General features: G+C 40.8%; 1 protein-coding gene across 3 annotated transcripts; it reads right to left on the reverse strand.

Annotated features, from left to right (window-relative positions):
- Positions 1 to 2,832: 2,832 nt before the first annotated feature.
- Positions 2,833 to 43,803, reverse strand: bcorl1.L (BCL6 corepressor like 1 L homeolog). Of its 3 annotated transcripts, none has more exons than XM_018229887.2 (14): positions 43,782 to 43,803; positions 29,105 to 29,272; positions 28,815 to 28,905; positions 24,739 to 27,384; positions 21,614 to 21,764; positions 16,081 to 16,161; positions 15,436 to 15,828; positions 13,302 to 13,522; positions 9,969 to 10,196; positions 8,802 to 8,968; positions 8,066 to 8,211; positions 5,953 to 6,030; positions 5,620 to 5,785; positions 2,833 to 4,456 (listed from the first exon to the last, which is right to left on the reverse strand). In XM_018229887.2, the coding sequence occupies exons 2-14, from the start codon at positions 29,188 to 29,190 to the stop codon at positions 4,186 to 4,188; spliced, it is 4,725 nt and encodes a 1,574-aa protein (XP_018085376.1). In that variant the 5' UTR covers positions 29,191 to 29,272; positions 43,782 to 43,803; the 3' UTR covers positions 2,833 to 4,185. The 3 variants fall into 3 exon arrangements, with proteins under 3 accessions (XP_018085376.1, XP_018085375.1, XP_018085379.1); XM_018229886.2 differs by lacking the exon at positions 43,782 to 43,803 and adding an exon at positions 36,635 to 37,323; XM_018229890.2 differs by lacking the exon at positions 43,782 to 43,803 and having other exon boundaries at positions 28,815 to 29,001; positions 29,105 to 29,246.
- Positions 43,804 to 72,089: the final 28,286 nt, after the last annotated feature.

The following is a 72,089-nucleotide window of genomic DNA, read 5'->3' on the forward strand; positions in this document are numbered from 1 at the left end:
ACAGCTCCAGCCTCAAGGACTCACCCTTTCCTCATCAACCTCTACAGCACCCCCTACCTAACCCTTGACACGCAGCTTGTTGTACAAGATGGATAACCAATACCCATGCATTCTTACATTCTGCATCAGAGTGAGCAATCTACCATGGTGTGTTTCCTCAAAATACACCTGGATAAAAGGAAGTGAGTGCTGGGTATTAATATTTCCCAAATCACCCCCAAGAGCATGTCACAAATTCAATTGCTCTAGCCCCATAGTAGTTGATGTAAGTGACACTTTTTGGATTCCAACCAGTGCCCTTCAGTAAAATTAATCCAGAAAATTAATCACAGCAGATCTTTTTTTCTTTTTGGTCTGACCATAATCAGCACAGGGAACAATGAACAAATATACCAAAGTTGGAGAAGAAGGGGTGGAGAAATGAGAACAACTAAAGAAAGAATGGGGACACAAAGGTTCGGACATAGCACGAGACAGGAAGGGGAAAGGGGGTTTAGAAGGGGAAAGGGGGTTGATAGGACAGAGGATGAAGTATCAGGGAATAGAGAAATACTCTTGAAGCGATCAGGACTCTGTGATATTATAGAGGAAACCAACACAATTTTAAACTTACCATGTGTACCGGAATATTATACATGAAACTGGTACTGCAAGTATGCTGTCATGTGTTCCAGAGGCATTATACATTAAATTGGCACTGTATTTATCGTGCCTTGTGTTGAGGATGAATAATGCATGAATTTGGCACATTGCATTCATTTAGGACATAATTTTTCCTACCAAATGTTGTGAGTAATCTAAATTAAACTTTAAATACTATATCTGTTATGTCAGTACCCATTGCCTCTCATTTCATATAACATACATTACATCCCATGTCTTTTACTGTTTACTCTTCTAAAGATCCCATTTCTAATTACTCATTTTTTTTTAAATGCTATTTCATTACAATATGCAATTGGGTTGCTATTGTCTATAGTTCTCAGTACATCATGTTATAGGGATGCCACTTGTCTTTCCTATCATTTCAGTTGGCACATAACACTACTAGAAGTAATAACAGTTGACCAGGGCAGCTCTAGGCAGGGCATATATTTGACTTGTTGGAAAGGTGACATCTGGTGATGGAGCCATGCTGACTGACACTGAGCCTTTCCATTCTACTGCCGTTTATTGCTGGAGCTTTTATGGCTTTGTAATTAATTATACATCAGCTATTTCTTTTCCCTGAATCATATCTTTTAGCTCAAGAATTGTGGATTATACTAATTACTTTAAACTACGAAAAATGCATAACCTATTATGCATTAAAACAAAGAAAACAGTTTGTCATCTAAAAGCTGCCAGGATCATATAAAAGTCCAGTTGTACTGTTTTCTTTAAAGGAGAACTATTGCAAAAAAAAGGAAAATTTAATATAAGCTTTATCACACTAAAATAAGAGGTTTATTCAAATTTCTGATTTTAAATTAAGTTAATAAATGATTTTTTTTTGTTAAAGTGTGTGTGACCTATAAAATGGGCATGGTCCCTTTGGTCATATAAGCCAAATTGACCCTGAGATGATCCAGTGAGATGGAATTTGGCACAGGGGAGGGGGAGGAGCATTCTTCTGGGAACAGCCAGGAAATTCTCTGCATTCTGCAGTGTTTAATTGGAAATCCCTGTTGAGTTATAGGGCTGATAGTCAAATAAAAGTTTAGACTCTTAGCAATGCAGTGTCTAAAAAAGCAAGGATTTAAAATAACTAATATTTCTTCTCTTGTGAGTTTTTGTGGGATTATTCTTTAATAAATACAGATTATTTGATAACATTCTTGAGTATATTTGCAGGCTTTTTTCTCAAATTGTGAAAAAACACAAACTTGATTTTTGATAAATGAGCCCCATGATGTACGGAAAAATATTTACAGTTTTTCTTAACCGTGAAGCTGTAATCATGATTTTTGGAGTTCGAATTTGGTTGGGCCAGGCACCTGGATTCGAAAGAATCAAAATCTTACTGAAAAGGCTTGGATTCAGCAGAATCCCAAACCAAATTGAGGATTCGGTGCATCCCTGATTACTGGACACCATGTATGCACAAGTAAATATTTCCTTGCTGCTTAATGAGATCATTAGTTAACAATGGTACTTAGTGTTGTGTCACATGACTCACTGAAGAATAGTGTATCCACAACTATGTTGTGCTTTAGGCATTTCCTCGATTTTCAGTACTATTTCCAGTATTATTCAGCTATCAGATTTAATTTAAACATATCTATAGGGGTTTTACGATGATATCCTTCCTCAATTCCTCCAACCTCCATAAAAACTATATGCCTTCATTTGGTGGATTTCCTTTGTTCAGAACTAGCAAGCTAAACCTCAAACAATGAAAGGATGCAAGCCATGAGAGCTTTTACACAGGTCTTGAGCCAGCTTCCTCCTATTTTCCAACAGGGTTTACATTATCCCTTATAATACAGACATTTCAATAAGCCATGTGATTCAAAGTGACATCACTAATCGACAAATTTAACTGGAGAATATGATAACAAAATATATTCTACATTTTGCTTATTGTGTGTTATAAAAGATATTAAAAGTCACAGAACTCATTTGTGTCCTCGAATATCTTTGTCATTTACTGAGGGCTATCCAACTGGAGACCAGCGAGCTGGATATGGCTCCCTAAAATACCAGTATGGTCCCCTGAATGCTCAAGATCTCAAGGGAGATCTCTAGAGACCAAGCCCCCCCCCCCCAAACATGCTACATAGTATAGATTCCGGGTTTCTACAAAAATTCCAACCCACCACCAATACGTTAAATAACTGGATTGTCTAGACCTTGAAATTAATATTTTTTGTATTTTTTTAGCACCCGTACAATAAAACTGTACCATTTACAATAAAAAGAAAAAGAAAACTCTCAGTTCAAAAGAAGTTAAAGTGCCGCGTATATAACGTGGAACAACACACGGCCAGCCCTGTGAAAAGGGCACTGTCATTTCCTTTCCTTGGTGGAAGCGGACAGTCGCGCAAGTTCCTTTCACTCCAAACTGCTTTAAAATTAGCATTTACTATAAAAAGTAAGAAGCATTGGATTAGGTGGGAAGAAGAGCCCTGAGCACATTCACACACTTTCCTTCTCCCCAGTCTCTAGCCATGCTGCTTATGGATTTGCCGTGTCCACTGAAGAAAGCAGGGCAGAAGCATAATCGAGTGGTGTAGGCAAGGCCTGACCATATTATATCTGCATCATCGATGCACATATTCAAGATTCTGCAGTTACGTTGCTGGCTCAGGCTGTCCTTGGAAACCCAAGCAAACAGCCAAATCATTAATTGATTTGAATGTTATCAGTAGGAGGGCACACAAAAACTTGGGTTTATATCTGCAGAGTGGAGTCTTCTAGGCCACAAACCACGTTTCTAGAAGTTCTGTTGCTTTGGCCTGGCTTCAGTGACAGCAAACGTCACTCATTTCATTTCTTGAAAGAGCTTCTCATTAGGAGATAAAGAGTGAGCTAAGGAGACCTTATGAAGTTCAGTTCAGTGGCCTTCTGGTTCTCATTTATCTGAAGGTTCTTCAAAGAACCATGATTGTCTTCCTGTTCCAAATTCTTAATGGATTGACGAATCAACCCATGTTGTTTCAAATATGAACTGGTGCTTCATGTACTTTTTATTTTTTCCCCGTAAAACCTTATAACAACAAAAACGGCCACAAATGAAGACTGAGTGAAACCAGTCACAAAAAGGACAGAAATGGATCACAAAGACAGGAAAGAGATCACAAAGACTTTCACTCGACATTCTTAACAGGATCATTAAGGAGGACAAAGAAATGTGATGGGGGGGGGGGGAAGAGGGTAAATCGCGATTTCCTTCAAATATTCAGTTTACCACAATTCATTAGAATATCTTCACCTCAGCAACTAGTGAGAATGACAAGTGGTCACCAGCAGCAAAATAATAACTCATCTCTATTACATGTAGGGAGAACTAATTGTGGTTTTCCGTGACCAGATACTTCCAGACATCTTCCAAAGATAGAAAAGATCCACATTAAAAAAACCAGAATGGAAAGAAATGATAAAACCATGAAATCCATTCAGCAGTGCTGGCATTGCTAAGGCCGCCTTTTCTTGGTCAGTTTATTGCCTCTGTTGCAGGTCCTACACACAAGTGCCGTTTACTTGTCAGCTGCTAACACCCTGGAATTCTACAGCTGAGCCCAAAAGTCGAAGCAGCTCTGGCTCATATTTCACCAGCTCTACAATGTCCCCCATGTCCTGTGGCCACAAGTCTAAACCTTCTGTAGGTGTCAAAAGCTGGCTTGTGAGCACCTGCTTGGTGAATTCTTTCTTTTGCATGCTGGCAACTTCAAAGTGCGGGTGCCTTGCTTGGAATATCCGAGAGGAAAGTTTTAGATGCTTCAGCACATCAGAAAAGAGGAACCAGTTACTCGGCCTGTAGGGAAGAAAATAGGTTTATTGAATTATTACAAATTGTGCTGGCATGTTAATACAAATAAGGACATTTAGAGAAAGATATACTTCATGTATTAATATTTGATATTGTACTTAAGTGATATATTTTGTATGTATATAAAAGGCAAGGAACAGGTAAGCCACTTTTATGGGAAAATAGTAGGAAAGTTGCTAATTGTTCCAGCAGGGGGCACTCAGGAATTAATACTAAACACACGATGGCTAGCGGGGTGAACAGTGCCGGGCCAGGTCTGTCAGTTGCCCCAGGCAACCCAGCTGGCCATTGGCAACTTCGGTCCCCGCCGCAGCTGTGCGCAACGACGCTCAACCTAGGACGCGCCTGCGTAACAGAGGATGCACATGCGTAATCATGCATAACCAAGGACGCACGCGCGTAATTGTAAGTAACCGTGCGCAACCGAGGAAAAGCACTTCGACTTCACAGAGCACACCCACTTTTTAATGTGGTAACACTTGCCAGACTAGGGGTAGGCTGCATATAAGGTAAGTGCCTGGCACCCCCAAGCTTTGCACCCTAGGCACGTGCCTCTTGTGCCTACCCCTAGTTCCGGCCCTGGGGGTGAGCCCCTGCACGTTTATTTGCGTCAGTGATGTAACGCTTCAGGGGCGTACCCCTTGCCAGAAGAAGCCTAGAGGTCCTCCCAGTGCACTGCATCTATAGACACAGCACACTTGCATTTAAAGAATCAGCCGCACACTTCACACTTGCATCAAACACTTTCAGCACAATTTTGTCCAATTTACAGCAAAGTGCAGGCTCCAGTGTGTTAATTGTGACACAACGCCCATAATGGCATCATGCAAAAAAATTTCCTGACCGCAACAATGCTAAAATTCGGTGAAAAAACACTGCATTATTGGAAAAAACCAATTGCGCTTCAGCTTGATATCGAACACTGCACTTGCAGATTTAAATAAACCCTATGGTCCTTATAACAAAGAAATATCACAAATACAGAGAGAGAAAATTTAAGAAAAATCAATACCTATATTTTAAGTATAGTGCGCACACACACACGTATATGGTGATACGTGATGAAATGTAATTCCAATATTGCACACAAGAGGGCATCTATATTCAGGTTTATTTCTGAAGGAAACCCTGCCTTTCAGTTTACTTACCCACTAGTGAGAGACACATGAAGATTGTAGCAGTAGAGCAGTGGTTTATCGGAAAACTCAAACAAGAAGTTGTCCTCTAGATCTTTGTCTTCCTCCTGCTCCTCATCCTCCTCGGAGATATAAGAAGTATCGAGAACAATGTCATGGCCAACTTCATCCTTCCCACCTGACAAAAAAATAGTTTAAAATGTAAATAATTAGCAAAACTTAAAAATGTGCCAACACTTGCTACTATGTGCCAACAGAACAGCCTTTGCTTTCCCACCTTCCTGCATTTGCATTGTACTCTTAACAAAATTATAGACAGATAAAATGCTCTTAGTTAATGCTTACCCAAAATAGAGCTGCTGTAGAAGTCCCATGATGCATTGGGGTCTCCATCAGAATGTCCTCGGAGATCACCAAGATAATCTAGAAATAAAAAGTCACAAGATGAGTGTCAGTTTATTACTAGTGATAATGCTCTCCAGGACAGGTCACTGCATTTACAGATATGGGATCCGTTATCCGGAAACCGATTATCTAGAATGCTCCGAGTTATGGAAAGGCTATCTACAAGAGACTTTTTTTTAAAATATTTTCCCTTTTCTTTGCTGTAATAAAACAGTACCTTGTACTTGTTTCCAGCTAAGATATTATGAATCCTTATTGAAGGCAAAAGATTCCTACTGGGTTTATTTAATGTTTAAATTAATTAATCCTTCTGCCTGGCCGAACCGAATACGAACCCTAATTTGCATATGCAAATTAGTGGCAAAGAGGGAAATCTCATGACTTTTTGTCACAAAACAAGGAAGTAAAAATGTTTTCCCCTTCCCACCCTTAATTTGCATATGCAAATTAGGATTTGTATTCGGTTTGGTATTCGGCTGAATCCTTCGCGAAGGATTCGGGGGTTCGGCCGAATCCAAAATATTGGATTCGGTGCATCCCTAATTAGAACAGAAGTAGCTCATATATTTATATATATTAAAGGTACAGCCAATGTTTAAAAACCATGCATGCGTTTGGCCATTTTCTGTATGCATTAAAGGAACAGTAACACCAAAAATTAAATTGTCTTAAAGGAATGACAATACTGTTGCCTTGCACTGGGATCACTGGTGTGTTTGCTTCAAAAACACTACTATAGTTTATATAAACAAGCTGCTGCGTAGCCATGGGGCAGTCATTCAAAACTGAAAAAAAGAGAAAAGGCACAGGATATTCAGCAGATAACAGATAAGCCGTGTAGTATACAATATGATTCTTCAGAAGTTATCTGTTATCTACTTTATAGCCTGTGCTTGAATGGCTGCCCCTACATCTATACAGTAGTTTGTTTATATATAACAATAGTAGTCTTTCTGAAGCAAACACACCAGTTTTACCAGAGCAGGGCAACAGTACATTATATTGTCATTCCTTTAAGACACTTGCGTTTTTTGGTGTTACTGTTCCTTTAAAGTAAACCCCCTTATTAAAAAAAACCCTACCCTACCCCCACCCTCCTCCTCCCTAGCCTAGCTGCTACCCCGGGGTAAATGCCCCTAACTTTTTACTTACCCCTTGGTGCAGATTCAGGCATCAGAGTTCACGGCAGCCATCTTATTTTCTTCGCTCTTCTTCGGGTAGTAAGTGCCGTATCGGCGCATGCGCAGTTGAAGCAGTCTTTCGGTTTCTGACAACTGTGCATGCACTGAAAGCCACGGAAATTGCCGAATCACCACAAGAAGACCCGAGAGATTACCAAAGAAGAAGATGGCTGCTGTGAACTCTGATGCCTGAATCTGCACCGAGGGGTAAGTAAAGAGTTAGGGGCATTTGCCTGGGGTAGCCGTGAGGCAAGGGGGGAGAAGGGAGGGGGTCTATGTAGGGTTGGGGTTTTTTAATAAGGGGTTTACTTCTCCTTTAAGAGGGGAGCCAGGCTGTTTGCAGCATAGGGCTTTTCATAAAGCCAATACTAGAACTAAGGGAAGGCAGCTCGCTAAATAAGCAGCTACCAAGAGTGCCTGTCCCAGGGATGGAAAAACCATAGTAGAAGCACAGTGGATGTCCAAAAGCAATGAATAACTAAGAGACCTATGGAGATGGAGTGGAAAAGAGATGCAGGACTGGAGAGTGCAGTGACTAATCTATATAAATTCAGTTGTGAAAGACAGACTTTGAACTGGGACAGATAAGCATACTGTAATTTTAAACATTACCATTGGTGTGACTGCAATATAATAGGGGGGAACTTATGGTAAATACAATTACTACCTTACTACTGCCCCCTAGATGCACATATTACATAGCTAAGCAACATGTTGCTGAGGAATATGTCATGGAGCGTGCTTTAAAAAAAACACACAAAGAATGGTCTGTTCTTTGAATGATCTTATTTTAGGGAGGTAGAAATGTGGATAAAATGGGAAAAGAGACATGGGCAGACAGCACCCAACAAAAATAATGAATCAGAACTTACTGCTTAGAAATTTCCTCATGATTTTACTACTGGCAAGCTTCATAGGCGTTTGTCCAGAGTATGTGGCCAGTGTGGGATCAGCGCCGTATGACAACAGAAGCCACACAGTTTCCAAGTTATCATTTACAACTGCATCATGAATAGGTCTGTTGGTGGAAAAGAAACTGTTAGAAAGCAAATTAGTGCAGCAGGAAACCATAATTATATACAGGTATAGAATCTGTTATTCGGAATGCTCAGGACCTGGGATTTTCCGGATAATGGATGTTTCCGTAATTTGGATCTTCATACTTTAAATCTACTAGAAAATTATGTAAAAATTAAATAAACCCAATAGGCTGGTTTTGCTTCCAATAAGGATTAATTATATCTTAGTTGGGATCAAGTACAAGGAACTGTTTTATTATTACAGCGAAAAAGGAAATCATTCTTTAATTAGGCAAAAAGAGATTTTTGGTTTATAACCCCTTTTAAGTTATGTGACTTTAAAGCAAAGGACAGCTGATGGCAGCAATTTTATTTTCAGATGATACAATTTTGGGAGAATATTGCTCACATTTGGAAATTTGCCCTGATTTGAGTCAGTATTTAACTAAATCATTTGTGGAGGAACTGATATTCAGCTAAACCCAAAAATTAAAAACTTTTTGCATCCCGTGTTTTTTTCCAAATAGTTTCAACTGTAGTTGGGAAATTCAATAACGCAGCAAAAATGCATGGAAAGGTCCTGAATTACCTGGTGCCATCCTGTGCACTACAATTGACATTGGCTCCATTATCTAGAAGGAGTTGTAAAATATCGGTCCACCCTCGAGCGCAAGCTTCATGCAATGCTGTATAACCAGCATTATCCCGATGGTTTATGTCTCCCAGATCTCGCTGCAAGCAGTATAACACAACATCCTAAAAAAAAGAAGGAACAGCCTTGTAATCAGCAATATTCTAAGAGTTTCTCAACAAGGGGTAGCTCAATAAATTACTGAAATCGTTCACCACCTTAAACAAAAAGCAGATATTTTGTTTTTAAAAAAATGCAAAGGGAATTCGAGGGCTCATCGGTAGTGATCAGCAACATTTTTCGTTGAGTTTCGCAGTGAAAATGACGCCCATGACTCTAATGGGCCAAAAAATTTGTAGCGTGTCAAAAATTTGTCTTGCAATTTGTCTGACATCAAAAAAAAATGTTGTTGGTCATAGAATTCAATGCATTTCGGCAAATTTTCTCAGTTTCGCCAAAAACGGGTCAGATTCGCCCATCACTACTCACAGGTCCGATATTTTAAAACAGCATAGCCAAATAGTCTAGGTCTGTTCCTTTAGACTGGAAAACACCCCAGCCGTGCACTAAGAATGAACATTAGAAAATGTTCAGTCTAGACATACAGAATAGCATGTCTGTCAGTCCAAACTCCCTCCCAAGGTATCCAGATTTCATTCAGATGTATTGAACTGGAACAGTGGCCACCAACCAGTGGCTCATTAGCAACATGTTGCTCACCAACCCCTTGGATGTTGCTCCTAATGGCCTCAAAGCAGGTGCTTATTTTTCAATTCCTGGCTTGGAGGCAAGTTTTGGCTGCATAAAAAACAGGTGTACAACCAGCACCTCCTGAAGGCTACCAGTCCACATAGGGGCTACCAAATAGACAATCATAGCCCTTATTTGGCAACCTCAGGGACATTTTTAATGCTTGTATTGCTCCTCATCTCTTTTTACATTTGAATTTTGCTCATGGGTGAAAAGGTTAGGGAATCCTGAACTGGAAGGTTTCTGCATCTCAATAACAGGTATTTACCAAGATTAAAATAGAAAACAGCAGCAAGAACACTTTATTATTTCACCTATAGGAGTGAAATAATACAGAGATGTCAAAAAGCTATCGCTGGAACAAAATGTTCTTACTTTGTAGCCAAGACGGGCTGCCCTCTGTAGTAGGGTTTCCCCAGCATTTTTGTTAACAATCAGTCTTCGAGCCTCAGGAGGGATGTGCTGGGCACTAGGTGTGTCTGAGGAGCCAAGTGTGCTGGTGCGACGAGATCGGCAAGGTGTATCTGGATCTCTGCTCTTCCTGGAAGATGGGGATTTCAATGGAGAGCTCTTGGGGGACTGGCTATTCCGCCTGGTCTTTCCCTGAGAGGATGAAAAGTAACAGTAAGGAGGATGGGAACTATAATATCTATTAATATAAGCAGTTTAAAGTTGGCCTGTCATCCAGACACAAAAATCTGTATAATAAAAGTCCTTTTCAAATTAAACATGAAATCCAATTTCTATTTTAAAACCTCAGCTGTCAATCCAGGGGGCAGACAATTACTTTCACTTTCGATTCAGCACTTCCTAGATGTCACTGCTCTCTACACATTCCCCCTGTTCTCTTTACCATTTAATTGTGTAGCCAGGGCATGGGGATAGACTTCAGGTCCCCCATTCTGGTGCAGTAACAAGATTCTGAGATGATCCCCCTTAGGATACAAGTAACCCTGTTCCTGGGGAACCCCTAGTTGCAAGCCTGTGCTGGTCTGTCATCTTCTGTTAAGGATAGAATGTCCGACCTCCTAGCAGGACACTTGAAAACTGGATAGGTTGGTGTAGGACCGGGTTAAGCCAGACCTTGGGCCACGCCCCTTTAATCAATTATTCAAGTGTCATGCACCTGGAGGGTGGAGCTTAACCCCCAGCTGTTCGCTGTGTCCCCCTGAGACGACAGATAAAATGATGAATTCCCAGACTGATGGAAACAAGATTCAAATAATTGTATATAGTGTAATTAAAGTTCATTTTGACTAATATGATAAAATAGGATTTTGAATATTTATTTTGGGTGATGGTCCCCTTTAAAAGACATGTAAACCCTACATTCTCCTACCATGTATAAGTTGGACACATCTCCCCCACCAGAACCACATCATTTGTATTGCATGTATTCCCTCTGTTTGACAGAAATGACATTTACCTAAAACAAATAGCAGCTTTAACCTGGTGGCCAGTGTCATCTCTGAATCAGGTTGTAGTTTTAGCTCAGTCTAGGCAGCTTTTGTCATCTAGGCTCCACTCTTTTTTTCTATTTTCTATCCACCCCTCAACTTTTCTATTATCTTATATATCTCATAAAGAAGCCAGAAAGCAGTAACGATGTTACTGAGGTGTAATCAGCCAAATAGGACAGTAATGGACCTCTTCATAGCTAGAAAAACTCATTTGGCTTTCCCAAAGTCTATGCAGAGGGATAACATAAAATCATGCCAGCATAGATATTTCTTTTTATGAAGCTAAGCTCTGGAGGAAAATTCAATTAGTCCAATGGCCATTTAAGTGATGATAAACAACAAAAGTAATATTATAGATCCTTCTTTTTATTGAGTTATCAGTGATGGGAAAGATGCTTATAAAGCTTATGTGGGATTATTCACACGAACCATGCAGTTGATGCAGGTAATGTTCTGTAAAGGTCCCGTCTCTGATCTCTGCCTATGCAGTTGCAGGAAGCCTAAGCCTCATTACTCTATTAGGTTTTTGCTAGTAGGGTGTCAATTACAAATTTTAGCAAAGTGTACTAGCAGAGAAGCTGACAGACAGCCCATCAGGATGCTGCAGTCATTAAAGTGGAGGCTTGAGTTCTCAACCTTTAGGAAATGTAGTGACTCTTGAGCAAGCTTGACACTTCCTGCTGTAAATTTCATCTTATTATTGGCCTCAGACCTGAATGTACCTTTGGATACTTGATAAAGACACTCAAGGGGCAGTGGCTGCTTCAGATGTGGCTTACCAGTGTACAGTGATTATTAGGAGACAAATGATTTTTGCAGAAAGACAAGAACTGTTGTATAATATCTGTGCGACTTGAATCTATTTATTAGACTCACAGGATGCATTTTCATACCTTGTGAAAGACTGTGCAGTAATTACAGGACTTTGTCTAGATTTGAATGGCATATTTCTGGGGACTGCAGCTTTAGACATTTTGATACACTTGATTTCCTTTGAGATATTTCTATATGGTACTTAGTACTGCACAGGTCAGTTTGAGTTTAGCATATTCTCTATCTATGTATATTCAGCTACGAGCACTGAGTTGTGTGAGTTTTTATGATTCACTTTGCGGGTGAGCAATAAAATAGGCAACAGAGAAATACTTGGGAGGATTTTTTTCCCTCCATACTGCAACGTGTAAATCAGCCCCTAGAAGTTGCCCTCAGCCAATGAAAAACGTTTTAAAAAGGCCAAGAATGACAGGACGTCCAGTACTAGAATGGACTAGTAGCCCTTTCTTTAAGGTGGAACATATTTATCACTTTAGCACAATATTACTAAATAATCCTTGAGAATTTAGTGTAGCAAAGGGGAATACTAATAGTCTTCCTATTGTAGCTATGACTGACTAATTCTGCACTATTCCCTATGGCAGCTGATTTTGGTATAAGCATTTGTGTTCAACGGGCAAAACAAAGTCTATGGGGTATATTTATGAAAGAGTGAAGTTAGAGATTGCTAGAGTAAAATTCCACCACTCTCCATTAATTTCTTTGGGATTTTGAAAGACGTATTTATCAAATGAACTTTCACTTTCACCCTTTGATAAATACGCCTTTAAAAATCTCATAGAAATGAATGGAGAGAGGCGGTATTTCACTCTAGCAGCTTGTGGCAATCTCTAACTTCACTCTTTGATAAATGTACCCCTATGACTTTACCTATAGGTTGTGTTCTAGCAGAGAATTTCTGAGTGCTGTTTTGTCAGTGCCTTCCACGGGAATCGCTTTTACTTTCATATATTATGGTATATATTTTCCTTTCATATATTATGATATATATTTTACTTTCATACCTGTATATTATGGTATATATTTTACTTTCAAATATTATTGTATATATTTTCCTTTCATATATTATGGTATATATTTTCCTTTCATATATTATGATATATATTTTACTTTCATATATTATGGTATATATTTTACTTTCATATATTATGGTAAACGATGACTGGTGATATTGGCTGTTTGAACCCTGTTGGTTCTATACAAAAACTGGAAGTCAAATCGCTCCAAATGCCATAGGCACTTATGAAAATATGCACACTATCTGAAAACAACATTTGCTGTATTCATTTGAAAATATTTGTAGTCTGTGCCCCGTATGGCTTGCATCATATTATAATGCAGTGATATGGTACCAGAAATTACTAATATTACAAGATACCATACCCTAACATGCAGCTAATGATAAAAGATGTACCTTCACTTCCGCATCTAAACTGCCCCCAATATGCTTGGTTTTGCATTTGCGTTTTCCAGATGGTTTCTCTTTTTGTGGAGTTGGAGATTCTTCAGGGTTTCCGTTGTGAGAACAATTTCTTGCATTACTTTGTTTCGGGGATTCTCGAGAAGACGAAACCAGCTTGTTTCTAAATGTTTTGATTGGTTTGTCAGACGGCGAGTGCTTCCTTTTATGTAAATCTGAAATTAAAATGTTGTTTAGAATATATAAGTGTACAAATGTTAGGATGGCACACCAACAGATCTATTATAATCTAAAAGCATCAAGTGCTCACTGTAGGGGGCCACCTGGAAGCCTCTATAGTAACTATGCACAGATACATGTAACAGGGCACTCCTTGAAAAGCATATCAAAAAACAATGCCTTCGTCAGGGGTCTGTACTTTTGCATGTGCTCCTGACAAAGGCCCCACTTTGAGGGCTGAAACGCATTGGTTTTTTATGTGTGCTACTAATAAATTTTGATGAAATTATCAGGTGCAATTTGTCAGTTTTAATTTATTAGGGCTAAACTGGGTGGGTCAGATTATTATCATGCAACAACACAAGATTTGTAGGATTCATCAGGTCCGATCCCCATACCTGTAATTGTAAAGTCATTTAAAGTCCAATGGTGTGTTTCCAACATTCAATGAGAAGAAAAAGTCTGTCAGACACCATCCGATTTTATAATCACTGGATGAAGATGCAGCACGCAGAGGTCACATCCGACAGACCGTGTCAGATGGCAAATCTTCCATGTAGTTTACACGTCAGATTTTTTTTTATCAGTCCCATTATAATTTGACGCATGTTACTACATCCAACTTGTAGGATGTGATCTATTGATCCGACATGCCTACACCCTTAAAAAAATCTAAAGATAGGACAGTTTGCGCTCCACTGTACAAAGAGTAAGCTATGTTGGCACCAGTTAGGTATTCTTCCAGTTATGGCCACATAATACTGATCAGTCTAGTGAATCTCTTATGCCTGAAGTCCAGTTTAAAGTATCCTCAGACCCTCATGTAGAAAAAATTAAAAAGGCATAGGTCAGGGGCCAGTAGCTCCCCATATTCTTTTCTACTGTCAGTTACTGAGCTTAGGCACACACTCAAAATATATAGTACACATAGAATAGAAATTTCACAATATAAGGCTGATTAGTAATTAATACATATAATTACTATATGACAGCACAGAAACAGTGCAATTAGCATCAGAATTTAATAATCAGCCTTGTAGCATCAGCTTATATTACATGTTAACCTAATTTTCTGCTAGATAATTTGTGACGACCCCTAAGCTTAGCTTCTCAACAGCTGCTCGGAGCCCACTGAGCATGTGAGTGTCGCAGACACTTTCCAAGATGGTGACCCTTGTGACAGGTTTAAAGTCCTGGATCATTGATGCTATTGAGAAGCTGAAACATTACACTGGTGCAATAAGCTCAGTATATAAAAAGTGGCATTTTTAGCCATATTACTTTTTAGGGTTTAGTTTTCCTTTAACAAATGTTTGAGTCTGATTTAATGGTGGAATGTTTGTATAACTAAGTGTAGCAAAGGATCACAACTTGCACATAAAGCAGTGCTTTGCTTCTCTCACTCAGGTGGAGAAAAGCAATAGCACTTGTAAAAGCTTCTAAAATAATTTTAAGAAATGATTAATTTCACCTAATAAACCTAATCCTTATAACCTAATTGGGTGATAGTCCCCTTTCATTTATAACTGTATCCTAACTTATTATATGCATGGCACATCCACTGCACTGCAGACAGTAGCTTCTGCAATAACTGAAGTAAAATTTACCCCCATGGTTGCCTGTTACTGCAACAGAAGTGGGAGAAAAAAATGCACAAGGTTGCAAAACAAACGTGAAAAAAATGCACACCACTGGCTACTTCTGCAATGTTACTGCCTAAAAAAGATTTGCCAACTTTGCATTTCAACATACAGTCTATAACTTCAGTTCTAGGAATTTAAAGCAAAAAAAGAACCGTTGCAAGATAAAAGAATGCATTAAAACCAAAGGCATCCACTTTGTCATCAGCTCGGAAACCATGAGCTAATTGTATGCATCAAAACTGACAAAAGAACAGAACAAAACACACCTGTTCTGACTTTCCGCCTTCTGTAGCAGTGAGACACTTCTTCTTCCTGCTTCTCTGTGAGGTACTCCCCATTCTGATATTTCCGATTTTTCTGACGCCTTCTCTTTCTCCTCCGAAATGGACCGTCTTCATCAGCCTCTTCATCCTTATCTAATAATGGCCATGCTTTTCCTGCATCTGACACTCTGTTGGTCACATCCCAGGAGCCCCGTAAAACAGGAGTGATGGGTTCCAACTGAGGTTCTTCTTTGACAGCCGTAAATCTGCTGTGTCGGCATGTTTTCTGAATCTTTCTCAGCTTTCGTCTCTTGCAAGGCACATCATGCTCCTCTTCCTGCACTACTGCATAGGAGTCTGCAAAGGAGCTGGCAACATCTGACGAACCACTGTACCCTGAGATAAGAATACAAAAATGACACCTTAGTTCATCATACATTAATAAAGCCACATGAATAGAACACTTTTCTTAGCCCTGTTCTAGCTAGGTCATAAACACAGATTACATGCATCCCCTACCATTGAACAAACAGCAGAATAAATAAACATAGACGGTAATGAAGCAGCTTTATATATGTTAGAAAAAAAATCCAGTACCAGTGCTCTGCATAGATAATCACTAGTACTCATTAGACTGTTGTGTTTTACCTGTCTGGCTGCGGGTTCTGCTTTTTAAGACCACGGGAATAAAGTCTCTGAAACTGTTCTTGGACTTCTTCTCATTTATTGCTGGTAAGAAAGAAAAAACAAAAATACCAAATAACACACAGTTGTTATTTATATGTTTGTGTAGATTTAAATCCAGTCTGCACCCAGAAGGCTCTTTGGCTGCAGTTCTTCAGCTTATGTGAAGTGCAACTGCCAGAAACAGGTTGGAGACACTTTCTTTAACCTACACCACATCTATCAAACTTTTCATGAGCAGGAGATTTTAAAGTGATACTGACACTAAAAGTTTTCTTTTCAAAATATTATTCTGCATTAAAAGTTGTCTATGGGTCATGTTAATCATTTTTCGCTGATAGTTTCGATTTTGTAAGTAATTGCTACTTGAAGTTCCTAAACCTAACTGTTTTGCCAACCTGACGGTCTCTGCTCAGTCTGTCAGAGTTTCTAATGCTAACGGACTCCTGCACAAATATGGCAGCTCCCTCATAGACTATAACAGTGTGATAGAACAATGTAACAGTGTGATAGAAAAATGTATCAGTGCACCTGCAGGTTAAATATCTATAAATGTATCAAACACACTTGACAATTAAGGAGTTACAAGGTAGGATACATTGTAGCTGTTGTATCCACCCTGCTGTCCTCCAGTCACCTGAACTGGAGGACAGCAGGGTGGATACAACAGCTACAATGTATCCAACCTTGTAACTCCTCAATTGTCAAGCGTGTTTGAGTCCCCGGATAGAGCAACACAGGGGTAAGAAAGGTAATGTAAAGGCATCACACAAATACTTTTATGGCAAAATTATAAATTGTTATTTTCTGGTGTCAGTATCTCTTTAAAACAAGCAAGTGTATGCTCAGTAAATGGATGAATAAAATGGAAGCAGACTTAAAATATTTTGACACACACGCCCACACCATTTTCCAGTGAAATAAATAGCAGGCACTTTGTGTCAGATGCTGAATAAAATCTGCTGTACTAGTACAATGTTTAGATGTTATGCCTGAAAAGCTAGCCCCACATATCTATGCATTGCCCCCACATGTAATAAAAAACCACAGTAGCTATATCCGTGTTCAGTAAGCAAATATATATATATATATATATATATATATATATATATATATATATATATATATATACAAAGCAGTTTTTTCCTGTATGTTCCCTATCTGCAAACAATAAGGTATATACTCATAGTGGTCTTCACTGGCAATAACACAGAAATGCCAAGGAATATGAGCTGGATACAAAGCGCCAGCTCAGGTCTACTTTGTGTTCAGAGGAGCAGGGCAGACATATGCTTACAGAACAACATCCTGTCAGATACCTAGTCCTTAAAAAAACAGCTATACAAATGATTATGTGTAGGTCCCGTACGTTTTCTCCGTATGTTAATGAAATAATCAGGCATTACTTTCATTATAACTTATGCAAAGTCAGCTTTTGCAGTGCATTTGCTGTTGCTCTCATCCAAACAGATTAGGTTGTAAACAGGTTTTGCAAGTTTCTAAATTGTCCCTATTTGAAAAGATCTAATACAGCAATCCGCAGAGAATTAAAATAATACTCTGAAACATGTGCGGCTTCTTCTAGAAAGGGAAGCACAATCACGCTGCACTCTTCAGTTCCTGTTCTGAAAGTGAACTTCCTGTTTGTAAACTCCAGCAGTAAAAGTGCAGGAAGCGGATCTGTGGGGCTGTACGAAGAAATGCGAAATTAAAAAGAAAAAAAAGCAGTGCAGAGAAATGACCCTCACTCTTTAACTGCATGTCTGTATTAGAAAAAAACATACATTCTATCAACGTCAGGAAACTGGAATTCAGATATAACAAAACCCAACGGACACATAGAATAATGCCTAGTCTGCACTTTATACTGTAAAATAATGCCTAGTCTGCACTTTATACTGTAAAACTAAAAAGCAGGAGATAATCTTGCAAGAAATGGGAAATAACTCGCTCTTGTTGCACAGACATTCTATAGTGGATTAAAGAGAATATGTTCTACAGCAGGATGCCTGAATGTGGACACAGGAAGCTCTGTTAACTGCAGGCCACTGACTTCAGTTTGTTATGTAATATCCTGCTGTCTGAGAATAGTGCCGTCACACAGAATTCCTTTCTAATGAGGCTGGAATTAGTGGCTTTACTAAAGGGGAGTCATATTTGCTTGCAGCACGTCAGAGAAGGGGAGGTTATAGAGAGATCACTCACTTAATTACAACTGCAGTAACAGCCTGCTTGTCTGTAACTTGGCAAAGCTCTCTCTCTCTCTCTTATTTGCAGCCTGTGCATTTCTTTTTCATCCATATTTTGGTATCAGTTTTCTTGGGAGAGTGTCACTAGGGAAACACACTCATTATAGGCCAAACAATAGTTTAGCTACCTTCTTTTAGGGCCTACTCCTCATCAACTTTCAGTAACCACTGGCTAGTTGCTAGGGGGAGTGACCCTAGCAACCAAACAGCACATGTAAAATGACAAACTGGGAAACTACAAACAAAAGAGGCTGTCTTGAAAGCCAGACAATATATAAAATAAGATACTGTCATTTTGTTGTTGTAATTTGGCCACCAGGTGGCATGTTTTTTGTGGAGGGCACCTATCACACTATAATATAACAACAGTTTGTTTGTTTTTTTTAAATTGTTCCCTCCCCTGCCAGCAGTAGGCCACCCCCACTGGCAAAAGTACATTGCCACTATACCATTCACAATTAACTTTTAAGGCACAATAGTCATACTGTTCACTCTATGTCTGAGGCCAAACAGCATGGTTTATAATGTAGCAAAGCTATACTGACTGTGTTCCAGAAGCTGTTAGCATGAGAGGGTTAAAGCTGACCCACATACTTAGAAATCCCTATTCTGGAGTTTGGGGAAGAACATCATTCTAACAATCGCTTTTCTATTGTAATGAGTAACCAGGTCAAGAAATAAGCACTCAGGCTGGCTTCACACTACTTTTCGTGCCATTATTTCTTGTGGTGGTATGTGCTGCTACCAGCCGCAGATAAATACGAAATGCTACAGGTCTTCCTGCATGGGGAACATCATCTGAAAAAAGCAGAGGTCTTCTACAGCTATGCAGCAATAAGCATTATGATACGCCATTGTTGTCTCCCAAGAACATCTAGAATCAGTGACTGTCATGCATATCTGTGATATGCAATTTTCATGGATGTAGCAGACAAGACTATATATAAGAAGGGGGACAGATTTGGAGCAGTAAATGCACCCTTAAAGGAGAAGGAAAGGCTTCGGACACTTGGGGGTTGCAAATGTTAGTCACCCCCAAGTGATTGTATTGACGTATCTGAAACCCTGAGCTGGTGCTCCTATCAGCAGAAAACTGCATCAGCCCGAGTTATACCAGTGAGCACCACGGAGTGATCCACTTCTGTCTTCCTCCGTGCAGCTGTGCATGCGTAGTAGAACGAAAAGCCGAACTTTGACTAAAAAGTCAGCTATTTCGTTCAACTGTTTATGTGTTTGCCCCGGGAAATTTGAATAAAGAAGTTGCCGGAAGATGATCGATCCGTGGTGCTCACTGGTATAACCCCCGGGCCGGTACAGTTTTCTACTGATAGGAGCACCGGTCCGGTGGTGGATTTCATCCTAGTGCATGCAGACACACATGTGGCTGTAAGGGGCAGAATCTGGGTTTTTTTTTTTACACTGTGTCTAACGCTAGCCTTACAGGTATGTCCCACATCTCCTTTTTTTAAACAAAAAACTATTCAGCCCTATATAGAATGTCACTAATGTCTGATTATTAAGAATAGTTTGCAACAATGCATCCTCTTTCAGAGCATCTGTTATTGTCTAAGGGATTGATCATGAAAATAACTGCTCTCTCCCAAAAGAAGTCTGTTGAGAAAGTGTGCCAAGCTTTTGCCAGAGTTTGCTTCACTAGTGCTTTGCAATAAGCTGAAAAATATACTTCATAGTTAGGCCACATCTTCACTGTTTATTATTTCCCCAAACGATCTTACAAAAGATAGCCAGCCTCTTCAACAGTTTAGTAGCCATCTCCACAGCAGTATCATATATAATGAAAAGGACTGGAGAGCCTTCCAGTATGAATAATGCAGTTTTTATTGAAGCACTACATTTTTTTCGGATCACACGGGTCCTTCCTTGAACTTGCACCAGAGGAAGGACCCATGTGGTCTGAAACATATAGTGCTTCAATAAAAGCCAATGTTAAAGATGGCTACGTAAAATGGAAACTCTGCGGGACTGGGCGCTTCCTCTTTCTTAACACATGGCTAAGAAATTGATTACAGCAGAACCCCCATTTTACGTTTTTCAGGGGACCAGAAGAAAATGGTGTAAAATCCAGGAAAATGTAAAATCAGGGAAATGTATTATGCAAAATATAAATATAATATATATAATAAAGTGGGACCACAAAACAACAAGTAAAATGAGGGAAACTTAAAATCAGGGCATGTAAAATTGAGATTTCACTGTATTATAATTAGATATTTGTTGGTTATTTTTATTCTGATGATTATTTCAATGATGAAATATTGTGCTAGTAAGTCAGAATTCAATCACAAAGGGTATAAAACAACCCCAAAAAAATGAGAAGTGCAAAGGTGATTATAACGGTATGATACTGCAACCCAACCAAAAAGCACAATTTTTAACTATAAAGTATTGTTGGGTATTAGTTACATTCTAAAATAAATCCAATACAACAGGGTAAATTTACAAATGCAAAGAAATGTGAGAATTTTGGACTCAAATCAAATTGTTTTTCTAACCACTGCGCAATGCTTCCACATCTGATACAATTTGCTCTTGATGCACCAGAATGGGCACAACTTATTACCTGCCATTAGTGAAGCGGCACAAATTGCAGACATAAAATGTGAAAAGGCATGGCATCACTAAAGAAGTACCAATGTGTGAGATGTCAACAGCAACATTGGCAGCCACATGTCAGATGCATTCATGGTTGAAACCTTCTAGAGCAGTGATCCCCAACCAGTAGCTCTTGAGCAACATGTTGCTCTCTGGGTCCACAAAGCAGGTGCTTATTTTTGAATTCCAAGCTTGAAAGCAATGTTTAATTGCATAAAAACTAAGTGTACTGTCAAGTAGAACCTATTGTAGGCTGCCAGTCCACATAGGTGCTACCAAATAGCCAATCACAACCATTATTTGGCACCCAAGGGACTTTTTTCATGCTTGTATTGCTCCCCAACTCTTTTTACATTTGAATATGGTTCAAGGGTAAAAAAAGGTTGGGGACCCCTGTTCTAGAGGAACCCTGTAATTAACTCCAGGTACAGGCTGGAGGTAGACTGTGGTTTCCCAGCATACATGCACACAGTTGTGAAAAATTCAGATATGGCTGAAGGGGTGCATTGCTGAAGGTATAGCACCCATGCACATCTTTATAGAATATTAATGTATGCTCAGTTTTGCACTTCATAAATAGAATTAACATGAAATATTTCCAGTGTATTCAGTGCGACACAGAGACTGCTCATTACCTCCATCAAGCTCTGGATCCAAGGGCTCACTCTTTATGTGCTTCCTTCTGCGTCTCTTTGGCCGGATACCCGTCTTCTCTTTCTCAGAACCTGGTTTCTTGATATCTTTTTTCTCAGCTGCTGCCTGTGTTGTTGGAGATTTCCTTTTCCACTGCAAAAAAATACAAGGAGATCATTTGGGCACATCATAGCTACTTAAAGGAAAACTATACCTCCCAAACAATGTAGGTCTCTATAAAAATATAATACATAAAACAGCTCATATGCAAAACCCTGCTTCATGTAAATAAACCATTTTCATAATAATATATTTGTTTAGTAGTATGTGCCATTTGATGATCATAAATAGAAAAAAAGCCATTTTAAAAAATAAGGGCCGTCCCCTGGGATCATAGGATTCACATTGCACACAAACATACCAAACAAATCATACATGTTAGGTTACATGGGCCAATTAACAGACAGAGTTCTGTCTTTTGCTTCCCACACTTCTTCCTGTTACAGTTAGAGCTGCAGTATTTCTGGTCAGGTGATCTCTGAGGCAGCACACAGCTCATCACAAAATGGTGGTTCAAGGCAAGAGATGTAAAAGGGCAAAATGTACTTAAATATATATTCCAGTTTGGTAAGATTCTTTAATATGCCACTTAATTTGATATAAACTGTGCTGCTTAAGTATTCATTTTAGGGGTATAGTTTTCCTTTAAAGGCATCATGAAAAAATCAGTCTTCTGAAGAAAGACCTGGACACAATTGTGCTGTCTTTGTATTTACATTCTGAAAGAGACACCTATAAGCCCATCAGCAAAATTCTATATAACTTCCATTTGTTATTTATCTGTATGCTGCAACTATACTTCAACAATGCAAGTATCATAGAACATTATAACGTGTCATTCTAATCAGACTTTGTCAGATTGGAGTTTAATCTGATTGACCTGAAATAACAGTTGCTGCAGATGTGGAAAATTCTGTACTTGTAGGAATTTAGTGCAGACATCCCAACCAGCATCACAGTAAATAGCAGCTACACTGTAAACTGAAGTAAGTCAATCAATTGTGTGACATTTCCACCTTTTGGGTTCCTAGCTCGATAGTAAAGCAGAGGAGTCTAATAAAAAGAGAATAAGCGACACAGTGATTATGAATTATTTGGTGCGTGATTACAGACCAATTATCATCTGAAAAAAAATTCCAAAAATACCTTACTAACAAAAATGTGGGCTACTCCCATGGTTATAATTAGCAAATTAATCACAGCAGCGAATCATATGTCATGTGTTTCATTTAGGGCTAGGAGATATATATATATATATATATATATATATCTTATAACACAAGTGAAACTGCTGCAATTGATTTTCAGATACAGGTATAAGAATTTTGCAATAAAAGGACATCACTTAATAGCATTTGGCCATCTTGGTTGTGTGCTTGAGTCTGCTTGAGTCTTTTACAAAGGGAATCCTGGACACAGGCTGTAGGTGCTAGACTCAGTTGTTCACATCTCTTACCCATCATTTTAAGATTTTAAATTTGTCTAATTTTTCCAGCTATGAAATGGGAGCAGTGAAAGCCAACAACATTAACCTATCAACTAAACAACTTCTATTCTACAAACACAGCCCAGAAAACCACTGCCGTTATCTGTTCCTTGAAAACCATCAAGACAGAAACAACTGAACAAAGTTTGGCAACCATTTACATTTACAGTCTTACCTTATATCTCTCAGTAGTTGAAAATGGGGCTTGATTGTAGGCCTATAACCATTAGGAAAGGTAAAGGCCACAGAAAAATGTGTCCACTTTAATCCTCCCCTAAAGTGATCCTAACTTTAGGGGGAGGGGGAAACTACTATGCAGAAATAATTAAAACTACAATAAGTCTTCCCCCTTTAAAACAAGACGAAGATAGAAAGAAAAGTAATGGGGCTGCAAAGATGGGTGCTCTAAAATATACCATATTCTAAGAAATCTTCTGATTAACAGTCGGTTTTAAAGGTGTGGAAAAGTTTTCAAGGGATAAAGATACCCACAACAAGGTTCTAACACTAAATACCATCCGCTAAGGGTATTGTTGAAGCTGTGACAGCACTGTTCTGGGGACAGGGATAAGGTTCTGTTTCTACAAAGCCCAGCAAAGTGACATAATAACACTGGGATGGAGGGAATCCAGTGCAGAAAAGGCTCCTAAATGAAAAATCCCTTGCTATTTGAAAACATAATCATTACAGTAACCCTCAGTTTTTAGCATATCAAATACATAAAATAAGTATTCACCCTCACCTAAACTGACCCTCTCCTAACACATGTTGAGCCAGCCCCACAGTTTGGGAAACATTTTCTATTAGCATCCCACAGAACCAGTGTCTTGTTTGGATGTCAAGCTCTGGAACTCTTAGCATACAGCTGCTGGAGTTGGAAATCACACTGAGCTAGGGCTGCAACCTTTGCTGGAAAATAATACTGTCCTTCCTAATAATGTGCAAATGTAGTGGTTTATATATTTACCAACAAAAGATTATAAGAATATTGAAATTACCTATTATTTGGCCTGGAAACATAAAAATGTATGTTTGTATTTTGTTGTTGAGCAAAACAATGGTATTTTCATGTTTGAGAAATACTTGAAAGTTATTGTTTCCATTATTCATAATTACCTTGAAAACTGGGGACTTGACTTCAACTGGTGTGATGTGTCACACTACAGCTGACCAATCAGAGGTAAGCGGTTTGATTGCTATAGGTGAAAACTCCAGAGTCAAACTACTACACTGTTGTCACCAACATTTCATTAAAAAAAATCTTGTTTGGCCCACAAGTATTCTCACTTACAGTGGAAAACACAGAGTAAACGAAAAGTAAAGTTTTCTCAATTTACCCACCAAAACGGTCTTTTCCCAACTGTTTTGGGAGTAAATTGGTAGACAATTTGCAATCACTATGCAGAAGTTGCTTCATTTCTTGACCATTATCCTTTACTTTTGTACTATTTTTTATTTTTTTGCATAAAAAAATAATCCAAATTCATCCACTTTAAACTGTATTGATATATCACATTAAAAGCACAGATTTTAATATTTTAGCTCATAATTAAAATACTGTAATGATCCTCTCACACTCACCTTCCTTTTGGGAGTATCTTGTCCAGTCTTGTTAATCTCTTCTTCCTTTTGTTTTACTTTGTGTTTGGACTTCTGTTGGTTTGGCTTGGATGGTGTCAACTCTTCCAAGCGCTTGGAATGGCACCGTAAACCAGGCTCTTTCTTAATTCGTGTTTTGACTTTGGTTATGGCTGGTATGTCCACAGGTGACCAGGAAAGGTTATTACAAGTAGAAATATGACCAAAGTTCTCGTCATCATCCACTCTTTCAATTTTAACTTTACTCAAGTCTACTTCCTGGACAGACTGAAGAGTTTCTACTTTATGTCCTCTCTTGCGGCTCTGCTTAGCAGGTGACTGTTGATAATGTGAAACGTCTGCCCCTGAAGTACCCTTACTACAGCCTTGATCAATTAATGAAAGAGAGTCTTTTTGCTGAGTAACTGGTTTGTCATGAGTCATATAAGTAGCCAACACTTTATTTTTCGGCTTAGTTTCTCCGAAAGGTTTTCTATTATGGTTCAGCTTAGGGTGTATCTTTTCATCCTTGCAGTTCTGTTTGTCAGAAACCTTTTTTAAAGTAATGCTGCTATTTGCTCCTTGTAAATTATCAGTGGTATCAGTTCTCTTAGTTGCAGTTGGCTGAAGAAGTAGAACAGAGTTCCCTGCTGCTGGTTTTGGTGCAAGTGTTTTCTTGGCATTCGATGTACGAGGCTTGGAGAAAGCTTCACATGCTATCCGCCTTGCAAATTTCTCATGTTCTGGGGCAGTGGCTCCAGTATTTATCTGCTTTGTATCAGAATGGTTTTCATTGCTAGTTGTTTGAAGAGTTACATTGGTGTCAGCTGGAAGAATGCTAGGGAATAAAGTGTACTCTGAAATGGGAAGTCTGTGAGTAGCACCTTGATTTGCATTAATTGTTCCTGTGGTTGATACACCAATTGAAAGTAATGAAGTTTGATGGTATGGAGACCAACTGACTGGCATAACCTGAGCATTGGTGGGCTTCCCATTTAAGGGAAACTTTGGGTGAATACCCCCATGTCCCAAGGTCCAGTCCTTGGAAGGACATAAGGAGGTCACAGATGTAACATGTCCATGAGGGTATCTCTTTGTTGTGGACTGCTGTCCATCAACACTGTTCTGGTTAGCTTTCATGCCACATGGCCCTGAGTTCTTTGGCTCTCCCTGGTCAATGATTGAGATTGGCTCCTGTTTGGCCATATGTCGGGAGTCTGTGCTAAGGCTCATGTTAGAGTCTTTGTTCAGCAACACAGAGGCAGGCACTGGGTTGGCCACCCCTACGTATGTACCAGGTATAGTGCTTATAAGAGCAGCTGAGTTTTTGATCCAAGCCCCTGTAGCTCCCAATAATTGTGAGGATCCAGGGTCCCCATTTCTCAAGAAATCTGGAAACATGACTAAAGGGGGAGCTGCACGGAGACTCTGGTTAACACTGCTGCTGGTAAAGCTGTTTGGAGTGGGACGCTGAGTGTTACAGTCTGACCTGGACAAAACAGTGGTTAATGATGCTTTACCACTGGTGTGTACTGGAGTTAACACTGGCATAGGTGGAGTTTTTCGTTGGTTTGTAGGGGTATGTTTATGACGGTGTGATTTAGATGACAAATCTAAAGGCATTTCACAAGTGTCCTGTGGGGAAATGATCTCCCTCTCAAGCTGTGGGGGGGATTTCAAGGGGGAAATGGATGAAGACACACTATCATTTTGCTGTTCAAGTGTAGTTGATGTTCTGTTGTAAGGGGCAAGGGTAACAGGGCTTACACTTACCAGTGGGTGGGGGGAATGGGAAGATAACGTTTGTAGAGTTGATATTGATGTAGATGTAGGATCAGTGCAGATGGGTGAACCGTCCACAGCTGTTGTAACGCTATGGCGGTCAGTGGCAGAAATGGAAGCTGTTGTGCTGGCTGACTTATTTAACTTTGTTGAAGTTACTTTTGGATCAGTGGTTAATGGCCTCCCCAAAGGAGACGTAAAAGCATGTGCATGCAGTTCTGTGGGTGCTATAATGCTAGGTAGGCATCTTTCCTGCAGGCAGGGTGGCAGCAAGGGAAGAGTCAATGTTGGTGTTACTCCAAATGTAGTTGGTAAAGTAGCTACACCAAGAGGTTGCCCACAGTTTGGAGGGGGGATGTAAACCAAGGGTTGGCTTGGGGATAGGACTGCTCCTGGTGGAAAGGATAGTGGAAGTTTCTGCACATTAGGGACCTGAGTGGTAGAGAAACATATTCTACTCATAGCAAAAGGAGTCAGAGTGCCAAAACTTGAAGAGACAACAGTGTGTGAAGCCTCCATTTGCTGACCTACTGATTGTAAGCCAGCAGCCAGAACATTTTTTTGCATCCCAGAATGATCTGCATCAGCAGGCAAAAAAGGTTTCTCTGGAACAGGAGCCCTGGCAGACTCTGTTCTTTTACTGTCTGGAGTTGATGTTGCTTGGATTGAGATATCCAACATGTTGGTAACTTGCTTGCTGTCTGATGACAAAGTATTATCATGGACCTTGGGTACCACTGTGTCTTCTGATGTTAATATGGGATCTGGGGGCTTCTCCTCTAGTCTCTGCCCAGTTTCCACCACCGCACCCCCATCTTCCTGAAGCATCAGAGCATCACTTTGTTTGGCTCCTGACGTGAACTCCACCTTAAAGAAAGAAAAAACTCTGTCAGCATTTATACTTAAAAAATATCAGACAGTGCCCATCCAGTAGTTAATGTAAGTAGAGAAGATACCGGTTTCTGACAGAAACATACAGCATCATTTTCTGTTGTTGTGGCATTAAAATATCATTATGCCATCCACATTAACAACTGCAGTTCTTACAATGTGAAAGTTGTAATTCTGGAGTTGAAAATATGCTACAAAAAATAAAGTAAATAGCTGAAATTAAAGTCAGAGGGCGAAACAGTCCCATCACAACAGTGGTAAATAGATATTGATTGGGCAGATTTAGAAATCCATTCGAGTTGAAATGCTTCTGCTGCCTTCCGCCCTGTCTTTACAACTGCACTGACAAAGCATCTATCGTGTTAGTCCACACTAGATGGATTTCAGTGCAAAAATATTGAACTTTGACATTGTAAATTGTGACACAGGGCTAAATCTTTCCATACACTTAAAGATCTGCTCGTTTGGTGAATTTACCAAATGAGTGGATCTTTCCCCAATATGTCCACCTTGAGCTGGGCGATATCAGACTGACCAACAATGGTAAATGCAGGTTGTCAAGATGAGGACTGCATCAACAAGCCAGCAAGATTTTTAAATCTGCCCAATCAATATCTGGCTGATTTTCATCCATATATAGGTCAGGCATTTCTGTTGCAGGGCCTCATATATACGCCAAAAAAACAAGTTTTATAGGACCCAGTATGACCACCTTAAGGCTTAAGAAATGTCTATGTGATTACTCATGTCTTATTCTGTCATACTTCTCTTTAGGGCTGAATCTAGTTCATGAAATGTTGAGCATTTTATCTAAAAGTACACATAGGAGCATTAAACTGCACAGTTCCTCCACTGACATAATAGGCAGGCTGTATTTAATGGAATTGTTCGTTGTAAATGTAAAAACTGGGTAAATAGGCTGTGTAAAATAAAAAATGTTTTCAATATAATTAGTTAGCCAAAAATTTAATCTATAAAGGCTGGAGTGATCGGATGTCATAATAGCCAGGACCCAATTTCCTTTGTGGATGTCTGATTGATTACCAGCCAGTAAACAAACAATCATTGAGGAGGGGCATATAAGTCATAACCGTTTGCTTTTGAATCTGACCTGTATGCTGAGGATCAAAAGCAAACTAAGTTAACAGTGAAGTCCCATGTGCCCCCCCCCCTTCTTCAAGCTGCTGTCTAACTAAGAGTTAGAGAGATGTAAAGTTGTGTTCAGGCTATTATGTTACATATCCATTCCTCCAGTATTTATAATTACATTTTTGGCGAATTAACTATGTTAGAAACATTTTTATACTATACAGCCTATTTTCCCAGTTTTTATTTTTACACTGAACTGTTACTTTAACCCCACAAATTGCTTAGATCTGATATCAGTTGACTAGGTTTCTGCTCACCTTGGATAAGAAGCTGTTTACACAAAGATCTTCAGACCCCCGGTGCTGGGAACTGCTGGTTTTAGACTTCTCATCAGATAGTGATGTTCTCCTGTCCAAATGCAAGGTAAGGAATTATAGTCTGGGTGTTGGCTGAGTAACTGGACTTCATCCAGTACAGAAGTGCTCAGCTGATGGCATTGCAAACCTAGAATTAATGAAAGATGTGGTACCACCCCTATTATATGTATTTAACTACACATACCTTACTTATGTACTACTGTATTTTTATATTTAATAAGGAATGTTACCTGTCCTCGTTAATTCCGCACATGCGCACACGGTCCACACTGGTCCAGTTGTGCACACCGCTGTAAAGCGGGGCGGCCGATAGCATGGCAGGCGCTCACGCCCTAGGAGCTATGGAAGGTGACCACAGATCTTCTGGCTGTGTCTTCTCAGTCCTATAGGAGATTTACCTGGGGGCAGATAGAATACATGGCAATCACTCAAAGCTAAGTATTTATACAAATATATCTCTTAAGAGTAAACATGATGGCTACAGCCAATATGATGCCCTTAAACTCTGTTACCAATTGGATATTTTGGCACCAGAAAATAGACTGGCATTCTGTAAAATAATGGTAACTGGTCAAAGCAAGGATTCATTATGGGAGAATATATATGATAGAGGGTCAAGAAGGTTTCAGACAGGCCATTATGATACAACTTTGTAGAATATGTAGGATCATGTTAACAGGCTGTGGTGTCTGTCCTTCAGAGTTGCTATTTTAAACTAGGCCTTAACATTCTGCTTACAATTCAGCAACAGACTAGAGTTCCGGGTAGTGAAATGCAAACTGGGCACTGCTGTGCATTACAGCATGCCTCACCTGTCCTCCACCACCAAATTTAGGGATAATCGTTAATATTTAATAAATTATATTTCACAAACGAATAAGCAGTTCCATTTCCCAAAGAAATTGTTTTTGTTAAAAAGGACAACTTAAAATGCTGCAATAATAACATCACTGTTTTCTAGTTCTGTTTTACATACATTTTAGGGATTTAGAGGGTGGAAACATGGTAAACCCATAATCTTCCGATTTATAGTTTAAAAGGAAAGGGTTTGAAGGGATTATTAATAATAGAGACCACATCATTTACAGATCTTGTAGATCCTTCCCTGACCCATTGGCCAAAAAAGGACAGAGAGTTAGATACCACTCATCCAAAACCCAAGTCAACCCTTTTATTGTAAAATATGGCAATGTGATGCAGCCCACACGGTGTGGTATGAGATCTGTTATCTGGAAACCCGTTATCCAAAAAGCTCCGAATTACAGAAAGGTAATCTCCCATAGACCTTATGTTATCCAAATAATCCAAATTTTTAGAAAATTCTTTGTAATAATAAAACAGTACCTTGTACTTGATCCAAACTAAAATATAATTAATCATTATTGGAGGCAAAGCCAGCCTATTGGTTTTATTTAATGTTTACATGGTTTTCTAGTAGATTTAAGGTATAAAGATCATGGAAAGATCCATTATCTAGAAACCCCCAGGTCCCGAGCATTTGGAATAACAGGTCCCATACCTGTACTGCACTATGCTCCTATTGATTATAAACAGGAGGTATTTAATTTAACTTAAAAAGAAAGTGGCCTGTTACACCTTAACAAACATTCCTGTGTTCTACCTGTAAAGAGAACATGCACTGTGCATTTTAAGTAGTAAAAACTAAAAGTGATTGATCCTGTTAGGTTACAGTTATAGAACATGGGGATCCATGTGCTGCTTAAAATGTAGTACCATACCATGTTTGTTTTCCTCTGACAAGCCATGCAGGAAAGGAATGACCCTGCTCTTCTAACAGCAGAACCTACGACCTCAACATTTTTTACCTACAGTTATTTTCTTAATATAGCATGGTTAAAATGTTTTTTTTTTGCACACAGCCTTTTAAAAATGACTTCTGGGAAAGGTTGTAAACAAACTTTGTCAGCTTGCAGACTTTGCACAATGGTAAGGTAAGCCTGGAGCAGAAGAACGCACTGTCAGTGTGTCCAGCTATCTTCTCTCTTGTGTGATCGTACTCGTTCCTGAGCTAGAGATACGCCTGCTCTCCTCCCTCCTTATCTTACACAACACTGCTTCGGCACCACCTACTGCTCATAAACTGAAAGCAGATTTTGCTATTTTCACACAAATCATTGTAGCACGTGGTATCCCTTAAATTACACCCAGAATTCTCTTCATGTACACATTGATGCCTAAATGGGCTTAATGTAATGCTTTGAACCCCAACACTTAGAGTAACTGTAAAACTTTAACAGTTACCACATTATTTACCAGTCATCCCCGTAACCCAAAAGATGGATTGTTTGAAAAAATCTAAGGTTTGAACCCCAACTAACAATAACATAATGACACACAACCAACTGTGCAATATCTTACCTATTTTCCACCTTTAAGAAATACCCTCCAAGATAGTCTAACATAACTGAACAAACTTTGGGATATATTTATCTATGGGATTTTTAAAAGAGTATTTATCAATGGGTGAAAGTAAAAGTTCATCCTTTGATAAATACACCTTTCAAAATCCCATAGAAATAAATGGAGAGTAGCAGAATTTCTCTCTAGAGGACTGCGGCGATCTCTAACTTCACTCTTTGATAAATATACCCCATTGATGGGTGTATTTTACAAGCTTTCACGTGAAAGATGCTCTCAAAAAAGGACCAGCCTCAGTATATCAGATATGTTGAATAGAGATGTCCAATCTTTGGCTTTCAATATGTTCTACAAAGGCAACTTCCAACAACTCCGCTAAAAGGTCTGCTTTTGTAAGTTATTGTAACTTGAAGTTCCAAAACTTGACTATCCCTTCCAGGTCCGGAACTAGGGGTAGGCAGAAGAGGCACCTGCCTAGGGCGCAACGAAAGGGGGGCGCTGGGCAGGTACCTGACTTTTGCCTACCCCTAGTCCATGTTCGCTGCTCCTCCCCGCCTCCCTTCCCTCAAGCGCTTTACCCCATCTCCCCAGTCACTTTCCCCGCCTCTCACGGCGCTTTGCTCTGCCTCCCTGCCTCCAGCGCTGTGACACTCTCCCCTCCGGCGTTGTGTGCATGTGTGCGCACAATGGTTTCAGGAGCGCACACGTCCGCGTGAGCTCCGAGGGGAGCACGGAGGAGATCGTGGAGGGGAGCATGTTGGGGAGCGCGGTGGCCACCTGGGTCGCCTAGGGCGCCCGGTTGGCTTGGCCCGCCACTGATCCCTTCTCAACCTATCAGGTATAGCTTCTAATGCTAACGGACTACTGTTGCACAAAGATGGCAGCCCCCTCATAGAGGAACATGGGGGATCAAATGGATAATGTAAAACCATCCGGCAGACACTCTATGGCAAAATTATAAATAGAATGCATAGACAATTTTATGAAAGGTGTAAAAAAAAAAAAAAAGTTTTAATTTCTGATGTCAGTATGTTTGGCCAGCCCATAGGGTCAATCCAGTTGTATATATATTATGCTCGCGAGACATACCAGACAGATCAAAATGCTTAATCGCAACACAGTGACACTTAAACATGTGACAACCACAGCTTTTTTTTTGCTATATATATAAAAAGAAGATAAACAATACAGGCAAATTAGCTGTTGACAAATATGAGGTTTCTATACAGAAGGAATGTGCAGAAAGCATACAATGTTTGGGTAATAGCTAAAAGGTAATCATGTTTCAACTGTGTAAGAACGTATCTATAAAAAATAAACGTATGGCAGCAGTAATAGTTATGCCTGCCCAGTGACGTCCTTGCCAAACGTGCAGTCAGGCATCAGAAAACAACTTCAAGACACCCTCCCGACACCCTCCCAGCTGCTTCCAGTTCTAAACAAGCGTGTGACACTTTGAAAAGTCACTAGTTTCATCTGTTTGCTTCATCTCTCTGTACAATGTGTGGCCAGGTAAAACAGTACGGCCTTACAGCTGCCCTTAAACTGAAAAAGCTGGCCTGACAAGGGTTGCTGGGAGGATGCAGCTTGGACTACGATTATGTAAAAGCACACAATTATTACACTCCTCTCTAGTTCTACATTTAACTATTTCTCTTTTAAAAGCCAAAAACCTTGCACTCACTGAAGCAAGACATCCAACAGTCTACTAAGGGCTGAAACCCTTCGGGAACAGGCAACTTGTCGCTCCTTGTGTGACAGAGCAACGTCAGAGCCAACTACCAGAGAAGCTGCTTACTTAAGGTGGCCATAGACGCAACGATAATATTGTATGAAACAAATCTTCGTACGATATTCAGTGCGTGTATGATGGGAGACGACCGACCGATACCGGCAGAAGATATGGATATCGGTCGACTCGTTGATCGGGCTGACCTGAAAATTTTCATTGGGTCTTCGGCCATTGTTAGTGCTGAATCGTTAGATACAGGTAGAATTCTATTTTTTCTACCTGTAGAACTGACAATTCAGCTCTACGCATGTTTATTGAAATGAACAATCTTTCCTGGAAAGATCTTTCCCAGGAAAAATCGTAATTGTAACATCTCTAGCCACCTTAACATCTACAGCTAAATGAAAATGGAAAAGCAGAAACATTAGGTCCTATGCTGAATTCACCCATTTCAGGTGGCTATATCACACAACACAAGCCCCCTAGAAACAATGTATTGTGGGTGCCACAGGATCAGGCTCCTAGTTGGTCCGGTAAATAAAGATACAAATAATTTCTCATTTGCTAATATATTAACCTTTAACACAGGGCCCTCACTGAACTCAATCCAAGATAGGAATCTGAGGACAGCAGATGGCAGAAGGTAGGAGTTCATTTAAAATTCAATGGACATTTCCTTTTTAAAGAGAAATAACGGTTAGAAATTTTAGAGCATTCTCCACAGTGCATGGCACTGACAGAAACGGCAACTAAACCAGACGTAGCACATCCACTGTCCACACAAGCATTATGAACACTTATATTCTGATGAGGTTTCACTGGACTTCAGCTAAAACAGAGTAAATCGTGTTAACCAGGGACCCCTATCAGCACACGTATAGTGTTTTTAGCTAACCTAAATTATGATGAGGCCACACCTCCACAGTAATGTATTTAATGCACTATTGGTAGGCAATTAGTTTAGTATTAAAGCTGTTTACAGTCCATTCCTATTGTGCTAGTTCAATGTTCTTCACGCTATATCATGGTCATTGTACAGCATGTCGTCACTGAAGAGTTCCAAAATTAGAATTTCAGGTATCCTCAGTACGGCGTATAACAGCTCGGCTATCCCGAATGCACCTACTGTATCACAGCTGATCTTGCCACCAAAACGGTGTTCCAGGTTTAAATCTTAGCTCACTGTCATATGATTAGGTCTGCAGCATACGTCCCCTGATACATATATGTGCTAACAGTTCTGGTTTATCCACATAGACAAACCATTTGCCCTTGACGTGGGTCAGAGTAAAACTTCCACTCATAGAATCTAACAGTGAGCTTTTCTTATCCCTGCAGAATCAGTGTCTTTACGGAGAAGAAAGTCTTTTTTACTTGGGGGTGATAAAAAGTTAGGCACCCCCAAGTGATTGTATTTGCTTACCTGATACTCTGGCCGATGCTTCTATCAGCAGAAAACTGTACCGACCCTGGTTCTTCCAGTGAGCACCACAAAGCTATTCTCTTCCTGCTTCTTCTTTCTTCGTATGGTTGCACATGCGCAGTAGAGTGAAAAAACGGAACTTTAACAAATAAGCCGACTATTCCACTCTACTGCGCATGCGTCTGCCCCAAGAAATTTGAAAAAAGAAGCTGAAGAAGAAGATCGCTCCATGGTGCTTGCTGGCAGAACCCCAGGCAGGTGCAGTTTTCTGCTGATAGGAGCATCAGCCCAGGGTATTAGATAAGTAAACAGAATTGCTTTGGAGTGCCTAACTTTCTGAACCCCCAAGTTAAAAACACTTTCTTTCTCATTTAAAGACAATAAATTCAGACAAAAATATGAACATGTGAAAAAGATGGGATTTTTACAGCAGTTATAAATGAGTTGATCCAGTCTCTTAACAAGAGATGTCTAACATTTTCCCCATAGTAGACATCTCTGACCATCTGGGCCAATTGGTTGACACGTAGCTTTTCAGGACCAACAGAATGGCCTCCATGGCCTCTCCAAAACATTTTCAACTTGGTGCGAAGTATAAAAAGGTGTCACCACACGCACAACAAGGTGCAAGGGGGGATAAAACCTCTGTCAGTATATTGGGTTAGGTATAAGCATGTTCCTGAAAAGTTGCATCTGATGCAATTACCTCACAGCGGTTTTACCCCGCTTCCACCTGCTCTGTTGTGCATTAGAACCATTCATTGACATACCATGTTTGTGGGCTGATTTTTATCAAAAGGATGAGCCCAAGTCAGGCAGTGGGGCTGCAAAAACACGTTGTGGGTCATATCTGGCCCACAGGTTTCTAGTTAGTCAGTCCTGCTCTAAACAAATACGTTAAGCTAACATATAAGGTTATTTACAAGAGTAGCTCCCTATAACTACCACTAAGAAACTATTCAACCCTTTCTACTTTAGCAGCCCTGGTATCTACCTCCCTTCCATCTACCTCCCTTCCTCAGGGTAAATGAACACGATGCATTTTGGGACACTTTGAATGTTACACATTTGAAACAGCCCAAATGGCAGCAAGAAAGGGCCTGCAATCACTTTTTCTTGTACAGTATGCACACCTGAATTCGGAATTTAATTAAGTCCAGATAGATGCAACCCGTGGTCTTCCAGCTGCCGTTGGAAGATTAGCTACTAGAAGAGCAGGTAAGCTGTAGTTCAGCATCAGCTGGAGGGCCTCAAGTTTTAATCACTGCTCCTTACAAACATTTCTCCCACTTATCATCCCTTGAAAAGTATCATAAATGTTTCTTACCCACCTGCACAGTCCATGACAATCCTTTATATAAAATCTTCTGCCCCTGAATAGGTATCTATGCCATCCACTTACATGGACATAAATTAAAGAATGAGTCTATAGACATAAAGTACAGACTTAGTAGGTGTAAAAGCCTAGGAGGTATGGAGCAAAATCCACATCTGAAATTCCATTTCAGCTATAGAAGTACTTACATTAACCCAAACATAAACATCTACTTTATATTCCTGTAGGCACTTGTTTCAGCTTCTTGCACTATTTCTATCAGCACATATATGTCATGTGTCCCGTGCGCTGATCGCTACCTGCTTCTAGACAGGCTGTGGTGCTGAATGGATTCGCCACTATCGCGACAGCCGCACGGGAGGTCGCGTCCCACCCACAGCAGTTCGGGGAGAGGTGCAACTCGGGATCACCCCCCGGGATCACCCCCCCCCCCCTCTCAGCGCAGCGCACAAGTTGAGCGATCTCCAGTCGTAGCTCGTGAGGGTCGCTGAACTCGTGCGGAACGTCGCACCCCAGCGGAACAGGCGCACGGAAGAGAAGGGGGTTCAATACCTGGTGGGACAGCCCCGGCTACTGATGTGCGCACCGCACCCCGATCCGCACAGGTAAATAGGCACTAACACCCCCGCCTGTTACTAGGGCAACCCACGCCCGGTGAGGTTACACCCCAAATGTTTTGCCCAACAGGGCTTACGAGACGTAGTGGTAAGAGATGGCTTTGATCAGCTGGGTTCCCTTCCCCGACCCCATACATGGGCTTAGGCGCCCTGCCCCGCATGGAGTGGGAGGCCGTTTGATGGGCAGCCCGGTGGGGGGGTTTAAATGTCCGGAGCGTCGGGGACACCCGGGGCAGAGGAAGAGGAGGGGAGAGCTTAGGAAAACAGACGCACCTGTTTCGGGATCCAACTCCAGACGCAAAGGGCTGGGGCCACCGTCAGCTGCGTCAGAGAAAGCTCGGTGCCCGCTCCTATCCGTGCGCCCGGACGAGAAGAAGGTTCGGCGGAGACACTGGCAGCCAGCGAGCGAGAGCAGCGAGCCAGGCCGCGCGGGGCGTGACGGGAAGTGTAGTCCGGGCACCGCGCCGCCCACCACTGTCGCCAATGGGGGCGAGTCCAAAGGGGAACTACAACTCCCGACGTGCCAGGCCGGGGGGGGGGAAGAGAAGCGCACACACACACATACATATCCATCCCAGGGAGACACAGGGAGGGAGGAGGAGGCGAAGGACAGGGCATCTCTGTGTGACACACTATATACATACAGCGCAACTGCACATCCCGACAACGAAACTACTCCGCCTGCCCGCGAAACTAATGCTGCCGCTTATAAAGCCTGAAAGCTCTGCTCTGAAGAGCCAATAACTGCACTGATGTTACACGAGCCGCACACACATTGGGGTACACTATCGCAAACTGCACCGATACCCACCGACATGAATAGCAAAGTGACCCCACCCCCAGCCCTGTGCCTCGCACTGCCATCCGGAACCCTTTAGAGTGTGTGTGTGACAGCGAGACATTGGCAGTCGCAGAAAGACAGCGTGGGATTAGGTGCCAATAAAATGGCTTCTGGCCCCCAGCACCCCCTCACAGTTTTGAACTTTCAAGGGGGCTGAAGGGTCACAGGTGGATATACCTGATTTCAAAGCTCAAAAGAAAAGGCATTGTTGCAAATGAATTTAGCCCACTACTGTGAATCCCTCAATACAAGTGTATGTGGGGGCTAGTAATTAGACTATGCTAAATAATCACAAAAACTTCTCACATGCTAAATCTTAATACCAATGTCTGACACACACATTCAAGTCCTGTGGTAACAAGTAGTTACGTGGCCCCACAGCGTAATGTTTACAGGGAACCCCTAAAGAGCATATTTGTTTACAAGAAACCCCTAAAGCTCATGCAATATAAGCAGTTTTACATGTACATATGGCACAATGAGGCTCTCTGGTTTTGTGCCTCAGATATCACTAGGGTTGCTGACCCTAACAACAACAATCAAGACACATTGCAAAAGCACAATACAGGACTTAATGTTTACGTGTCCCCTAAAACACTGACATTTGACAGCAGCAGAGGCTTAACTACAAAGGAATCAGACCCTGCGGCTGCAGGGGGGTATAGGGGCCCCATGAGTCCTTAATTCATACAATTTCAATAAATAATGGTAAAACAGGTCAACCTCTAGGCATTTTGGGGGCCTGAAAAATAATTTGCTGTGGGGTCCAGCAATATCTAGTTACACCACTGGACAGCAGGAAAAGAAAAATACACCAACACCCTCCATTTAGTCTGCACATTGATCTATGTAACAAAGTTATTGTTTATTCATTTTGTCAATCCTATCCTTATCTAAACAATATTCAAATTCCTTTGCAAACAAGGTCCCTGGTAATTTAGACTCCTTCCCGTCAGGCCCTTTAGGAAATGCCCACCACACAGTAGGCCCTATTATATTGCAGCCCCATGATTGAGGAGCATGCAGAATAGAACCCATTCAGTACAGTTAACATCCATTATGTAGTAAGCCCCTCAGTACAAGCAGCACCCTTCATATGAAAAGTTCATAGTTATAAGGACTACACTTATTCTAGATGCACTAGATTCATTATGCTTGGAATTCGCCACCTCTACAAAAGTTTTGGATGGATGATGTTTCCTAATTTGGACACTGAAAATGAAAATGTACCAGATAATCACAGATATAGGTTTTTGTCATAAAACATCTCAAGTTATCGAACGAATAAAAGTCCCAAACCTAATACTATTATACTGCATATATACTATTATACATACCTTGCAAAAAATATTCAGACCCTTAAAGAAAAACTATACCCCCAAAATGAACACTTAAGCAACAGATAGTTTACATCATATTAAGTGGCATATTTAAGGATCTTACCAAACTGGTCTATATATTTAAGTAAATCTTGCCCTTTTACATCCATCCTGGGGTTCAAATTCTGTGACCAAATGGAACAACAGTAATGCTTATGAATAAGTACCGGTGGGTACGAAACGCTTAAGGCGGAACGTCAATTGGTCTGTATACCTACTTTTTAATACTTGATTTTAAATAAAAACAAATTTTTTAACTTTTATAGAATGCCTTGGAATATATTTTTTGAATTTGATACATGTGCCCTTTGAGCTGGGGGCTATATTCCAGCGCTTTGGCCCTTTTTGACAGGCCTTACAGACTGCAGCAGTTGGTCAGTATTTTTTCTGTGGACTTTTACATCTCTTGCCTTGAGCCACAATTTTCGGGATGGTCTGTGTTCTGTCTCAGAGATCACCTGACCAGAAATACTACAACTTTAACTGTAACAGGAAGAAGTGTGGAAGTAAAAGACAGAACTCTGTCTGTTAATTGGCTCATGTGACCTAAGAAGTATGGTTTTTGGTTTGTTTGTGTGCACAGTGATTTGTACGATTCCAGGGGGCGACCCTTATTTTTTAAAATGGCAATTTTCTATTTATGATTACCCAATGGCACATACATACATACTAGAAAAGTATATTATCATGAAAATGTTTTTTTTACATGAAGCAGGTTTTTACATATGAGCTGTTTTATGCAATATCTTTTTATAGAGACCTACATTGTTTGGGGAATATATTTTTCCTTTAAACAATTCTTTGTTTTTATTAATTATTATTTACAATTATTTACTGAAATGTTATTGTCTGTGGCTTTTTTACTATAAAATAGCAGTGTTTGCCACTGAAATTAATGGGGGGGGGATTCCAAGCATGTTGGATGTAGTCCACAGTAGTTATTAATGCCCAATATACAATCTTTGTTGCTCAACTAACCAGTCATATAACATTCTTCACACAGAGCCCAATGTCCATAAACCGGAAATGATTATATTGCAATGGAATAGTCCTGATTTATCATCTTAATGAAATGGGTTTAAGAATATAGCCCAAACCAAGACTCACTTGACTATACCTTACACCAAGAACAAACCAGTACAATCCACATGAACCCCAAAATAACATATTACCCTGCAGTTTTCCATTTCCAAGGAAGACTCAAGGAACTCCTTAGCAGTCATTCACTGTAATCAACACTAGCCCGACAAGGTCCAGCAATACACACATTCCCCTTATTTCTAATTCATGTGTTGATTTTAGAGAGAATCCCAACAAATCACTGGCCATAATATAAAATTTGATGCCTATGGCCTCCAAACACTAATAACCCCAATAACTATTTCTTAATAGGGGGCCTCTGTCATTTGTTCCCATGGATTCTCAACTGCTCTGATTTCACATACTATAGAGGGCCATGAAGACCCAATCTAAAGAGCATAGGTTTCATTTTAGGAAACCGTGACAAACAGAGATTTTACTTAAGTCTATTTATGGGGAAGGGCGAGAAGGGCCATGTTGCTGGATATTTGTACAGTAAATATTTTTATTGCTAGATATACCATACATCTATGTATTTTACAGTTCCCAAAAACCTGGAGGACTTGTTGCTGGACAGGCAAAATTAAGCCAATCACAAGAGACTTGCTCTAATGGGTACATGGAAACACAACACTATTACTAGGCCTTTGGACGTTACATTTTTAAATACTTTAATCGTTAATTGACGATCTTACGACACTCAAACTTCTACTTTTAAAGTAGATTAAAACACAAACCTTAGACTGTCTAATGATATTAGGGTCAGTTAGTAACTACATTATCTACATTTCTGTAATCCACATACAGTAGGTGAAATACCACAAGCACAGTCATATCCACTCTGTGCCAATACTTCAGCTCCAAACTCTGTCATACCCAAGAACATTTTTATATCTGTTACCCAGTTATCAGTGCTCTCGAGCTAGATCTCACCGACATGTAAATTGCATAATTACATGTTCTTGTTTTTATTGGTCAGATATACAATTACAGATCCATGATCTTGCTTTTTGTTATAAAAGCAAATGCTGCCAGATGGTGCTTGTTCCAGAACACAGAGAACAACAGTCTTGATACAGTGCCCACATATCAAAGTGCTGTAATTATTTTCTGGTAGGCCAGGTAACGTAAAATAGGGAGTATGTGTGTAGTGTGCCTTGTGTTGCATCCCTATGGTATTATAACATGCAAAGCTGTCAACAGTTTTTATAAGCCACAGCCACCAGTATACAAGAGGCATTAACTGGCTTGCTGTTCAACCTAGAGCAAACTTTGTTTCTGTTATTATGCTAGCATGACCAATAATTCATGATTCTTACTGAGCACTAGAACAGCTCACAAGTTATGTTATAGACAAACTGACCCTACTTCTGTGTCTAAAGCTGGTCATACCCTGGCAGATTTCAGATGCCAATATGGCCCTTTCAGTCTGAGTCGGCAGCTTAACTGAGTATGTATAATTACGACTGTTACAAAACTGCATGTAATCGAATAAAGCAATGCTGCACAGGGTATATTTACAAATGTTCAGATGCATTCCTATAGGTGGCAGCTGCATCTTAAATTTGCAACAAATTGGGCAGCCTATGCACACAATAAGTGAGGAAGCTGGACCACAGCAAGAATACAAAACCTGACACACAGACCTACTGGTCACAGACTATACTTATTTTTAAAATTCGCAACTTGATACACTCCCTTTGTGCTAATATCCAACTCTCAATGTCCAATCTTTATATCATTTGCTAAGCCAGAATACCTTCTCAGACAGATGTAGTTTTTTCTGGGTGCCCCACACCAATGAAATGCCCGGCCCCTTTCTACCTCCATATTACCCTTCAACCACAAGCATTTTACTTGGGTGGCACTTCTCCAGCAGCTACATATAATAAGAAACAACAGATAATGTTGGGCCCATGGCCACTGCACCCTCTGCTACCCCTACTGTTACTTGCAGCAGATATGTCTTTCATTTGAGGCAGCATCAGTAGTAAAGCTGGTTATATACTGCAATGGCAAAGTCATCTAAAGAGCAGAACTTTGTCCAGATTTGGTTCGCACATATTGGGCCTCACTCTGATCAGATCAGGTTATACACGGGCCTATGGCAACCCATAGGACATTATTTGGTTCTTGTCTAAATAGATAGTAGATATCTGGCAGATTTTTAGACAGATATTGTTCACGCAGGCCATCATCAAGTCCCCATACATAGGTCATAAACTGCTGACTAGCCTTTGAGGGACTAAAGCTGGTCATACATGAAGAGATCTGCTAGTTTGGCATTGTTGTGGATCTCTTCCCGAACTGCCCACATTGAGGTGGGCAATATCGAGCTGATCCAATCGTGGGCCGTAGGGGCCAATGATCAGATCATAATGCTGCCAATTCGGGCGGACGGATCGCGGGACCACATGTATGAACAGATCTGATCCGACGGGATTTTTAACCCTGCCCGACGCACGTGCCGATAAGCTGCTGACTCGGTCTGTCGGCAGCTTTTATCGGCCCGTGCCATGCGTGCAGAGATCCTCTCATTTGGCCCCAATATGCCCAACCTTGAGGTGGTAGACATCGGGCTGATCCGATCATGGGCCCTAGGACCGAACGATTGGATCACAACTTTGAGAATACAGGTGGTCGGACCGAGGACCAGATTAATGAATCAATGCAGTCCTTGATCCGACGGGATTTTTAAACCTGCCCAATCTACATCTGGCCGATTTTTAGGCAGATATCAATCGGGAGAAGCAAGTTGGAGTGCCCTATACACTGTCCAATAAGCTGCCGATTTAAGGTGGCCATACACTATAAGATCCGCATGTTTGGCAAGGTCAACAAACGAGCAGATCTTGACCTAATATGCCCACTAACGGCTTGGCAATATCGGATGAATCCTAATGTTCAGCCCTGGGGCCGAACGATCAGATTACGATAGTATGAGTGGGCTCCGACGGGTCGCAGGACCGAATCAACTAGCCGATGCGATCCTGGATCGTACAAAAAAATCAAACTTGCCCTATTTTTGGCCTGATATCGATCGATTGGACCCGTCGGGAGCCCCCACATATGGGCAGATAAGCTGCCGAATCGGTCTAAAGGACCGACATCGGCATCTTTAATCTGCCCGTATATGGCCACCGTTAGTTTGTCAGCATCTTATATGGGCTCATGTATGACCACCTTTAGTCAGCAAATTTTATTAACCCATGAATGGCCACCTTGAGAATCCATCATCCCCTCAGCATCTTTCCTACAAAAACGTTATGCTTATTCCAAGCTTATGTTCTACAAGCACACATATTCCACACACTCACTTTACACCTACTGCAGCACGGATGTGTTTGAACTTTTTTGGGTTCAAGCCCCCTTTTCCATAAAACATTTGTTGAGACCCCATTTAGCAGCTTAGAGAAATGTGAGAAAAATCCCAAAGTTGTATTTTCTGTAAATAAGGAATTGCCTAGAATACTGACTCCAAATCCCTCAAAAAGTGCTGGAATTTGGTCAAAGCCTGGATTCACTTTATCCCCATTCAAAATGCCTTCCCAGTCACATGACTGTATAGGGATACCATCCCAGACACATATAATGAAAGAGTTGCCCTGATACAAACTTTGTTTTTTCCCTTTTGGTGAGAACCACTGTGTTTGCAGCGCTATGCAACAGTAATAAGAAGGTTTTGCCCCTTTCCCTTCTTTTTAGCGCCCCCATTCGTGTTAATTAACAGAAGCCGAGTCCAGTTACTGGAGCGCTTGTACCCCTCGCACAGGCCTTAAGTTTCATTCTAACCTTCCACCCAACTCGCACCGATCGTGTATTCTCAGTGCCTCGGAGTCCAATCGCTTATTGCCCTCAATTGCCCCCGCGTCATCCCGTACAGACTTGGTTTCTCTCGCTCGTGCCTTTCCTATGGTGGACCCTTCCTGACTCGCTAAATGGACCCTAAGCCGGCCTCTTGTTTTCCCGACTTCTAGTCTTTCAGTATTGGACTGTCACTGCCTAGGAATCTGCCTGGGACTTCCCATGGGCCTCTTTGTCAGTGCCTCTCACATAACCTGGGCCCCTGTCTCTCAATGATCCGGCTGTTGCCTCACTGCCAGAAACCTGCTGCACTCACCAGGGAATCCCCCTCCCTTCTTCCCTCTGCTGTGGGCTCAGCGCTGGGCAGCCTCCTCCTTCAGCTTTACAGAGCTGCCTCAGGCCGCAGAGACCGTAAGAGAAGCAGCCGAGAGGAGGAGGAGGTGCGAGGACATGTAGCAATGTCACCTCCCTACAATATGGGGAAGGCAAAAAAAAAAGGGTCTCGGATGTGCCCTTCAATGAGCAGTACGTGCGCTGGGTGAGACGTGACGTACTTCACACAACTTCAGCATCATTCTGCTAAATTACAAGAGCAAACAGAGGTGTCCAGTCTGTGTGGCCCTTTCAGCTGTTGTTGGGTTGCATATAAATAAATCCCACTGGCCTCATCCGATTGTAGCACTCCATTAGGGTTAGTTCACACAGGGCTTTTTGGGGAGATTTGGTCGCCTGGCGACTAATCGCCTCGTTTTTGTGGCGACCAATCTCCCCAAATGCCTTCCATGTTCCTGGCTGCACCGGCTAAAATGAAAAAACCCCGGCGCTAATCACACGCAGCGTTTTTTCATTTTAGCCGTCGCAAGAATATGGAAGGCGTTTGGGGATAGTGGTCGCCGCAAAAACGCCCTGTGTGAACTAACCCTTAAGCTGCTTTCCCCACCTATATGCAGAGAAAAAACTAGATGGGGGCGGGCCGTGCAGCCGGGCCCTGCCTCCCACCCTCTTCCGTGCGGCGCTGCAGTGGGCGCTTGACTGCCGGGGGGCCCTGCGGGGGTGCAGGCCCTGGCCCAATTGCACCCCCTGCTACCCCGGTAGTTACGCCACTGCCTATACTTGCATGTGTATATATATACTGTATATACTTGACCCAAGGCAGAATTTAAACGCCACCCTTCAAACATAGGGTAATGGCACTAAAACTGGAACTAAAATGACCCTCCCCGGAGCCCACCCCACTGATGGCCAGGAGGCCCCAAAGCAAGTTAAAAAAAAATTGGTGGCCAGGGCTCCCCGTACAAGTTAAAGATAAACAATGATGGCGTGGCCCCACCAAACGTATAAAAAAAACATTGGTGGCCAGGGCTCCCCGTACAAGTTAAAGATAAACAATGATGGCGTGGCCCCACCAAACGTATAAAAAAAACATTGGTGGCCAGGGCTCCCCATACAAGTTAAAGATAAACAATGATGGCATGGCCCCACCAAAGTAAAAAAAAAACATTGGTGGCCAGAAGTTAAAAAAAGAACATTGGTATTCAGTGGAACTTGCCTTTAAATTTCAGCAGGTTGCTTTCATCCTCCTCGGCGAGCGGTCATCTTCATTCTTTTCTGTAGCAACTTCTTCGTTCTTTTCCGTCGAGGCTTCTTCATTCTTCTCCAGAGCAGTCTTCTTCATTCTTCTCTGTCATGGCTTCTTCATGCTTTTCTGTTGCGGCTTCTTCATTCTTTTCCATTGCGGCTTCTTCGTTCTTCTTCGTTTTTTCTTCTGCAGCATGCTGGGGCCCCCCTAGAACCAGAAACTGCCCAGGGTGGCAGCCCTGGCCATGAGGCAAGGTGAGAACCTTGCCACAGACTGCATTTCCCCTGGTGACTTTAAGAGCCAAATTTCTGGTTATCAAACCAGAAATGAATTGCTCTATCTGCTGGATCCCCTCTGGATATGTAAAGATAAGTGTGGGGGAGCCTCAGGAGGCATTAAGGCTAGGATTGCCCCTGACTGTTATGTCCCTGACACTAGTCTTTGGCCAGATTGCAGAGGGACAAATTCCTTGTAGTATAAATCTGATCCAAATCCACTAGTCATATAGAGGCACTCATATTCACTGACCTTTAATGAAATTGCCTATGAGTCCTTAGTGTGATCTGACCTGTTCAGTTAAATCACAGTTGCAACTTGGGTGTTATCGGCAAACCGACATTGGGTTCTATGTCTATGTTATAAGGTTAATTGCCCTCCTGGCAACTCAATCTTTTGATAACGATCCAAAAATTAGAACTTCAACACATTTAAATTAGTGACTAAGCTGGCAAGTCAGTGGGCAGGAAAAATGCTAGGAGGTTACCAGGATCTTGACTGAGATTCAAAATAGGCCCTGGCATTTCAGCTAGATAGAGGTCGAATCAGCCCACACAGTAGCCCAAACAGCCCCCCACCAGCCCAATATATAGTGACTGTCTATGGTAACTTACAGCAACCCCTCTGGCATTTGCCAGAACCCACAGATTGCCAATCCGGGCGTGGAGGGGACCAACTATGGGGTATACATACAGACTGAGAGCAAGAGGCAGCACAAGCACCAAAGTATACTGCTTTTCTATACTTCTTGAATCATGTGAGTAGTCATCAACATGCTTAGGTACCCATGTCTGAGATCAGCAGTGTGTTGTTAAGGCAGGTGGTAGTGCAAATTCAACTGTACTCAAACTCACACATCATCCTTACAGTTCAGACAGGTATCCCAAATGCATGTAACAGCATGAAAAGGCCAATACAGAGGCTGCTGGGGGGGGGGCAGGAGTATAGAAGGCTGTTGTGGGTCCATAATGTATTCACAATGCAAACAGACAAAAGTATGAAGGTCAAAATAATTGTGTTGCGTGACTGTAATCACTGTACAACACAATTATTATTGCCATCAGAAACCTGTCTCTTCTAATGGGAATCTAAATGCAGTTGGGGCTTATGTGAAGTTGCAGAAATAGCACCATGAACTGCACAGGGCTGACAACAGAGTGGTAATTGCACTATCCTGTAGGAGCCTGTCAGCTGTAACTGCAGACAAGTGGAGGGCCTAGATGGCTATGATTGTAAATAACAATGTTTGGCTCAGGTTAGCAGCAGGATGCCAAAGCTTTCTGGGTAGCAGGAGCAGGCAGTGGGCTAATTGCACTGTGGTGGTGTCAGGGTACAAGTGATAATGGTGCCACCATAATGCAGTAAGGGTTGCCTCATGGCTGGTATTTTACCAGTATGGCCGGTAAAAATGATGGTTGATCCCAATGTTATTAATAGGGAAAACAGATAAATATATAGGAAGGACGGTATTTTTTTGCAGAAAAGGTGGCAAACCTAAATGCAGTTAGCCTACTGCCTATTATACTCCCTGCTAATAGTCAGTACGGCCCCCTGATGCCTAGCTAACTAGGACCCAACATATCCTACCCATGTGCAGTTTTATTACACAGAAGGCCCAAAAATAACAACATAATAAATGGGGGACAATTCCAGAGGAAAAAGGAAGGGAAAGTAGAAGAACAGAACAGCTAAAACAAAGAAAAGGTATGAGACTACGGAAGAAGAAAAACACAGAAGAGCATACAGTGGGGAAGTTTAAGAGAGAATGGAAAAGAAGCAAAGCATGGGGCAAAGGAAGAAGGAATCAGCAAAAAAATGAGTGAAAGCACAAACAGCACAGCAAAGGGTAGAACTAAAATCAAAACAGGTGAGTAGGAGGTAAAGAGAAGTGGGAGAGGAGGAATGGAGATGAAGTGAATTGAGAGAATTAAAGTAAACGAGCTATAATAGTTAGGAATTAAACAAATGATTCAGGGAGTAAAATGTCAGACAGAAGCAGACAGAAGAATAAAAACAGAAAAGGGGCACAGAAAGGCATATGTAGAAGAAGCAGAATCTCAGAGACTGATAGAAAGGAGTGAGAAAAAAACAGGTTAGAGAGAATAAAAAGGAGGAAAGAAAGAAGAAGGGAGAATAAGGCGAGAAATGAGATAGGATAGGATGCAAGGTATCTTATGAAAGTATTGCCATTGGAAGGTATGAAATAGTTTTGGGGTTTTTTTGCCTCCAAAAATTTAATGCAGATTCAGGACAAATTATGAAGCCTAGACATTATGCAAACTTGAGTGGTAAATGCATTTGTGGTTATGTAATTTGAAGCGAACTGAAAAAAACAAATCCTGTTGTAACTGCAACGTGCACCCTGGCATTGATATGCCATCGATATGCGATGTGATGGTGATTCCACCAGATTTAGATGGGAAACCTATAATATGAATAATCAGAGTAAGTGACCATAATGCAATCAGTCACATAGAAATTTCATTAAAGGAACAGTAACATGAAATTTTTTCTATAAAAAATGTGTTTGCCCTTAACAAAAAAAAAAAACCAGCACACATTTAACTTTACATTCGCAAAGACTTTATTAAGAAATATCTTACCGATACTCCGCTTGCGCTCCTCTTTTCCTTTTCAGAAGAGGAGCGCAAGCGGAGTATCGGTAAGATATTTCTTAATAAAGTCTTTGCGAATGTAAAGTTAAATATGTGCTGTTTTTTTTCGTTAAGGGCAAATAAAATTTTTTATAGAAAAAAAATTATGTTACTGTTCCTTTAAAAACACAGATCTCATGGCTTTTCTATATTTTTTTTAGGGATACACCCAGGGTCGGACTGGGGGGCCCGGGGACCACTGGCCAGGGCCCCCCTCCGGCCCCTACTGAGGCGCACACACGCATCAAGGCGCATGCAAGAACGGCGCCACCCAGCGCGCATGCGCGAATGGCGACATTTTTTTTTGGGTGATTCGAAATATGGGGAGATTGGGTCTGGCCCGGCAGGGGGCCCATGAGGGTTGGGGCCCACCGGGTTTTTTCCCGGTTTCCCGCCGGGCCAGTCCGACACTGGATACACCGAATCCAGGTTTCGGTTCGGGATACAGCCGAATCCTTCTGCCCGGCCGAACCGAATCCGAATCGTAATTTACATATGCAAATTAGGGGCGGGGAGGGAAATCGCATGACTTTTTGTCACAAAACCAAGGAAGTAGAAAATGTTTTCCCCTTCCCACCCCTAATTTGCATATGTGGATTTGGTTCGGTATTTGGCCAAATCTTTCGCAAAGGATTCGGGGGTTCGGCCGAATCCAAAATAGTGGATTCGGTGCATCCCTACTTTTTTTTAAAGCAAACTGTATTTAGGTTATCAGATGGCTTTAGCGACTGTTTTTCGTAATATACAAACTTGTGGGTTTTTTTTGTAAGAACTTGTTACTTAATCAAACTGCTTACAAATGTAGAACTGATGATGATGGGACTGGGGGGAGTCAATGAGCAGAAATCAGCTTAAACCCCCCAAGAGCAGGAACGAGGGCAATTTTCCAACCCCTCTGAACGGCTCTGCCTTTTGATAAGGAGGATAGTTAGGTACAGTTGCTAGAAGTGTATGATACCAGGAGACACCTGACCAGCTGCCTAAAAGAAAAGGTCAGCAGGTCTCAAGAAGATGCCCTGTTGCCAAGCTTATATGCTGTGAAGGTAGGGTTGCCACCTGGCCAGTATTTTACCGGCCTGGCCGGTAAAAATTATGGTTGATCCCAATGTTATTAATAGGGAAAAAAGATAAATATATGGGAAGGCTGGTATTTTTTTCCAGAAAAGGTGGCAACCCTATGTGAATTGAAGGTCACCCTATCCTTAAGGGCATGGCAAAGGTTTTGAATAATCCATATAGAAGGGAGGTCTGCTGGTGTCATATATAAGATGAAAGTGTATTTAGACAGGCTTATTAACAGAATAACCAACTAAAAACAGTGTGTATACCAAACGGTGATTAACCAGTGGCAAATCACAAAGTACAATGAAAATATCTTCACCACAGCCACTGAGATGAAGACAGTATATTGCTTTAATTGGTGAAGAATTTAAAACATAATAAACAAAAGATGATCCGCCATGCCAACCCCACAGCCTTTCCAAAAGGGACCTAGGCCGCGGCCGATCGTGGCACGGAGTACTGTGCCTTTAAGAGATATGTAAATAGGAAGGCAGGGGCGGGCTTGGGTGTGGAAGGGCGTATCCTCTGTCTGCGCCGCTCTGTGCAATGCACTAAAGTCCCGCTGCTGGGATTCACTTCAAGGGCTAATACTATGAGCCAGCCCCTCGCCTGTCCTCCTGGTGCGCGGTTGATCCCTGCACAGAAAGGGAAGCACAGACCCTCCTTTGTGACCTGTGCGTGGCCCTCCCTTCTGTGTGACAAATCTCCTCTCCGAGTGACTGAGTCAAGGCGCACGAAACACTCGCCCCCCCCCAACATTCGGAAATAATGTCACAGTGAGGGAAATTCTCTCAGCAATTCCTCCCCAGAAACCTATTGAGCAATCCTGAGGTAGTCGCAAAATGCGGCGTCTAATTAGTAGGCTAAAAGTAGCAACGTGTAACGTCGAATAAAAATAGGGTTTTTTTACGTTTACCTCGGCTATGTTTGCGAAGAGGCGACCTACCTCCAGCCAAGCCAAATTACCTTTCACCTCCCAGGGTAACGCCGTACTACCGGCAGCTAATGTTGCTCGCGTCTATTCTCCAGCCCCTGCTACTGCCACATGTTGTTTATGTCCATGATGACAAGCTCATTATCACCACACACGTAGCACTAGTGTAATGAGCACGAGCTAATAAGGTGCTTTCCTGTACTCGAGCACTTACACATTAATATTAATACTTACACATAGGGCACTATTAATATACATCCATATGGATTAGGGATCGGCACTAAATCAACTTTTTTGGATTCGGCCGAATACCCAATCCTAATTTGCATATGCAAATTAGAGGTGGGAAGGAGAAAACATTTTTTACTTCCTTGTTTTGTGGCAGAAATTCAGTACCCACCCGCCCCTAATTTGCATATGCAAATTCGTTTGGCAGGGCAGAAGGATTCCACTGAATCCGAATCCTGCAGAAAAAGGCTGAATCCTGGCCCAATACAGAACCGAATCCTGGATTCGTTGCATCCCTAATATGTATAGTACCTACCCACAGGATCCTACAAACAGAACCAGTATTACCTGTCCCCAGGTCCGGCCTGAGAATTAAAATAGGCCCTGGCATTTCAGGTACACAGAGGCCCAAATCAGCCCTTACAGAGGCCCAAACAGCCCCCACCAGCCCACTAAATACTGATTTTCTATGGCACCTTAAAGCAGCCCCTCTGGCATTTGCCAAAACCCACAGATTGCCAGTTCGGGCCCGCCTGTCCCTTATCCCACCTACTTGTAGTGTTGCCACCCGGCCGGTATTTTACCAGCGTAGCCGATAAAACACCTGCCAAGGCCGGGGCCCGTATTACAAATTTACCGGCAATGTAGCTGCCGTTAAATTTGTAATACACCAAACAAAAGACAGTGGCCTGCCCCTAGCCTGGTAAAAACGAACCTGCGCACTGTGGTCCTGCCCCCTTTGATGTCACGACCCACCCTTTTATTCCCACCCCCTCCACCGGCCGGTAGAGATTTTTTTAAAAGGTGGCAACCCTACCAGCTTGTCAGTAGCCTCTCCAGTACTCACCCAGTACTTACCTGTATTATGGCCATATCAACAGTGCTTATCCACCCCTGTTATTTTATTGCACCCTGTATTCACTTGCCTCCCCCATATATCTAAACAAGCACCCTCCTGTACTTCAGTAATATCACCCAGTACACATTTGCACCCAGTATCTACCAATATTTTAGCACCATCAAAAGTTCTCTGCATCCCTTCTGCACTCACCTGCAAGCCCAACAATCTCACCCACAATCTCACCCAGAACATACCTAAAACCCAGCAAATGAGCAAATCAGAGAGCAAGGACATGGGGCTTCTAATGGATACAGAGCTGACTGCGGGCAAGAGGAGGCATATAGGAGTCTCCCCCTATTAGTCCCCTAACTTACATGTCATTCAGTCATGGTAAGTCAGGGAGCAGCAGGAGACGCAGCCTGCAATGGAGGCCCTGTCCTTACCATCTACCCTAAGGGTAGTGGCACACAGGGAGATTTAGTCACATGTGAAAAATCTTCGCTACTGTGGCTACTAATTTCCCTGAAATGCCTTCCCACCGGCAAGAATGTGAATCGCCAGCAGGAAGGCATTAGCGTTGGATTGGCTTTCCAAAGTTTCCTCACAAGGAAACTTCGGAAAACCCAATGCCGGGCCAAGTTGGCCAGGTGCCCTAGGCAACCCGGCTGACTACGTCGCCCTCAACCGTTTGTGTTGATGAAGAGCTAGTGCGCATGCACTGACGAAGGGCTAGTGCGCATGTGCAAATGAAGGGATAGTGCGCATGTACGGACTCACTTGCAGGTGAAATCAGCTGCCGCAGCTTCTGGACCCGTCAGTCTGAACTAAGGGAAGGTGTAAGACGAGGTACGTGCCTGGCACTCCTATACCTTTGCGCCCAAGGCACATGCCTCTTCTGCCTACCCATAGTTCCGGCCCTGGGAAAACCAAAGAGACAATTATGCCATCCTGCCATCGACTCACATTCTTGCAGGTGGGAAGTTGTTTTCTGGGAAATTAGTCGCCCGCAGTAGCGAAGATTTATCTCAGGTGACTATATCTCCCTGTGTCCACCATCTTAAGGCAGGCAGTAAGGACTAGGCCTGTACCCTTCCAGTATTTTTCTGGCCTAGCTAGTAAAAATAATGCGTAAAAATAATGCGTCATGCCAATGTTATTCATAAGGAAGAATGGCAAATATATAGGAAGGTTTTTTATTTCTGGAAAAGGTGGCAACTCTACCAACACTAAAGCTGGGTGTCAATGAGAGCTGGTTCTGATTCAGTGGCCTAAACAGTCACTACTGTAACCACAGCAGCATGTTTTGAAGGTCCCACCTGTTTTGAAACATCATTTTGAAACTATTTATCAATTGTGGCCTTGGGACAGGGCTAGCTGTATTCTTGGGCTTAACATCAGTGGCAGGGTCTGTTTCCCCTATTATTATGTCATTTTACTGTGTATCAACAAATGTGCTATTCAGCCTTGTAAATTTTAGATATGCCCCAACAGTACCTGCAGTGGGTCGGGTACCGTGGGTTACCCTCAAAAACCTGCAGTACCCTGCGGGTAGAAGTTCCGTGTGCGGGTATAGACACGGTTCTGCGGGTTTGCAGGTCAGGCCGCAGGTCTTCTCAATAACGATTTTTACTCCTTTTTTCTGATCACACCTACTTCCGATGAGTTCACTTTCGGTTTAAAATGACAGCACTTTCTGATTCTTGATGGTCAGCGGCTCCGGGTTGCGGATAAGGTACATGCGGGTCGGGTAGCGGGTCCAAGTGGGTAAGAATGGGGTCTGGGTTGTGGATTGCAAGTTGCGGGTACGGATCAGGTACGGGCTCCAAAAAATGGACCCACGCAGGACTTTACTTAGTTGCACCCCAACAATATCGGGGGAGGAGAGTTTGAATGCAATCCTGAAGACCTCTGACCTACCTGATTTTAACCAATACCCCCAGTGTCTAACACCTGAACTACTACCTGTCTTGCCTGTCCTGCCTGTTATTAGTATTAGCCTTTCCTGTTCTGCATGGTCCTCAGTACCAGCTCCCTCTTTAAAGGAACAACAACACCAAAAATGTAAGTGTTTTAAAGTAATTAACAAATAATATACTGTTAGCATGCACTGGTAAAAGCTGTGTGTTTGCTTCAGAAAGACTACTATAGTTTATATAAATAAGATGCTGTGGATCCAAAGAGGCAACCATTCAAGCTGGAGAAAAGGTTACATAGCACATACTGTAATAGATAAGCCCTGTCCAATACAATCGTGTTTTATCTATTATCTGCTATGTGCCTCTTCTCCTTTTTTTCCTTGAATGGCTGCCCTCATTGCTATGCAGCAGCTTGTTTATATAAACTATAGTTGTCTTTCTGAAACAAACACACTAGTTTTACCAGTGCAGAGCAACAGCACATTATATTTTAATTACTTTAATAAAACTTCAGTTTTTGGTGTAACTGTTCCTTTAATCATCATTAACCAGTCCTGATGGCCATTTGCTCTGAAATTGTCATATTCTCTTAAAACAAAGTTAAGGATCCCATACACCCATGTTTTGCTGAGTTCACCCTCCTTTCCTTTCTACTCTATTCCAGCGCCCTGACAGTTTGTTAGCAGGATGCTAAAATGTCAAAATCAACCACATATTTGTTTATATTTTTGCCCGTTATAGATGCAAAAATGTTTAGGTGTACTGCATATATTATCCCACTTTTTAGACCATTTTGTAAATTGGGAGGTGTTAGGACTGCATTCTATAGAAGGCTTAAGACATGTGAATACAGGCATTTATGTGCTTTAATTCATTGTGGTTAAAAATAATTTACCACCTGTCAACTCTCCAGGGAATATGGGGGTATAGATATAGTATAATGATGCAGGTCTGATGGGTTTGTGCTGAAATGTATATGTATCTGTCCAATGAAAAACTGAAGGTTGGTCAATTTTCTAGCAAAACATATATATATATATATATATATATATATATATATATATATATATATATATATATATATATATATATATACCTTTTATTTTAGTATAATGTTTTGAGGCAGGGTGTTTTACAGCTTCTCACATCATATTTGCCACTCCACGCACAGAAAAGAAGATCAGGGGGATGTGAAAAGTGAACATAAAAGAGGGAAAAGGGAACCAGAAGAAGAAGACTGGATACAATGTAATAACAAAGGAAAAAATGCTACAAAAAATTAAAAACGCAGAACATAAAAACACGGAATAAACAGTAAATTGTGAAAAATGTCCTCCTCAATGTTCTAGATAACACCATTACCAGAACCACATGTTTTTGTCCATGAAGCATTTTTCCTAGGTAAAAAACTCATAACGCAAAACTGGAAAAGTAGAGCCCCTCCAGAGGTCCAAGACTGGGTAAACTGTTTGATTGAAACTTGCAATCTTGAACAAATAGTCTACCTCAAAATAGGGAGCCCTAACAAGTTTCATAAAATCTAGGGCAGATGGCTAGATAAATATCCTCCCCAAAAACCTTGTTTTGGATGTATGCTCAATGATGGGTGGTAATAAGCATACAGTACTTTACCGTTGAAATTATGCACTGTATGATGTTGTTGGAAAATGTACCCACACCCCCTCTATGACTGTTAAAGAAGAACTAAAGTTTAAGTAAAGAAGTAGCTAGAAATGTTGTACATCATGTTTTGTGCTTCTGTACTAGCCCAAGGCAACCACAGCCCTTTAGCAGGGGAAATCTATGCCTCCAAAGATGCACCAGTAGCTCCCCATCTTCTTTTCTGCTGATTCACTGCACATGTGCTGCTGTCACTGAGCTTAGGCACACACTCAAAATATACAGTATGCATAGAATACAAATGTCACAATATAAAGCTGAATAGTAATTAATACAGACAACTACAACGTGGCAGCACAGAAACCAATGCAACTAGCATCAGAATTTAATAATCAGCCTTGTAACATCAGCTTATAAATTTGTAAATTTGTGACGACCCCTAAGCTTAACTACTCAACAGCTGCTCAGAACCCACTGAGCATGTGAGGGTCACAGACACTTTCCAAGGTGCTGACCCCCCTGTGACAAGTTTGAAGTCCTGGAATTTTTTTTTTTTAATTCGTTAGTATTGAACAAAAACAAAAAAAAAAAACAAAGACAAATTAAACTTAAAATTTTACTTAATTTCAAAATTTTCACAATTTCTTTTACATTGAGAAGGAAAAACCAGCAGCCTGCCAGAAAGCATTTCTCTCCTAAAGTGCAGGCACAAGTCACATGACCAGGGGCAGCTGGGAAATTGACAATATGTCTAGCCCCATGTCAGATTTCAAAATAGAATATAAAAAAGGTCTATATTTTTATGTTCTCCTGCATAATTGAAGTACTATAGATTACAGCTTTTGTATCAAATTTTGTATCAATGTCAAGTTTAATCAACCCCAGCCATCCACACCACCCAACAGCTTTCCTCTTTCCCATTGGTTGATTGCTTGCTCTAGACAGCCACCTCTGTTGCCTACCCATATTTCTGGCCCTGTTGTATAGTGCTAGGTTAGGAATGATTCTGTTTTACAGTGATACATTTTCTTTATCATGCATTACTGCTTTTATTTTCAGGGGTATGATTCTGTGTATGAGTTTAGGTTGACGTTACCTTCCATGTGGCTTCCATGTGACTCCCCAAACATTTTTTTCAGTAGAATCATGGTGGAAAATTACCAACTCATTTTTCATATGAGGATTTAATATTAATTTCACCATTATTGCTGCCCTTTCCAGTTAGTGATCATCTCTGGGCGGAGTATTTCACTGAAGCCATGGTCAGCAAAAGTAATACAACAGGCTCATATTTTGCTTTATACTCCCATGAAAGTGTGGGAGTCGAATAGGATTTCCATAGGAGATAACATGGACCGTTATGCTGTATTTTTTTTGTAGGTTTTAGGCAATTAGTATCATCCTGGGCAGAAATAGGGACCTGGGCTGGTTTACAATTTTCCTGAAGTGTAGGTGAGTAGGGTTAGCATGTGTTTTAACTTTCAAAAGATCTGAAAGTACAATACCTGGAAGCTAAAAAAGAGCAGGTGCTTGCCATTGTGGCGAAGCTATTTAATGGTATACATTCACCATCCTAGTAGGACCCTTTCGATTTGCCAAACACTGTATCCAATAGCATTGTCAGAAAGAGGGTTGAATGAGTGAGTGGTTTTATAGCAAACATATGACCCACAACTGCAATTTGGAACATATTTATCAAAGGGTCAAAAGACAGTTCTTTGGCAAACTGTGTCAAAATCCCTTAGAGGAATATGTACTTCTGTTCTTAACTACAAGTCAACAATATCCGTTGTCCTTTGTAACTGTTTCTTGATCCAGATTGCCATGTAAAACACTACAGGCACTCACACTGTAAGCACTCCAAGACCAGCCGTTTTCCATACCACTGTGGAACCTTCGACTTTGCCAAAGTACATAGTTAAGGTGTTATACTTGGATGTTTTCAGCTGTATAAAGAAACCTGCAAATATGACTTTAACTCTTCCTACAATTCTTTCTTCCTTGGATTTTGTCCCCATAAACTACTTTACAAGCTTGCGGAGTAAATGAGTCAGAGTACATTTTTAATGAACAATTTAGTGTAGGGCCAAACCACTAAGCCATTTCTTTCAAAGGCATGCTATATCGGTCAGGAGTTGAAAAAGCATCATTAACTGTATGGGACAGTTACTAAGCACATGCTTCCTAAACGAAATAAACCAGCATAATATGGTATTATAATATTTAATGGGAGTGGTAAGGGTTTATTGCAAATAAGGGACACATAGTCATAAGGTGCAGGCAACCGATTTAATTGAGATTCAAAACTTCTTTGCATTTCTAAGTTGTACAGTTAAGTCACAGAACATTTGATTAGATTACCAATAGATTATACCAATAACAGTCTGACTGGTAAAGAAAGTAAATAGAAGCTTTTTGCCAAACAGCAAATTAGAATGTGTAGGCATGAGTGTATAGGGACAAGAGTCACGAGACATAGAGGCATACTTATTATGGTAACATAAGGCTAGGGAAACACATATCTAAACACTTTGCAATAGAGCACAGTTATATTATATATAATATATATATATATATATATATATATATATATGGAAGAAGGGCATAAGGAACGCACAACCACATGTCCATGTTCGCCCTGGGTGCCAGTCAAAAGTATATATAATAAAAATTGCAGCAGGCGACGGCACTCCTAGGAATTTTACCAAACTTTTGTTTCCCTGACGAAGGTTCCGGTTAGGAACCGAAACGTAGGATTTATTAAACCTCACCTTTGATTCATACCACTGTTGTTTTGGTGAAATTCCTAGGAGTGCCGTCGCCTGCTGCAATTTTTATTATATATATATATATATATATATATATATATATATATATATATATATATATATATATATATATATAGTGAATAAAGTACCCCCTCTTGTAAATTATAAGGATATTATAAGTTACTGATGAGTTTCATGACCATATAAAAACACAGGCCGAAGGCCGAGTGTTTTTATACAGGTCATGGAACTCAGAGCTAACTTCTAATATCCTCATATTTTGCAACTGGGGGTACTTTATTTATTATAATACATAAGTTTCAGTGAGTCATGTGACAGAAATGACATCAGAACTCACCGTTTATAACTGATGACATCAGAACTCACCGTTTATAAGGATATAATTTACAAGATATTCATGGCTTTATATATATATATATATATATATATATATATATATATATATATATATATATATATATATATATATATATATATATATATATATATATATACACACGCACAATTTGGAATAAAGCATTCCCAGGCCAGCACTTCCCTTATTAATAAATCAAGTGATTTTATTTTTCACACATCACAGTGCTCCAATGTTTCGATCCCTCTTGGGACCTTTTTCAAGATATAATAAATATATATATATATAAAATAATAAATTAGCAGCTGCTGGTTTGAGGGAAAATTGTAATTACATCTAATTACAACTACTGCCAATACCCAGACTACACTCAGGCGTTATGATCATCTAACATTTTGAAATATCTATGCATCCCTAATGTTCATTCATACATATATGGACACAAAGCAGTCATAAGTTACATATGCAAGATCCATGCACAAGAAGATGCCCACGCCTTTACAATAATCATTGCAAATTCCATTTACATGTGTGCACAATGATTGAATTTGAATTCAGTAAGCAAGTTGTACTTGAGTTTCATATTGAGTTAATTTCACACAAAAAATACACTTCCCGTTTCTGAATCTATTTTATAAAGCCAGTGAAAGTATCTGATGTTTGTACTTTGAACTGATAGGAGATATCATATCCAACAGAATTCTAGCTACAAATGGTAGACTCACATGTACCTCTATTACAATGCCACCTACTGACAGGATGAAAAATTACCATTGCTAAATGATTTGAAAGAGCAGTAACTACGCAACTCAGGGGGGGGGGGCAGCTAATCCAGGAAATGTAGCATGTCTGGCCCCGTTTAACATATATAAGCCATCGGGCCCAGGACGATTGTATCCCCAGTGCCCCCCTGATAGTGGCCCTGTGTGCCAGTGACACTCCCAAAAAAAAAATCCAAGAGGTCTGTATAAGACCTGCATCATTACTGTTAGAGCACTACTGAACCTTTAGATTAATGCATTAAGTTCAGTATATAAAATACTTAATTTCTACACATTTTTAGCGTTTAGCTGTCCTTTAACTGATGATGCCACTAAGCACAATGTATAAGGATATATTTCATTGTGAGGCTTTGAAAAACTATATCTCTTACTGGTTTTCATCATTCAAAATGCTGGACCCTAACAGTACTCCTCCATTCATACCCACCTCTCCAACAAAATGGTAGTGCTTGTGACATACGAATGAAAAATAAAGCATCACCTTCAGCTGAAACAGATTCATTGTAACTTTAGTTGAATAAGGCATGGTTCTGATATCGCCAAAAAATGTAAAATTATATATAAGTCATATGAGATGACAAATCCTTGATACATATCGGTGTATTTAGAGAGCAATTGCTACAAAGACAGATGAACCAACAGTCTGGCAGGGAGGAATGCACTAAGCCAAAGTCATTTTGCAGTCTCTACTGCAGTGCAGAGTGCTTTAACTGTCTTTATGAGCACAGGTGGACCAATCACTTGTGGCTTAGCCATTTTAACAGATGCACTTGTGCTAATTATATCACTAATCAGCAACCCTTTTAGGGCTATGACCCAAATTTTCCTCCCCAGTTTCTATGACTCAACATAATGATTCTTTGCAACAATGCTAGTGCAGAGATCAAGAGAACAGTGCTATTTAAAACTCAGTGCAGAGATACAGAGGTCAACAGTGTTATGTGTTCAGATCTATCAGAGATTAGAATAAGCAAGTATATTAAAGCAAAGCAAGCCCATGGGTAATCCCGCTTGCAACACCAAATTGGTCAGTGGCAGAATTTAATGAGACATTAGGCAAGTGTGCTTGCTGTCTGCTCATGGGTGTCAAGAAAAATCTGAAGTGAATACTATCTTCATACACTATACAGTTTAATCCTTAAAATCCACAGTGGTTATTTGTCCAGGGTGATTAAGTGTTCATTGTTTTAGGAACAGCTGGTACTTAAAATCTTTCACATATCGAGGGTACCACACAACATTTGCTGTATGCTCCTCTCATTTCATCGCCAATTTACTAAAAGCCAAAGAGGACAATTCGTTAGTGAAAAAGCTCAGCGCTAGAAAAGTTTTGCACCATTTTGCCAGGCAAATTTTCGCTCAGGAAAACAATACGTTTTCCCCAGAGTCTGTTTCGCCAGGCGAATTGATAAGATGAAGCTACATTCTCAACAATATTATGTCAGTGACATCATATCCTGAATGCCAAAAAGTTATAGTTAGTTAGCCAAAAATGTAAGCTATAAAGGCTGGAGTTAATGAATATCTAAAATAATAGCCAGTATACTACTTCCTCCTTTGTAGCTCTTAGTCAGCGACTTGAAGTGGGCCACATGGGATATAAGGCTAGTGCCACATGATGCGGATCTCAGCCTGCGGAGAAACAAATGCAAAGAATCCATTCCTCTGCTGCTCCTCTGCCTGCACCCACAAACATTGCCTCTGCTCTGGTGCAGTCATTCGTGAATTTTGGAACGAAATTTAATATCTCGCAATTTAGCACCAAAATCCAACATGTCTGCCTGCACCTGAGTTTAGGAAATGTATATGGGTGCAGACAGAGCAGCAGCAGAGGAGCAGATTCGAAGCCTGAGCTCCGCAGGTAACTAACAGCTGGGAGCCCTGGTGCATGCTGTGCAGCCGGGGCCCCCCACCACCCCGGGGCCCCACCACCACCCCCCACCACCACCCTCTGGGCTGACCTCCTCTGTGTGTAGAGTTGCCACCGGCCTGGTCGGTAAAAATGTTGTGTGATTGCAATGTTAAGTATAGGGAAACACCATAAAAACATAGGAAGGCCGGTATTTATTTCTAGAAAAGGTAGCAACCCGATCTGTGTGTATTCGCATGCAGGTTGATCATATTCAAATCAGTGGAGCAGGGGCAGGGAGCAGATTAGGGTTGCCACCTGTCCGCTTTCCGCATTCCACCTGGACAGCCAGGATTTTGGAAGGGCTGTCCGGGTTAAAAGTACCTGTCCAGATTTACAAATTAGGAAATCCGGACAGGATATTGAAGTTAATGACATGGCAATCAACCAATTGCTAACTGCCATGTCATCAGTCCCGCCCCTCAAGTCATCAGCCCCCAACATCAACAGCACCAAACCGAAAAGGTGGCAACCCTAGAGCAGCCTGAGAGCAGCTGGAGCCTTCAGCCTGTGTGCCCCTAGCCTAAGGTTCAAAAGCAAACTAAGGGAACAGCTATGTCAAATGTGCCCCCCCCTCTCCAAGATTAGATTTTGGCAAACTAACTACATTAGAATTTTTTTTTTTTGCACAGACTATTTATTAATCCAGCTTTGATTTTTACACTGAACTCTACCTTTAACACTTCTCTCAAGATGATTATAGAAATGAGTGGGAAGTCAAGATGTAGCCTTTCGCATCCCCGACACATATTTGACAGAAGCCCTTAATATCCAGCTACATCTCTCATAAATATTGTATTGGCCTGCTCTGCTCATTTTTCATGCTAATTATATTATTACTGTATTAGTAGTCTGTCAAATACAAGAACCACATTAAATCCAGGAACAGTGGGTACTATTACACATTTGAAACATTTAAAGAAATAGTATTGCACAATCCTAGAAACAGAACATTATTATCAGTAATGTCCAAATGTAGTTTATTGCTGTATTTGTTTATATGCAGGGTTTCATTTTCTATATGAAATTTTTTAATATGAGCATAATGTTATCAGCTAACACTGCTATTTTTTTACTTATTCTAATGCCAAAATGATCTACATTTCTGGGTTTCTGAATTGTTTAAAGGGACACAACGTAAAAGATATATTTTCCTTGGACATAATTGCCAAAATCTAATATGGACAGTATTGTTAAGGGATTGTTCACCTTTGAATGAACTTTTCGAAATATTCAGAGACAATTTGCAATAGGTTTTTATTTTTCAATTGAAAATTGCTTATAATTAGCAATTCTATAACATACTAAAATAACTGTGAACCACCCCTTTAATTTGGAGATATAAGTGGCTTCCTGTGGGCTAAACAAACTAATCCTCCAGTCTTGCATTTTGTCCAATGATGCCCTAGGCACTAGACCTTCAACTGCCCAGTCCTACTGTCAACCAATGAATGCAAAGTTCAGTCAGCCCTTGTGTGCCTGTATAGAAAATAGAGCCCTGACCCCAGGGAAGGAAGATGAAGCTGCCTAGATGATAACCAATGGGTGCTCTCTCTCTTCTCTCTCTCTCTCTCTCTCTCTCTCTCTCTCTCTCTCTCTCTCTCTACTCGTAAATATAAGTCATATGTTAGAGATCCTTGATATAATCACTCCTCTGGAAAAAAAGATTAATAATGAATACTTTCTTTCTCTTTCAACGAATGGGTGGACCCTAACCATTTCCATCACCAGTTTTATTTTTCATAACACTGTACCAGAAATACAGAAGAAAGTTCTCAGCCTGCCAATTATATGGACATGATATGGTCATTTACTGCATAATATAATGGCACTTACTGCAGCCAGAACATAAATCCCTGATTATCGACCAGTTGGGCAGAAGCACAAACTGTGATGTCATGACCGACTTTCAGAGAATATGAAATACAAATCTTTTTCATCTGTACATGAACAGTGCAACACTGCATACCCTGTAAAAATAACCTAAACTTTATATTATTCATTTTAATAACCAATTGCATGAAGTTTCGAACTATTGCTATTTGCTTATAGTGTCATGTGCCTCAAATCCTGCCCACGTAAATAAAGTGCTTTGTGGATCATGCCGGTGCTGTGCAAATACAGTGATAATATACAGAGAAGTAAGCAGAGCAGAGTCTCATTAGGCTACAATGCAAGCCTTCTGGCTGCAAAACCAGTGAGTTAATTGCTGAAACCGACAAATGTTATGTAAATGCACAGATCCCTAAAATTAAAAACATGAAGGCTCTACCATGATATGCCTAACATGCTTGTCCTTGGCTCTATTACACCACCTATTGGCTAATTACAGAAATTGTATGTGTTTCTACAAAGGAATGATTGGCTGCTCTTAATTGCTTACGGCCAAGCTTTGGGGGTGGGGGAGCACAGTGTCTGAGTCATGTCTCTTTAGCTGTACTTTGCAGCCCCCAGCCTCTGACACTTTTCTGAATTATAATTATATGGAAAAGATTCCGACCTAGAGGTTAAGTACCTTGACTCTGACAGTGAATCTCATGATACAGACCATGGCTAGAATTCCAGTGCCTCTGAACTGCAGTGGCAGGAGCGTAACTACAGAGGAAGCATTCCCAGCAACTAGTGAAGGGACCAGTGGGACACTGACTCATAAGCAGTTTCAATATATATTTATGGAAAATGCCTTATTCCCAAAGTTTAGGGGAACCTAAAATGCTTTTTACGTAGCTTCTAGTTATGCCACTGCAGATAGAGTAACTTATAAAGGATAGGGGAACAAAACCCTGATAAGGGTGGTGGCAGACGGGGAGATTAGTCGCACCATACTGCATGCTCACTCTTTATGTCAAGAAACAAAACTCTTCATAGTGCTAGAATGAGGGCAGACTAAATGATATCCCCAATTCCTAAGTATGCCCAAAGATGAATAAAGCACTAAGCTTGCTCACACACCTGGTTTTGTTTGTCAGTTCAACTTTGGATCACATTCCTAAGGATTTATCACACTATGTAGTTTGGTGGATTGTGACCAGGTCCAGACAGCAGGCAATCTGGCATTTGCTAGATGCGATGGAAGGAACTGCAGCAAGTGACCAAAGCAGAACAATCACATACAAATTCTTCCCTATAGAACAGTGTGGAAGCTGGATGTACATTCAATAGTATTTAAATGAATTTTATTTATATTGACTGCAAACTTTATTATTAAATCATCCACATGTATTACTCAGTCACAGAACAGCTGCATCCACATTGATAGGATATGATTTTCAAATGTTAAAAAGGCACACAGGGTGTATGGTATGATCCGCTTCTATCCTATCAGTTCCTGTTTGTAGCTCCACCGACAGACAGTGTAGGTCTGAGAGCAGCCTCACGAAGCAGAGAAAAATGCACACTTTTGCGTTTTTTTTAAGCCAACCTCAATGCCATGTAACTGCACTCAGGCTGACGCTATGACTCCATAAATACAACTGTATCTATTACAATTCACCACCACCACCTGAGCTGTCTCCTCAGAAGACATGTGGGGAGGTTAGGGGGCAGCACCCAGGGTTTCTGGAACAGGCCTGTGTCAGTGGGGCTCAGGTCTGGACTGAGAACCAAAATAGTCCCTGGCATTTCAGGTACAATGAGCCCACACAGTGGCCCAAACAGCCACCACCAGCCCACTAAATACTGACTTTCTATATGGCACCTTATAGCAGCCGCTCTGGCATTTGCCAGAACCAGCAGATTACCAGTCCCTGCCTGGTGGGGCTCATGAGGGCCAGAGCACACTGGGGTTTTTTTTCCTGGTGTCTCACCAGCCCAGTCCAACCCTATATAGAGGCGCCCAAGGACTCTTTAAGTTGCCCTTTAGAGGAGGGTCGTTGCCCACTACTATCTGATCAACACATGTACATAGACTGTATTGCTCATGAGCTAATAAGATAGTAGAGGGTGTCGGCAAGGGGCAGGGCTGGACTGGCAATGTGCAAATGCCAAAATGGCTGCTGTATGAAGTTATGAACAGTCACAATTTGTAGTAGTGTGTAGTTGAACTTCCATGGCCTAATATGAATCCTAGTCATGAGGATATATGTGGATTCTAATGCTGGTTTAATATTAATAAATTCATACTTTATGTTTTATAATTATTATTAATATGAAAGAAGCATTATTTTTTTTCTTGTGTATATTTGGGGCAAAAGCAAAATAAGTTATAATCTATTGTTATTGAGGACCCTGCTTTTGACAGCTTGCAATCCTGATGGGCTTCATTATGAATGAACTTCTTCTGTCTGCATCGCACTCTGTGCAAGTAACACAATTCACCATCTGCTGCTCGTCCCTGGTTCCAGGCAGGCTCCTGAAAATTCAGGCCGCTTCCTGTATGAGTCACTTGCTTCTTCTGCCTGTAATGGAAAAGAAACAGAGGAGGCAGTCAAGGGAGATGGAAACACAGGGGACAAGGAGACAATGTACAATAGGGAGGCAAGAAGGATGTGTGTGTCTATGGAGACTTTGGTGCCAAAGATCCTACTATTAACAATGGAACTCGCTGAACCCTGAATGTCTTACAGTTTCACACCCTTCTTAACAACATGAATTTGAAACATATTAGCATCTTATTCACAGTTCCACTAAAGCTTTTATGTACTACTGTACTGTAGCATCAGACGTTCCTATTACCTGGTATTCTTCTGGGTCATTTATTTAATACCTGTCTCCCTTGATGACTTTAGATTGTTACAGTGATGCCTTAAATTGGCCATAGACCTGCAGATTATAGCTTATTATCGGATGAACGATCTTCCATGCCAATCTTTTGACCTGCTACATACTAATCATTCAGATTAATATAAAGTAGTAAACAGAACAAATCACACGATGCTCAGACCCTTAGGGTTGGGGCAGACGGGCATATTCAGGGAGATTTAGTCGCCTGGTGACTAATCGCCTCTTCTGCGGGACGACAATCTCCCCGAACTGCCTTCCATCTGCCTTCCGCCTGCTTGAATGAAGAATTGACTGCGCTAATGCATTCGCGGCGCTTCATTTAGTTGGCGCTTCAGAAATCGAAGCGGCGTGAGTGCATTAGCGCAAACAATTCTTCATTCAAGCAGGCGGAAGGCAGACGGAAGGCAGTTCGGGGAGATTGTCGCCCCGCAGAAGAGGCGATTAGTCGCCAGGCGACTAAATCTCCCCAAATCTGCCCGTCTGCCCCAACCCTAAATTGACAGGCAGCAATTATATGAGACTTATGTCCGACAAATAGAAGCAACAGTTTCTCATTGATATCGTCAGATAGGCATTACATGCAGAGATCTTATCGGTAGAAGATATAAATCTTTTAACCGGTCAGATCTACTGAATGACGAATCGCCATGGTATGAAAAATGTCTGGACACTCAACACACTCCGAAAATCATACAAACCGTTCAATGGTATGTTTGCATCTATGCCCCCCCCATACACACACATTTGTGTGGGAGTTAATGAATGAGCACAGACTGAAAATACTGGAATATACTATGTTGTATGGTGCAAAACAGGAAGACAATGCAAATCACCTATTCTAGGTCCAGACATAAACAACTATGGTATATGCCAGAAGTTATAATAATAATAGATTGCCACATTTCCAGATATATTGGAATTTCCACGTATAAATAAATTCTTCTATCTATAGACCACAAGTCTTTTAAATGATGTTAGACTAGCAATGCAAAGTCTCTTCAATGAGCAGACAACACATACATATAAAGTGACCAAGTGCCCCAATCCCATGGAAACACACTGCTAATTTGCTGGAAAACATTGTGCTGAATTGGAGCTGTACAGCAGGCACGATTGCTCTGCAGCCAAACACATGTTGAACTACAACCCTCTAACAGCGTTCTGAGTTGTCTATCAACATCTGCAGTGCCAGAGTTTGTAGATACCTGCTGAAAAATCATTAATGTGTTGTAAAAAAAGCACTGTTGTAGCTTATTTTAAAAAAGATGGCATTTGTATTTGCTCATAATTATAACCTACGCTTTATTTTTCTGAACACAAATAAAATGTACTCTATTCCACCTTGTTAGTGCCAGGTACAGTTTCACTCCTATAGTCTACATTGTAAAGCAGTGGGCAGGCAGTGGGTTTGTTACCAATAATAAAGCTGAAAGATATGAAGGGCAGTTTTGCTTAAGTTTCCTCTCCAGGTATGGAGGCTAAATCAATTTCAAGGACCATACATGACCCGGCATTTGTGTTTCATGGCTTTTTAGCTGTAAAAGTCCTACTGTTTTGATCCTCCTACAGTCGTGACATCACATAACAGTGCAACCTCATGTCAACCCACTCTCCTTATCTGTGAAAAAAATATCTCCAACGCCTCCTCCTCTACAGCTCTCACCTCATTTGCCGTACCTCTTACCTACACACGGATGGTATTATTTTATATGCAGCAAATCAGTGCAGCAAAGAATAAGGGGGGAGTGAAACTGTTAAGCCTCAAGCTAATTATTATTGCTAACCAGTGGAGTGCTATTGATTTAACCTAGTTTTGGAGTCTTGGATACAGAGCGGTTGCATCATTAACAAAGAGAACTAGTAGATGGCAGATTAGCAGTATTTGCCATATCCATATTGCCCTCTTCCTACCAACAGTAAAGATTCACCCCCACATCAGATCTTCATCATCGTTTACATTTCTGATCCTTAGTATTTATTTATCAATTCATACAGCAAACCTCATCAGCTTTTCCTTTTTTTCTAAGAGACTTCATTTGACATTTTGCAGAATAACGCATTCAATTTATTCTGCCATTTAGTCAGTTTGTTTCATTATTTTCATGTGCCCACTGCAGCAGGTTTACCAACTTGCTGAATAGCAGAACGTCATGCACAGACAGGTTGAACCAGTTTAAATAGGGACATTTTCCTTAGCAAAAGTCCCCAGAAACTAAAAATGTTTTCCCCATATTATCAACAAGTTACGCAGCACTTTACAATAATTCTTTATGAATCACAAATACAAAAATACAAAGCCAAACAGGAGCCCTGCTCACAAAAACATACAATTTAAATTATACCTGAGTAATCTACCGCTAGGACTACTAATAGCTGGCATTCAAAAATTATGACCCTTGGCTAAATGAGATGAGGAGGATAAATCTGTTGCAGAATAGTGAGCTAGCATGAACTCAGTGCCATACTAGGCCCCACCAGCAGGACCGCCATCAGAAATCACAGGGCCCCATACGACAACATTTCCTGGGCCCCCTGGGCTGCGCCCACAGCAAGCCCCACCTACAGGTCAGCCCTCGCCACCCCACAGGTCTGCCCCCCAGCACACAGTAAAAAAAACAAAAAAAATATTGGTGGCTAGGGTTCCCACATGTTAATAAAAAATAAAAAGATATTGGTGGTCAGGGCCCCCCATAAAAAAATATTGGTGGCTAGGACCCCACATTATAAGAAAATTGGTAGCCAGTGCCTCTTAAACGTCCATGCCTTCCCGAAGTCAGCAGCTCTCAGAAAGATGAGGGGCCCGGCTAATCAAGTAAGTGTGGCGTGGCCTGGGCCCCCCTTACCCTCGGGGCCCCCTACAACTCTCCCCCCTGTGCCCCCCTGATGGCTGCCCTGCCCACCAGATAATCAAATGGCATAGGCCCATACAAATATTAAAAGTAGTAGGTGGTATAAGATGAAAATACAAATGGCGTACAAACTCTCACCAGGAATTCTATGGTGGCCAGTCAGGCCAGTCCAACCCAGCATGATTTATAAATCCCTCCAGAAAGTGTTGCAGCTTCTTAATAATTAATACATCTCACAGTTAAGAAAGTATATAGTTACTGCATAAGGTTCTTTCATTTTACAAAACTGGAATGTTCTATTGAGGTATATGAGACTGGGGGAAACAGGTCTGTCCCTGCAAAGGCTAAAACAGCAAGAAATGCGGGGAGGCAGAGAGTGCATTGTTTAGAAAGCCTTTTAGGTAAGATGTTGTATTCTGTTAGCAGTCAAAAGGTAGGGATGCACTGAATCCAGGATTAGGCGTTTTTCAGCAGGATTCGGCCGAATTCTTGTGCCTGGCCGAACCAAATCTGAATTTGCATATGTAAACTAGGGGTGGGAAGGGAATCACGTGAATTTTCAGAGGAAGGAAGTAAACCTCTTTTTCCTTTCCAGACCCTAATTTGCATATGCGGTAATCTTTCGTGAAAGATTCAGGGATTCAGTCGAATCCCAAATAGTGGATTCAGTGCATCCCTAATAGCTGCCTTTAATGAAACTCAGGGATTCTGCTCAGCAGGGACAAAGATGAGAAATGTACCAACTAAATCAATTTAGAACCTTGTACAGGGTTAGGGACCCCCCACCCTCCCAGAGCTGCTTTAGAAGGTGAATAATCTTTACACTTCAATATTAGAAGAACTTTAGAAAATAGAAAGTAATTGAAAAAAAGTCTTTATTTCTGGTGAGCTATCTGAAACCAAAGGAACTGAAAAAAAGTGTTGGAAGGTGAACAACCCCTTTAAAACCATTTACAGAGTAAATTATTAAATTATAATATAAAATAAAAAAAAAATAAAATAGTGCATACTGCTGTACAGTTCACTGGGAACGAATACATACAATGAGACGAATCAGAAATAAAACAACTCCATACAATGCAAAGTGACAAGCATAAATAAACCAAGACATAAGGTCAGAGGACCCTGAATGTGATGGTTTACCATCTGGGGATTAACCCATTAACCCATGAGCACTGCACTGTCTGACACAGGGAGCTGGCCTAGAAAAACATAAAAATGCCTGAAAAAAATTACATGTTAAACATGCACAGGATAGCACTTTTAACACAATGACTTTAATTAGTTCTGAGGGTTTATATCTCATTTCAAACCTGCTTGCTTGTAAATATGCTAGGAAAGTATGCAAACATGGCGCAGTGTGAATAGATTGAATGTCTAAAAATAAATAACAGCAGCAAAAGGAGAAGATAATGTACTAAAACATGAAGGAAAAGAATAGACATTTTTGAAAACGAGCTTTATTTGACATGTTGTTGCAATATACAGTACTGTAGTGCAGGGTTCTGCTAGCCCTGACCTTGGCCTGATCCACAGGCTTCCTATTCTCATCTCAGGTTAGCTTGGTATCGGCTTGGGCTGCTTGTGGATCACTATCGACACCTTATCCTCTTCATCCTGACAGCAGGTCTCAAGACAGTTTGCTGCTATTTCTTGCACTTTGCACCCTGCCTTGCACATTTATTTACCCAGCACAAATAATATAAGAGAAAAGCCCACCTTAATAATGAACCTGTTCTACTTTTTTCCTTCAGTGACCTCAATGTATTTAAATGCAGTTTTCTGCTTCTCATTTTAATAAGGCAGCTCAGGCTGTAGCTGTTGGAAAGAGTTATGAGATTCAATTACAAATCAAATTGCCTGCTTCCTCTGAATTGAATCTCTAAGCAACATCATTGCCTTGGGATTCAATGGGGAAACCTGCCAAAAAAAGAGTGACAGAGTATCTGCCATATATATGTGATCTGCAAAAATTCTTCAAATTTAAAAAGAAAAAAATCACAACTTCTTCAAGCCAAATTCTATCATATGCAAATGCACTAGAAGTTTGTTTTTTTCTATGTACTACTGTAAATTTATATATGCAATAATGTCCCTTGGCTATTAGTTATAATGATCATATTTAAGCACTTCAACCACTAAGTGAATAAGAATAAATATCTGCTAGACCCCAGGATATGATCTGTTTTCATAGAAATAATATCACAATGAGCAGGGCTTAACTGCTTGGTTCTAGGAAACTAGTAGTGCTTTCCTAGAAGAATGAATAAAAATAAAGAAATCATAGACAATGTCCAGTGATTACTATGACTATAGCTTCTAGGAAATGATAAACTGTCAAGAGCAATGGCAGTTCCTTACCTGGATGATTAGTATTATATCTATAAAGCGCTAACATATTCTGCAGCGCTGTAAAATAGAAAGGTATATACAACAAATATATAGAATACAGACAAATACTTACTAAAGCAGGAGGTACACAGTTCTCTCTGCTCATTAGAGCATATAATCTAAAAACTATCATGCCCCATTCGCATGTATGGCTATAGCCTGCAACTATGGGTGCACTCACTTGATGAGGAGTAATTTTGAGTTTTTTATCCCCCATCCACAAAGCTACTAATCACTAAGAGACAAATCGCTACTCTCAGCATGGCTTGGATTTGGTTACAACTGTGATCCAAAGATAGGGTTTCCATCTGGCTGGTAAAAATTATGGTTAATCCCAATGTTATTAATAGGGAAAAAAGATAACTATATAGGAAGGCCAGTATTTTTTTCCGGAAAAGGTGGCAACCCTATCCAAAGCTGATTAGAGAGGGCAGTGCCCTATAAACCACCAATTACAAACATGAAATGAAAGTGTCTAAAAGTAATGAAAATATAATATACTGTTGCGCTGCACTGGTGAAACTAATGTGTTTGCTTCAGAAACACAACTATACTTTAAATAAACAAGTTGCTGTGTAGCCATGGGAGCTGCCATTTAAAGCTTAAAATGGAGAAGAGGCACAGGATACAAAGCAGTTAACAGATAAGCTCAGTAGTATACAATGGGATTCTTCAGAACTTATCTGTTATCTACTAAGTATTCTGTGTTTGAATGGCTGCCCCCATGGCTACACAGCAGCTTGTTTATATAAACTATAGTATAATCTGAAGTAAAAACCTCAGTTGTACCAGTACAGGGCAACAGTACATTATATTGTCATTCTTTTAAAACACTTTCATTTTTTTGGTGTTACGGTTCCTTTAAAAGAGCAACAGGGAGGGGGAATTTTAATGCTGAAGAGGAAGTCAAGTCCCACAATCCAGCCCCACCCCCCGCGACCACGTGGTGTGCATCCACTATAGCTACTCCACTGAATCAAGGAAATAAACACAAAATACATTATTTAGTAACGACAGCAGCAATTATCAGTTATAGCACAGAGAAAAGAATGACAATATAAACATATGATTTAGTTGCTTCTGTAGTGTAGTGGTTAATGCATTTGTTTTATTGTTTCATAAGTACAGTAGATGATCTTGGGTTTGAATCTCATAAATCTGCTTGTCCTTAATACCATACCTCACAACCCCCTAATCTCTGCCAAAAGCCAATTAAGTTAGAAACATTGTTCAGTGCAGAGAAAATCAGGACTTTCCAGTACAAACGAGGGACTGTCAAAAGAGGGACTGTCCCTCTAAAAACGGGACAGTTGGGAGGTATGCTTAATACACACGGGTATTATGGCTAAAAGTTCAATTTCATAAACTTATTAAAACTCAAATTTTTATGTACATATCAATTAAAAATGAACAATATATGTAGTTAGGAGAGTAATCCTGACCAAGGTTCTACTAGGCTATCAAGAAGCACAGTATGGACATGGTACAGAGATGATATAGGACTGTGTTTACAATGTACAAGCAGATGTGCTTTACACATTCCTAGGGGGCTGTGTTTCTTTTGCCTCTTTCTAATGTTTAGTCATTTGGATACTTAACCCCTGAAGTGCTGGCAAATATAGGGTGTAATTTTACTGTTGTATTGGTGCAGTCGAGTTAAAGTAACACTAGCAAATTTAGGGTAATTGATATCCTGGGGCCAAGGGGAAATAAGCTG

Source organism: Xenopus laevis, chromosome 8L, assembly GCF_017654675.1.
Source record: "Xenopus laevis strain J_2021 chromosome 8L, Xenopus_laevis_v10.1, whole genome shotgun sequence".
Classification (NCBI taxonomy): Eukaryota; Metazoa; Chordata; class Amphibia; order Anura; family Pipidae; genus Xenopus; species Xenopus laevis.

Bases quoted from the DNA above. Each gene is read 5' to 3' on its own strand.
- bcorl1.L (XM_018229887.2), bottom strand. From the start codon at position 29,190: ATGCTATCGGCCGCCCCGCTTTACAGCGGTGTGCACAACTGGACCAGT. The intron at 10,197-13,301 runs GTACATCTTTTA...TCATCCTCTCAG, and splicing joins GTTTAGATGCGGAAGTGAAG to GGAAAGACCAGGCGGAATAG. The intron at 8,969-9,968 runs GTAAGAACATTT...TCTTTTTTTTAG, and splicing joins CAGCCCGTCTTGGCTACAAA to GATGTTGTGTTATACTGCTT.